A 72,089-nucleotide genomic window follows, 5' to 3' on the forward strand; every position below is an offset into this window, starting at 1 on the left:
TAGACAGCCTTGCCTGATTTAGACAGTGTTTCTCCATTAAAAATTATATTTTCAAAGAAATTCTTATTTAGCAACTTCCTTGACCAAATGACAGTGTTACAGAAATGGAATAATATATTGGATTTGACTTCTAGATGTCTATAATACAGACTAAACTATTACAAAAGACTATTTCTTTAGAAGACACTCTAGGTTCACAACTTTTACCAGTGGTTCTACTTTCCTTTTCTAGTTTATTCACTACTACTACTATACTTGTAAAGTGACACATCTATATTTCAAGCTTATAAAAAAACCCCACATTTCTGGGGCGCCTGGGTGGCTCAGTTGGTTAAGTGTCCAACTCTTGGTTTTGGGCTCAAGTCATGATCTCAGGGTCGTGAGACTGAGCTGCACTTCAGGCTCCCTGCTCAGCATGCAGTAGGCCTCAGATTCTCTCCCTCTACCCTTCCCCCCACGAAAATAAATAAATAAATAAATAAATAAATAAATAAATAAATAAATCTTTTCTAAAAAAAAAAAAAAGAGAGAGAACACGCATGCAAGTAGGGGACCCAGGGACAGAGGGAAAGGGGGAGAGAGGATCTCAAGCAGATGCCCAACTGAGTGGGGGAATCCCAGGAGGGGCTCAGTTCCATAGACCTGAGATCATGACCTGCACCAAAATCAGGAGTTAGATGCTTAACTGACTGAGCCACCTGGGTGCCCCAATAAATGAATCTTAAAAAAATAATATCACATTTCTCATAAATGTGCATTTTATATGTTTGACTCTTTTTCCCTCCAGGGGGCACATCAGATACAAATAATTCGGTACCAGAAGAAATGCTTATGAGGATATGGGTACCATTTTTTTCTTTCCCTCCCTCATTCTTACCCTCCCTCCCTCCCTCCTCCGTTCCTTTCTTCCATGAGTGAAAAGTCTGACATACAAGGCATTACAGGTCCATGTCTTGTAGGGAATCTGGACAGTCACAGTGAGGGCTACTGTTCAGATGTTGGCTGATTGACGTTAATAAAGAGCATGATCCCTTTGGAATAAATCTCTTCCCAGCCCCTGGATATGCCCCTCAGGAGTTCAGGACTTGCGTGATAGACAGGTGCCAGCTATTCCCAGACACATGGAACTGAAAACTCAGCAGGGAAGGAGGCAGTGTGCAATTCCAACCCGGAGGGCAGAGGAAAGAGGGGGAAAGGACTGTGTGAATTTCAAAATGTCTTCCAGCGGGAGCAGGTGTACAGAAAAGGTGGTTTCTGAAAGGATTTCCCGAAAAGATCTTTTCTACTGCTTGTCATTTAGATCTCTCAGCCGCATGCTAAGCCTTTAACATGTCACTGCCCATGAGCTCCGTTGTAATTATCCCGAGACTACGTCTTTCTGAATTAAATTCAAATAGAGGTATGAGAACCGGCTCTCTGGAAAGGGACTTTTGACACAGGGCGTGTGGACGAGGCCGGAGAAGCCAGGGAGGGAGCCAGCCCGGCCGGCGGGTGCAAAGGCCCACCCGCCTTCTCCAGTTTCCTCGGGGCCACAGAGCTCCGTTGGCAGACACGGTCCCGGAATCAGGGCGTGGGTCAGAGCCCGAGGGACTGTGTGACTCAGCGTGCGAGTGAGGCCGCGTGCCCGGGAGCTCCCGGAGGCTGCCACGCGGTGTCTGTGGCATCTCGGAAGAGCCCGCAGGGTGGAGGGGGCAGCAGGTGGAGAAGGGCGTTAGGACATGGGAGGAAGAAAAGACAGAAGTGGTGTGGCAAGGTCAAGCAGGCTTCCGAGGGGAGATTTAGGCGTTTTTAAGAATGAGTCACCATCAAATTGGGGGAAATACAAGGCAGGCACTTATTACGGTTAAGTTGTAACGGATTAGCACACACCACTCAGGGCTCCTGCTTCGGGACTTGAAGACTTCCTGACTCTCCCTGGTTTTGTTTTTTGTTTTTTGGGTTTTTTTTTTTTTTCTGTTTTCTTTTTCCCCCATCGACTGTAAGTGCAATATATATCATAATGACAGGACTTCAGTCTACACCTGGAGAGTCCTCGAGTTAGCCAGATTCTTCATGAAAGTCAAATAAGCAGCTGGTTAAATCATTTCTGTCACAACTGTTTTTGTCCTTTTTAAGGACCTATTTCAGAATTTCTTGCCTTACATATTCCCTGGGCACATGTTTTTCTACAATGTGCAAAATTACTTTATTCCTAGTCACTTACTAATTTATTTATTTTTTTTACTACTGATAATGTGTAACTTACATAGTGTTACATCAATTACTGTGTAGTTTACTTAATGAATTCTGAAAGTTGATAACAAAATATGCAGAAAGCAAAAAAAAAAAAAAAAAAAAAAAAAGCTTCCTACTTACAGCAGCAGAGAACAGCAGTGACATCAGAGTGGTGGGTTTTGATGGTGGCCTGATTGACCTCATACGAATTGGTGGCAGACACCAACATGAGAATATTTTACGGGAACCATTCTTTCTTTTTTTTTTTTTTCAACATTTTATTTATTTATTCGTGAGACACACACACACACACACACACACACAGAGGCAGAGACACAGGTAGAAGGAGAAGCAGGCTCCATGCAGAGAACCCAATGTGGGACTCGATCCCGGGACCCCAGGATCACACCCTGGGTGGAAGGCAGGTGCTAAACTGCTGAGCCACCCAGGCTGCCCTATGGGAACCATTCGTACAGCAAAGTGATATTACAAGTTTTATATTTTATGCAGTTCATTATGGAAACGAATACCTGACAAGGTCTGCATTGACAAATGCTGCAAAGGGGTGACTAAGGACCCCTCCTGACGGAGGCCGATGGTGGAAGCTCCTTCTCCAGTGAGCCTCTAGTACTTGGTCCACGGAGCTTGCCTGGCACGTGTGAGGACATTATGAGTCTCTCCAACAAGTATTATCAACTCTCACGTGTAATAAACTTATTCATTAAAATTCTCTCTTATTTTAGTGCTTACAAGTGGACAAGCTGAAGTCGTCGAAAATCTCCCATTAAGTGTATCATAGCCTCTACGTGGATTCTCTGTGAAATGGTACCGACTGAGGTACAGTTCCCAAACAGTGGCCCTGGCCTTTCGGCAGGGTCTTGGCATTAAAAGAAGTGTCGCTAAGTCTCTGTGTCCGAGGTAACAAAGAGTTAAGGGCTTGCGCTGTCAGCCTGCTGGTTGGTAACTGGTGGGAGTGCCTGTAGGGCCGCGTCGAACCGTCTTCCAGGCAGGGTTCCTTACTGTTCTCTAAATGCACCAGGCTCATTACTGCGGGTAATGATTAGAAAATGAGCATGGAGAGCAGGGAGCGTCTCCAGATCCTCCGAGACTCCCAGCAAAGTTCCTCCTCCACTGTTACACTTTGTGATCGTTCCACCCCTGATCTCGCCCTACTCTGAATGCTTCGAACACTTATTAGCACATCCTCTCATTATGGCTTTTAATCATAGGCTGTCCCTGTCATCTTCTAAGTGTTCCTGGTGTCCTGTGTTCTATTGTTCCCTAGGAGCGGGAGCAGTCACCCCTGTACCTTCCGTCTTCCCGGTGGGGCTACCCAGAAGGCCACTCCATGACTTCATTAAATTCTAGCCCTGTTGGATAAATGAGTTGTGACCACTATTAAAGATTTAAACAGTTTAAAATTAATGTTTTGTTTTAATGAGCAAAACGGGCTGATTATTATTAAACCTCTGACAGGGAGGCTAGACAATGAGTTATAACAATGGCCACACTTCTCAAACTCCAAGAGCATAAGAAAGAATGCATATTGTTAAAATATAGTGAATTGTGTTTGGATCCATAGGAAGAGATGGTTTTAAATACTTTTCTTCTTTAGTTCTTTTTCTTTGAGATGTTTGAAAACAATGTCTGTCCGTCAGCTACTCAGGATGTTTAGAAATGCCCTAAGTTGACAAAGCCAGGGGCTTCAGAGGTGATGGGCTACTTGTCCTCCTTCAGTGAGACCTTCTTTGCACAAAAGACCTTAAGCTAATTTAACAGCATGGAAAAGTTGGATTGAACCTCAGGTAATAGAAGAAAGCGAAGCATAAAACATTTGGTACATAGGGACATGTCACAATGTGTCACCTCCTGACTGGGAGGCTGGAAGGGGCATTTTCTTTCTTTTTTAAAGATTTTATTTATTTATTCATGACAGACACAAAGAGAGGCAGAGACACAGGCAGAGGGAGAAGCAGGCTCCCTGTGGGGAGCCCGATGTGGGACTCGATCCCAGGACCCTGGGGTCATGATCTGAGCCAAAGGCAGGTGCTCAACCACTGAGCCACCCAGGTGCCCCCACAGTCGTCCATATTTAAACATGAGACAACTATTCGATTTGGTAAGACTTAAATGATTTCCAAGGGCTCTTCAGTGCCACAACCTGGATTAAATATTTACCTTCCTGTGTATACTTCCTCTTTCTCCAAGCATTGCCCTTTATGACGTATAGGTACACACCTGACATCACCAGGTTAATAGCATGTGTACGTATTTTAGGAACTATAATCCCCTATGTACCAAATATAAATTTTTTATAGTAGTGAACTATAAAGGATGGCTCCATCATGCACCCTATGCTGGGTTATACGAGGGTCCTTTGGTCTTCCTGTTTATTTTGTATTATCCAAGGAGTATTTCTGGCAATTCACATTCCCTTTGCTGAGTTAGTCTTTCAGGGAGTGGGTTCAGCCTCAGCAGACCCGAGCTATCTGCCACACAAGTCTCGTAAAGTCCTGTTTCACCACCGTAAGCTCAAGTGATAGACTTGGAGCAGGGCACCAGAGCACTTCCAGGTGGCAGCGGAGAAGCGGGGTTGGCTTGCAAGCTTTCCCTGTCTCCCCTCAGGAGGAGCGCTTCGGTGGGTAACGGTATTCAGAACTACCAAGTTTCCAGAACTTCCAGATAGCGGCTACTCCGATTTCTTTTACCTCAACCACTTGTCCTGAAACTACACTTCCAGCCTCTTGATCGTCTAGCTCTAGCAGTAACTTGTTTCTGATGCCAGCACTCTCTTGCTGCATGATCCGTGGGTCATCTGATAATGACCGGGCGGTCCATATACATCATTGCAGACATGAAAGGTTGGCCAATCTGTGCGCACGTGCTATCAGTGAGCTTTTCCTGATGTATAAAACCCAGCAGGAATGGAGCGTAGCAAGCCGGGGGCGCCGCTAACACAGTAGCTTTTACGCTGCTTACTGCTCAGGTTATCCCTATCGATAGCCATCGGCTGTCTAATTGAGAGTCTGATGAATGGCAGGCAAAATCATGGTTCAAATTAAAATATATTAAGCTCCTACTATGTGCAGAACATTTATTTAAGCACTTACTCCACAGATACAGGATTAATAATGAACAGTTGAAAAAAAAAAGTTTGGACCCAGTGCTATGTGCTTTGTGAGGCAGGAGCTTGCTCTTAGAATACGGCACATGGTAGAGTTTCGATCTATTTTAATGAAATGAATAAAGCATAGCATTAGCATTCAAATCTATGAATTTTAAATAAATGAATGGTAATGATCACTTGTCTAGAAATTGAGGTGAAGGAGTGATATGTGCAGGCCCAGATAAACCTTAAACAACAATATTGTCTGTATATCTATCTATCTTCTTTGAAGTTTGCAAAGTGTTTTATATTTATGATTTTATTTTGAGCTTTTTAACATTCCGGGGATACAGGTGGTGGGACAGATATTATCAGTCATTTTGCAGATTAAATGGCACAAGAGTTCATAAACTCTTTTCTAGGTACACAAAACTTTTCCCTCCTTCCCTTTTCATTCTTTGGCTAGGCTGGTAATCAAATTGATGTAAAACAGGGTTTTTAAAAATATTTTATTTATTTATTCATGAAGACACAGAGACAGAGAGAGGCAGAGACACAGGCAGAGGGAGAAGCAGGCTCCATGCAGGGAGCCGGACGCGGGACTCGATCCCGGGACCCCAGGATCAGGCCCTGGGCTGAAGGGGGGCCAAACCGCTGAGCCCCCGGGCTGCCCGCCTAAAACAGGTTTAACGGGAGAAAAATTTCGTACACACGAGAGACCCATAAAAATGAGACTCCCCAGCATTCGGGTACTTGAGGCCTGTCTACCTCCCGGAGCTAAGGGGCGGGGGGGGGGGGGTCATAGGGCAGGCAGACAGTCCAGGGGAAGAGGAGAAGGGCAAATGCTTGCTCAGGCAGTGCTTGCCCTGCTGCGCGTCGGTGATGAACAGCTGTCCCGGCAGCCCCCCTCCTGCTGCACCCCTTCTCTCTCCATTCTAGGCATTGGCGGGAGAGGGGAAAGGTTCTTCCCGAGTCCGCTGGGCCCCGCTTTCCTTCAGCTCAAAATACTTCACATGGCGAAGCCGCACGTTCCGGGGCGGCGCCTTCTGCGCCCCTTGTGATTTCGCAGGGTCACGGCGGGGGCAGGGCACACCTGGGCCCAGCACCTCCTGCAGGTCAGTTCCGGGTCCCCTCCATCTCCGGCGGGGCCTGGGGGCGGCGCTCACTCACCTGCCATGGGGGGGCGCTCACTCACCTGCCGTCGAGGGAGGGCGCTCACTCACCTGCCGTGGGGGGGGGCTCACTCACCTGCCGTCAGGGGGGCGCTCGCTCACCTGCCGTGGGGGGCGCTCGCTCACCTGCCATGGGGGGGCGCTCACTCACCTGCCGTGGGGGGGGGGCTCACTCACCTGCCATGGGGGGGCGCTCACTCACCTGCCGTCGGGGGAGGGCGCTCACTCACCTGCCGTGGGGGGGGGCTCACTCACCTGCCATGGGGGGGCGCTTGCTCACCTGCCGTCGGGGGAGGGCGCTCACTCACCTGCCGTGGGGGGGGGGCTCACTCACCTGCCATGGGGGGGCGCTCACTCACCTGCCGTCAGGGGGGCGCTCACTCACCTGCCGTCGGGGGAGGGCGCTCACTCACCTGCCATGGCGGGGGGCTCACTCACCTGCCATGGGGGGGCGCTCGCTCACCTGCCTTGGGGGGGCGCTCACCTGCCGTCGGGCCGCGGCACCAGTCGCCCCGTTGCTGGCCCTGAACCACGGGGACATGCCCCCCAGGCCTCCCTGCTCACCTGTCGGTGTTCGTGTGTGGACACTGAGTGTTCACACCTTCAGAAGAGAATTGGTGTGAAGGACACTGATCAAAGAATCCAAACCGCTCTTTGTAGACGCTAGCGGGCAGTCGAGCTGCGTCTTTGTGGGTCCGTGAGCAGGGACGCGGGGGCGAGACCCGGAGCCGACGCCGCGCGTGTCGCCGGCCCTCGGGGACCCAGGCCGCAGCTCGCCCCGCCCGGCCCTGCCCCCCAAGCTCGGGTCCCCGCGCTAGAGCGCCGCGCGGCCAGGAGTGCTAAGGAGCGGGCTGCTTTTTAGGGGACGGAGCCGATTTTCGAGGGGACGCCGCCCTGTGCCCCAGGGGGCCAGCCAGTGCTGTTTCAGCCCGTGTGCCTTTAAGCCTCGAGGCTGCTTGCTGTCTCTCTGCGATTTCATCTTCTGCGCAAGATCAAGCCCCTGAACCGCCTGGCAAAGACGCTTTAAGGAAGTGAGCTGGTAAACCCTGATGCCGCTTTCAGGGGAGCCCCTCTGGCCCCCTGGGAGCTGCAAGGTGGGACTGAGACAGTTGTGCATGTTGTCAGCTCAGACCGGCCCTGGAACTGCACTGCACTGCACGCAAGTTGTCCCCCCTCCCTTTTTTTCTAAGATTTTATTTATTTATTCATGAGACAGAGAGAGAGAAAGAGAGAGAGAGAGAGAGAGGCAGAGACACAGGCAGAGGGAGAAGCAGGCCCCATGCAGGGAGCCCGACGCGGGACACGATCCCGGGACCCCAGGATCGAGCCCTGGGCTGGAGGCGGCGCTAAACCGCTGAGCCACCCCGGGATCCCGAGTTTTCCCTCTTCGTGTGACAAAACACAAAGGGATGTAAGCCAAATTCGTGTTTATAGGGTTTGGCTCCACAGACCCGGCATTTTCAGCAGAAAGAGAATTCTCTGATGACTTGAGGTGCCCCTTTCTTTGCATTGGCCTCAGGGGTCTGTTTAAGCAAAATGAACAGGACTCTCTCAAATACCTAATTGTTTCCCTTCTACTTTGCCCCATATTTCCACCCAACTCATCCCAAACGAGGATTTTCAAAGTAATGTGGCTTCCCTGGTTTCAGAGGTGTACCCCGACATTCCTGACGTGATTGCTTTGGAGCCTCTACAATTTACCAAGAAGCTGCCTTCTCAACCCATTAGTACTTTCTTTTAAAACCTCCTCCCTGATGCAAATGAAAGCGTCCCTCCCTGTGCAGGGGGCCTCAGCCTTCTGCTCTGTCCTCTGACAGGCCTGCGCTCTTATCACGCCTATCGGATTAGCTCCTGTGTTTTCTATAATGTTTTCTGACATTTCAAGTCTTGGCTCTGCTCACCCTGTGTCACTCAATTTAGAATGTTCCATGCATTATTGTTTTTCCTTTTCACACGACTTCGGTCTGCGTTTCAAGCTGGAACATGAGCTATGTTAGCCACGCATTTGTTCATAGGAGAGGCGCGGGTGCGTGGGCCTTAGAGCTGGTCGGCCGGCCCGGGCCTCTTCCTTCATGGTTGAGGAAACTAAAGCCCAGGGAAGGTTAATGTCTTGGTCGAGGTGCTTTAGTGAATTGGTGGCAGGATCAAGGCTATAGAACTAGTTATATGGAACCTTTTAACAATCAGTCCACCGCCTTACACATCAAAGGTGTTCTATAAGCACTTGATGTAGATGAATGGACTTATCCAGTGCTGATTCAGGTCTCTGAAGCGGCTCTTTTTGGTGTGTAAACTCTTGGAGTGTGTGAGTGAAACTCTAGGAGTAATATGTACTATTATTATTGTTATTATTTGCCAACGCACACGTACACACACAGACACAAACACATGTTTTATTTTCTCCTGAGTCAGTAGGGACATCCTGACTGTCTCATGTACAAGGCACCAGGATTTCCCATTCCTTCCTCCACCAGGAGAGAGATGCCTCTGGAGAAGCTGACCTTAGAACACCCAGAAGTCCTGAGGCGTGTGTGGTGTGTGTGTACGTATACAGTACACACAGCTAAACACATACATGCACAAGAACTGGGGCTTCTGACACTTGAAAAGTAGTATTCAGTTATTTGGTCCTAATGCATTTAAACAAAACATTACTCTTTATGTTACAATTGTAAAGAATCCCCAAAATGTCAAAGTTTTTTTAGAAAAAAAATGTCATGGAAGGTGGCCACGTTAAACAACATTAAGTTGACATTAACAGTTATTACAACATTAAAGATTATTAAAGTCAAACTTCAGACTGAAGTTTTAAAGTAGTAATAAAATCATTATTTCAAATAAATTCTGCTTCAGTTGATAAACTTCAATTAAAACAGTTCAGGGGGAGGATTATTTGGGAAATGTGGGTAAGATTCCTGGGTCATTCACCGAACATTATGAGCTTTAAAACAGCAAGATTGATTTGGGCTTAGAGTTGAAACTCTGATTTTTTCTTTATTGTTATGTCAAGAGTAGGAACTGTGGTGAAGGTTGTTTTTGCTTTTCTTTTTGAATCTTGTGAACTGTTTTTAGTTAGATTTGTATGACGTTTTAATATTAGTGAGAGATTTTGGAATTGACTTTTTACAGTTTCCTGGTTATTCACACGACAAAGTGGATAACTTAGGATTGATTATCCTTGCATTTAACAATTCCCTTCACAAGAATTGATGTACTCATGAAGACATAGGATATTGTCCCAAGAGTACAACCCACCATTAGTAGATGAACTGGTAGTGGCCAGTGCCAAGGTATGTTCTTTGGAAGTAAATGCTAAGATGGAATTTGTAATGTGTTTATTAGGAATTTACACTTATGAAAAAAAAAAAGTGGAAGGATGGAATAGGGTGGAAAAGAGAAGGATGAATTTGAGGGAGGATTAGGAGAGGCACAGCCTATCTAATCAAGAGGTCTGGAGGGAGTGGGGGCCCATCAGAGTGTTCCATGTTGGGCTATCACCACCCCACTTGCTGGATGTGGTCTACCCTTGAAAGCATTTGACCTTGAGCCAAGGGGCTCTGTGCAGCTGAGATAGAACCAGGTTCTGGGCCCTGGAAGGAGCTGTCAAGTGGAGGCTGTCTACTGACCCATTAGGCTTTAGTGGGATGCCTGGAGGCCAAGAAATGGGGGAACAAAGGGTCAACAAGGGGGAAAGTCAGAGGCCTGTCCTGGCAGCTCTCCAAAAACAAAGGCAAAAGAAGCCAAATCAAGCCAGCCAGGTGCAAGACAGAAAAAGGCCCAAGGCACTGACCAAATAAGGGAGAAAAGGCAGGAAACTCTGCTCCCAAAGAAATCCCCTCCCCAGGTAATGAATATTCCACCCCTCTAGTTGACAACTGTCAATAAAGGCAAGAACCCCAAGCCCTGGGGTGCAGGGCTCTCCCTTGAGCTCACCAGCTCACGTCTCCAGGGTGTGCTCTCACTTTAATAAACTTCCCCACTTGCACCGTTCCCCCTGTATCGGGTCTGTCCTTGAATCCTTTCTTGTGACCAGAGTAAGAGCCTCCAGTGACAGGAACAGGAGCAGGAACAGGCTGGGCAGAGGCCTTTCTTAATCATTGGAAATTCTGCAGATCTTTTGCTGCGTGTTGTAGAATTTAGAGGATTTTATTGCTTAGAGATTGAGGAGCTGACAATTTAGACCACAAATTTAGTACTTTAGAGGCAAGTTACTATGATCTTAGTGTAACACGCTAATTGTACAGAGATGACAGTAGGGTCAGGAGAGACTTCGCCAACGGTAAACATCTCGTTAGGTGCAGGGCACAGATGGGATCCAAGAAGTTTTAGCTTGCAATCCAAACTGTATTCTGCTCTAATATCACTGCCTTTTAAAACTATTCTTAAAATTAGCTTTTTCTTGATGTTTTGATCCTTATTGTGAAAAAGTACCATTGTAATATGAAGGGATGCCTTTGGGTATTACCGAGCTGCTGCTTAGTTCGATGACAGAGGGAATAGTGACCTCTGGAAAAGTGATAAAGAGCTGAACAGGCTTGAAATATTCATTTAAATGGTTTCTCATCTGAAGAATATTCTCTTAAATAAAAAGCCATTACGATAATTAGCACTCCGATGTACAAAAGGACACCATTAACAAAAGGAAATTACTAAACATACTAAATTAACGTATCAAAAGATCATAAATTGTTCCTTAAAAAGCCAGCCCCTCAAGGCATGCATAAACAATTAGCAAGGAGGTCACGGGGATGTTAACAATGTGTTTGGATTACAGTTTGGCTCTTTGAAAAAGGATGCATTCCTCAGGACCAGGTTAACCAATCTTACTCAAATAGGAAGGAAATAGAGTTTCTGTCACTAAACACTACTTTCCAGCCCTAGACAATCTCCTTTTTTCCACATGAATCAAGCCCTAAGGAAAAGCTAGTTCTGATAAAATGCCTTTGTCAGTTTCAGGGCACACCAGTGCTTTGTGATTTATTTGGGGACATTCTGCCTTTTTGATAAAATAATCCTCTTTGTTATGAAAAATCTGTTCGGAATTCCATCTCACATTCCAGAATCTGAGTGAAGGGGGCAGGCCTAGGGCTCAAAACAACTCAAAGTGTGGGGTTAGAGCAGTTGAGAGATGGTTCTGATTTAAAGAGGTTGAGGCCCGGGTTGTAAGATTCCAGTTGGGCTTGGGTCTCAGGAAAATTAAAGCGGTTTTGTGGACTGAAATTGGAAGAATTTAGCCAGGTATAATGGATCATATTCTAACATATTTGTTTGTTGGAGCATACTGTTCATGATAATGAGGAAACAGAGTGGTATTTTGTTTTATTTATGTATTTTGTTTATTTTTGCTTTTGGTGGTAACTAAAGAGAATGTAGCTTTAAGTGTAACTTAAAATTTCATTCAGTTTTATAACTTAAATTAATATACATTTAAATGAAAAAAAATACATTTAAATGTTAACCTGAAAAAAAAAACTGCAATGAGAAGCAAACAAGCATTTATTTGGGATCAAAGGATTGCAATCCAGGAAGCACAGATTCAGGTAGAAACCTAAATAGTGTCCTGCTTGTAGAGTACAAGCAATGGGTTTTTATGAGAAAAAGGAAGGGAGATAATTACAGTTGGGAAAAAAAAAGAAAAAGTTTTCTACAGATATCAACAAGCTAAACTACTCTGGGTTGTGTATTTTTTTTAATAAATTTATTTTTTATTGGTGTTCAATTTGCCAACATACAGAATAACACCCAGTGCTCATCCCCTCAGTGCCTGCCACCCAGTCACTCCCACCCCCTGCCCACCTCCCCTCCCACCACCCCTAGTTCGTTTCCCAGAGTTAGGAGTCTCTCATGTTCTGTCTCCCTCCCTGATATTTCCCACTCATTTTTTCTCCTTTCCCCTTTATTCCTTTTCACTATTTTTTATATTCCCCAAATGAATGAGACCATATAATGTTTGTCCTTCTCTGATTGACTTACTTCACTCAGCATAATACCCTCCAGGCCCATCCACGTGGAAGCAAATGGTGGGTATTTGTCGTTTCCAATGGCTGAGGAATATTCCACTGTAGACATAGACCACAGCTTCTTTATCCATTCATCTTTCAGTGGACACTGAGGCTCCTTCCACAGTGTGGCTGATTCTATCTTCAGAATGTCCATGACCGTCAGTCTGGTGATCACGATGTCTGTTCTCCCACCAACTTCTCAAGCAATTGCATAAAACACTTGCTGTTTTGTCCTGTCCAAAGACTTTGGCCCAGTCCTAACAAAGATGGGGAGGGCAGTTTCTCTGCAGCGGCCACTCTGGCTCTATTTTAAGATGGCTCCGGTCATGCCAGTTTCTCACATTTCCCGCTTTGATCTAGATCTTTCTCTGTAACAGTTAAAAGTATTGCTGATAGACTATTAGGAGGCAATGCTGATCATTCCTCAAGCATTTTTGACCCCTTGTGGTCAGGAAGGCTCTTTCCCAATGTGTCCTGTCCCACATAAGGAGGAAAGGGATTTCCTTTGGAGCCGTAGGCCGCGTTTGAGCAACGAGAGCACCAGAGCAGAGAAAGGCTTTACCTTCAAGTTCCCTTAAGGCCAAAACACTTGATGCAGTTTCTGGAGCTTCCTCATGTGATGGCACAGAAGCCTTAGAAATCATTTTGAAACACTGAGTAGCCATTGTCTGGTTGACATCTTTGTAACATCGAACTACACAGAGGAGACACAGTTTCACAATGTTGGAAATTCCAATAATAATAAACAAAATGTGGGACGCCTGGGTGGCTCAGTGGTTGAGTGTCTGCCTTCAGCCCAGAGCACGATCCCGCAGTCCCGGGATCAAGTCCCGCATCAGGCTCCCTGCATGGAGCCCGCTTCTCCCTCTGCCTATGTCTCTGCCTCTCTCTCTCTCTCTCTCTCTCTCATTAACAAATAAATTTTAAAAAATCTTAAAAAAATAATAAATAAAATGCTGAGTCCAAATTGGAAGGTTGACCTGCACCAAGAAACAATTTCTAAGGGCAGCCAGCTAAAAGATCAAAGAACCAGGGGGGTTATCAGTGGGTACTGCATCTCACATCTGGTTTGTGCCCGGATTTTATCCAGTTCTGTTTCAACTCTGCCAGAGGTGGTTACCCAAATACAGCAGGAGGTGTTTATTATGGAACAAACCCCACCTTGTTCAGCTAGGATGTAATCAAGAGCAGTTCTATTATCTAATACAACTCATCTCAGTGAGTTTAGAGACCTCAAAAGAGGTTGGCTATTGCTTTAGCAACTCCTCCTAGAGTTTTAGATAGATATCTGATCATGTATTCATTTACCGCAGGGCCTACCCAAGGAGAAAGGAGTCTCCCCAACCTGGCAGCTTCACTGAGGTTGACACCACCAGGATTGGACTATGCATGCAACCAGTGTCATGCTTTTAGTTTCTTTTTTAAAATTTATTTTTTTATGCTTTTAGTTTCTGAAGGAAATTTAAATGTGATGCCCACTGTTGAATTTCTGATTAATTACATAATGAAATAGGTATAACCAATAATCCAATTGCACAATGACCTTTAGTTTGATAGGAAATTAGACACTGTGTTCCCCATAAGTCCTCTTTCCAAATACAAGTGAAGATATCCTTAAAGGAGCACAAATTATGGACTCCTACAAAATTATTTAAACCAAGAGTTCGAGGGATATGGAACAATTGAGTTACCTGTAGGTAGAGTACAATTCAACTGGTGGAGGCTGCATGGTCTTAGTTTTTTCTTTTTACAAATATCCTTCTTCAGGTCCTTGGTTTGGGTGGTCAGTGGGTGAAGGTTCAACAATACAATTTATACAAGCTGTTAAGGGAGGAAAGGCAGAAAGATTAGCGCTTAAAAGTACTGATGGATCTCCGCATTCATGTACAGGGTGAGTCTTCTGATAACAAATCCAACAGTTTGTTAAATTTTCTCCATATATGGGGCATTGGAGTATGTGGACAATGAAGTTGTCCTTCCAGGCAGAAATTGAGGAGAAAAAGGAAACGATAGCTATTACAACAAATGTCTGGCCTCCAAAATTTATTCATTAGATAGAGAGGGACTGATCGAAATATGAAAGACAATAGATTGAACTGTTCACACTGTGGTTACAATATGTTCTGCAGAGTCAGGACTCAGGGTATTTTTCAAAACCATCAATCAATGAGGTGGACCTGTTTTAGTAGGGAAATTAACATACAGGAAGTAAGGAGTTACAGTATTTAGAAGATATATCAATAATTTGGGGCATGTCAGAAACGTTTTCCAAATTTAAGGAATTTGCCAGTATTGTAAACAGTTCAAATGTGAAAAGGACTATGAGCAGATTCGAAATAATATCTCCACAAGGAATTCCAGTCGTTCCCTAAGTTCTTTTTTCTAGGTATTTATGGTAAACATTCCATAATATTTGTAAACATAAACATTCTATGTGTTTTAGAATGCTTGCCCACTCCACAAAATTGTCCTGGCAGTTTCTCCTCACCCAAGCCATCCATTGGGCTCTAGACCATACCTCAACCTTCCCCATGAAGCATTGCTCATTTGTCTGTCAATGTCTTCTTTTTGGTCCTTCATCCTTAGATTCAACTGCAAAGTCTTAACAATGAAGGCAGAGAATAGACTATAGTTTTAGGCAACAACTTAAGAATCTGTAGATCCTGGTAGAAATCGTAATAGATTAGCTTACACCATTGAAGGCCAGGTCTAGGTTCATCTTTGCAATATTTGCAAAATGTGCTTTTCTCATTGACCTTGATCTACTATCATTTGGGAGGGCCAGATGACCTTTTTCCCTTAGTGAGAGTGTACATTACCTTGTCTATGTTACCTTGATGTGAGACCTCATCCAACTGTAAGATTCCAGAATTTAAAAAGTTCTATTGTTACTTTTAACTAAGAGATTCATCTACCATACCCTTATTTCCATTGCTTCATTGACATCTGCCAAGTAATATTAATCATGATACTTTCATTGATTTGAAAGAAATCACCCATGTGCTGTGGCCTTGCACCGTAGCTGTAAAATGAAATAGCTCTGCAGCAGTCCATTTTGGGTAATCAATCTTAGGTAACATCACACTTAAGATGACAGCCCAACCTGTGTTCTATTGACAAATTCTATTGAACTCCCTTTACATTGGTCATGTAGCTACCTATAGTGTTTCCCCATTTCAGCTCTGAATATCCTACCAACTGCCACTTACAGATGTATGCATATATATCTTTATGAAAAATAAATCTTATATATGTGTTGGTCAAAATGATCATGGTAAAAAGGATCATTTTTTCCCAAGTAAAGAACACAGTCTTCATAGTCAAGATTTTGCTAAAATACAGGCCCAAATGAAACTACCAGACTGTTAATTCTCTTAGTATGACGTATCTACATTTAGGTCACTTTACTTCATTCAGGTCTCTTCCATACACAAGAAAACAAAACAAGCATTGCTTGGCAGTTCTTAAATGGTAGCTTTTGAAGTCTGCTTATCGAAGATTTATGGAAGTCTATTAATAGAATTCTTTGCTGCTCCAGTTGTCTATTTAGAAAACTCTCAAAAAGCATAAAATTGATATTTTGATAGTTGAAGATTTTATTGAAGCTTGTATAGCTCTAGTACTCCTAAAATTGTACACATTTCCAATATAGATTTTCAAGATCCTCACTCTAGCAGAACATAGCACTTTGGTCTCTCTGTGATGTGGAATGGAGTAAATTATTTTTAAATTATTGTGGGATCCACGACATTTTATTTGCATTAGAATAATGACACTTGTTTGGTCCTTTGCAGTTTATAGGGCAATTATCACTAGATGGATTGATATACAAATATCTGGAACTTTAATTTATAAAAATCAGTAAATTGTTAAAACTCATTTGATTGTAGGTATCAATTAACTTTTTCTTTAAAGGAAACATCCTAAAATTTAGTAGCTTAAAGCACAGCAATCTACTTAATTTACGATTCTGTAGGTTGGCAATTTGTGCTAGGCTCAGTTGGGTTGCTTCTGCTAATGTGGCCAGGCTCATCTGATCTTTGGCTTGCTTGTGTTATTTTCAGGCAGCTTCTGGATTAGCTGATAGATTGCTGGTCTAGAATAGTTTGGCTGAGGTAGCTCATCTCTGGTCTGTGTGACCTTTTATCACATAGCAGGCTACGAGGGCATGTTCATAAGGTGATGGTAATAGGGTCTCCCAGAGTAGGAAAAGACAACTCCCAAATCACCAGAACTTTTCAAGCTTCTGCTTGCATCATGTTTGCTAACATCTCATTGCCTAAAACGAATCATATATGAGTGAGAGGGACAAGACTCTCAAAGTTATATGGCCTGAAGTCGTGGTTAGAGGGAAGGGAATTTTTATAGTCCATCTAGTAGAGTGCAAGACTAAGCATTGTTTCAAGTATCAAGTGATATCCACGGTTCACCTAAATATGCTTGCATATGCTATCTGATAGCGTGCTAAATACATCATCAAACTTCCTTGGGTCAAAGCATTTCATTTTTATTGAATCTTGATGATTAAAACCCAACCAAAAATTCTATTTGTAGTTCTAGACTATATCCTTCTAAAAGAGCACAGAAAAATCCTGTATCTGCAGTCCCATGCACATATTAAACTGTTTATTATTATATTTTCAACTCAAAAACTGGTAATTGGATAACTTAAAAAAAATTACCTTAAAATGAGTGTTCACCCACTATGTTGGCAAGAAAGAGCAGCTGGATAGAATTCCGTTCCATGCTGATAATGATAATTTCAAAGTGTATAACCTTTTAATAAAACTATTTGATAGCTTAATATCTTTGTGTTTCTTCCTCTGCAGAGTTGCCAACAGGTATAATAGACATTCTTTGAAACACAAATCACTTCCCTTCTCAATCTTTTTTAGTTGGGCAAGATTTTATTCTTTTCTCAAATGAGTGATTTTTTTTTTTTTTTTTTTTTTTTTTTTTTTTTTTAGTCTTGGAGGTTATTTGGAAGTAAAATGTGATGATATGTTTCTAGGGAGATTTAATCATTGCATAAAAAAGAAAAATAGTAACCTCACCCAGTAAAGTGATTTTCAGATATTCTGATAATTAAAGACATAGCAGTTGCCATATAAAAAAAGTTTCAGTAAGAAGAAACCCGGCTCCTATGGTAAGATGGCTTTATATCACTACCTAAATTATGTTAAATTCTGCTTAAATGAGTTATATAATATGCTATACTTTTGTATGCTTTGACTTCAATCTGGAAAAGATGATGTAAAGTAAAAGTAACTTTTTATCTTACCTTTGGTTAAAAGTATTTAATATTCTTTAATCGAACAAACTGAGTTTAAAGGTGAAAATTATGTATATGTATGCATGCATGTATATCTGTGTGTGTCATCTATTTTTCATCTAGCCGTCTATCTCTATTCATCTTTAGCAAGAGTGGGAGGAAAGACACATTGACCACTTTCTCAGTTTATCCTTCTGTTTTCAAACGGTTTATAGCCAAGTGAGAAGGCTATTTACAGGATATAATCTGAGGAACATTCATCATGTTTGCAAGCAGCATGCTCAGAAAAGTATCAGCAAACAATTTGTATAAAATAATTGAAAATATCAAAGTTCCCAGCTTGGCTATACCAGCATTGTGATCTATCATTTATGTGTTCGTTCATTTATTAAACATCAATGCCGTGTGCCAGGCACTGTCGTGAGTCCTGAGAATTCACGGCGCTTGCCCAGGTAAGCTGGGTGGTTTGCTCATGATGACATGAGACCTTGAACCCCCTTCAACCCCACTCTTGTCTGTCATCTGAAGAAGAGAACTCATGACCGTGTAATAATCACCTGAACCAGTTCTTGACAAAAGGTGAGTTTCAAAGAGAATTACATGTATCTAGTTCCTAGCCTTAAACATTTACAATTTAGGGGATGTGTATTACTTATATTGATATATCTGCACACCAAAGAATCACAAACCCAAAGAGATAAATAAGTTATTAGTTGTTTTTTGGTTTTTGTTTTTACATGTCCTTTTGCAATTCAGGTATGTTTCTTACTCAATTATGGATCACAGCGTTTTTCCTCACTTTTTAAACTTGCTTCCCTTTGCCTTGGAATAAAGTCCTAAACACATACCAAATCAATAAGGATTTTCTCTGATCTAATCTCAAACTTCCCATTTTCTTCTATTATATCATTTTACAAACCCTAAACAAATCTATATTTATTTTTTTCTATATATCCTATGCCTTTATCGCTCTTAGTTTTGCCTGTGTTCTGCCCTCAGCTTGGAATCTCCTTTTCCAAATTTTCTACCCATCAAGCTCCATTTTTCTCATTAAAAGCACAGTTCAAACATCACCTGCTTTAAATGCTTTGCTTGGTTTGCTTGTCATAAAGAGCTTCTCTCTCATATGGTAGATATTCATTAAATATTTGTTAAGTAAGTTAATCATGCCAGGCTTTGTACTCAGGACTTATTTAACTTGGGGTTACATTATACATAACTATTGTATCTTATTTTTCACTCATAAGTTTATAAGGCCTGTGAGAGGTAGGACCACGTGTTAATCATTTTCTAAGACGTAGTACAATACCTTCCTCTCAATACAAGGTTAAGAACTGAATTGAATTCCAGGCAGTTTCCAGAATTAGAGTGTCGGTAAGTACTGTCACAGGCCTAGATAGAGGGAAGGGCATTTTGGATGTCAGCGACAATGTCATAGGCAGCAGGCCTTCCACTCTATTAAGACAAGTTTACCTGTGTAAGGTAGCGAATACGTTTCCGGGATGGCCTACAGCGTCTACTTTGGTGGCTGTTGAATTTCTTCTTCATCTGTGAAGTCAACTTGAAAAAAAGAAAACCCATGATCAAAGTGAAGGTTCACTGCTGATTTGTTTTATGATCTTGGCCAAGTTACTCAGTGCCACAGTTTTCCTCCTCTGTTGATGAGGTTGATGACGTTTGCTCTGATGACCTTCTAGACTTGCTATGAGGATCAGATATAATAGGATAGTCACAGATAGTCACAGACAAAAATAAAAGCTGCATTATTCCAAGCCTTCTTAGAACTGATTTGACATTTTCCGAAGGCCCTGGCATGGAAACCAGGCTTTTGACGTATTATAGAAAAGTGATATTTTATTTAGGAGGACAGCGGGGGAAGAGGTCTCCTTAAAGAGAGATCTCCTCATCTAGCTGGTTTCCTGCCTTCCCTGTGTACTTTCCGCGATGCATCCTTTTTACTCCATAGTAATGATCAAGATTCCTAATAATAGGGGCGGGGGGCGGTGGGGAGCGGCGCTCAGTGGTTGAGCAGCTGCCTTCGGCCCAGGTCGTGACCCGGGGTCACTGGATGAGTCCCACGTCGGGCTCCCCCGCAGGAGCCTGCTTCTCCCTCTGCCTGTGTCTCTGCCTCTCTCTGTGTCTCTCATGAATAAATGAATAAAATCTTTAAAAAAAGAAAAAGATTCGTCATAATAGATATCCTGGTTTACTTCCTCACGTCTCGTGGGCAAGGCTACCGCCTGATGGGAGCGTCAAGGCCTGTGACCTCACTGCTGAGTAAACAGGACCTGGGAGCCCTAGGGGATTCTGTGGAATCCGTGGGGATTAGGGGAGCTCTAATTTTAACGTGACTAACGATCGCAGAAGCTGCCAAATGTGCAGACTCCGAATTTCACCTGGGAGCTGTGGATGTCGCTGTGGTGCGAGCCCAGGACGGCACCGCGGAGCCCCCCGCACCGCGCTCGCGCTGGCTGCAGGCCCAACAGCCCCGTGACCCAGGGCACCGTGGAGGGGACGAGTGCCGCCCCCAGGGCTGCGGCGGGGACAGGGGGGGGGGGGGGGGCGGACAGGTGAGCCGTCCGCCCTCTCCCGCCTGCCCCCCCCTGCCCCCCCCCCCCGCGCTGCCCCAGGACAGCAGGATAGTCGGATCCTCCCATTGGGCCGTCGCTGTCCATTTGGGGCCTGAGCGGGGATTCAGGGTCAGGCCGCGGCTCCTCGGCCTCGATCCCGGGCACGGGACCTGACGAAGGCTGCCTGACCCACCCGCGCCCTGCGGTCCCGGAGCAGCCGCCAGGCGGCGCCCCCCGGCCCCCGGGCCCCCCCGACCTCGCCCAGGCCCGCTGCGGCCCCCGCGCCGTCTGCACCCTCCGCCTGTGCACCCAGGTCGCGTGTCCTTTGCTTTGATGGTTTCACGAAAGCTGTTATCCTCAGAACTCCTGGTGTCCTGCCACCAGCCCGGTGGGTGGCACGTCTCGGGGCACCCCGCCTTCCGCGCCGGGCATGCCCGGGTAGCCCCCGCGTTTGCAGGATTATTTTTTCCAGGCAACGTAGAGGAAGGGGAGAAAGTCCGGGATTTGCCTAAACGATTTGCTGTAAAACTCGCTGTCCTGGGCCGCCCAGGTGGCTCAGTAGGTGAGGCGTGAGATCAGGGCCCGGGATGGAGCCCGCGTGGGGCTTCCTGCTCCGCGGGGAGCCTGCCCCCCCGCTCCCTACCGCTGCCCCTGCTTGTGCTTTCTCTCTCCCTGTCAAATTAAAACCCGAATTCATTTTGTCAAACGACCAGGAGGTTCTTGTTTGTACAGCCTGCGCTGGGGTGCAGCCTTTGGATAAGGAGACTGCTGCAGGGAACTGGGACCTGCCTCGGGTGTAGGAATAGCGCATTCTGTGGGGCCAGGGACTTAGCACCCATCACCCTTCCCTGTGTCGGCGGATCTTGGGAGTGGCTGCTTGGGCGCTCGGCCGTCAGCCCGCTGTCCCCCGAGGGCTGGGAGAACCTAAAGGTCGGGAGGTAATTAAAATACACGAAAAGTGTGGAGCAGAGGCTGGCATCTTCATTGAGGGGACAGATAACTCCAGAAGGTGACTGTGTCCGGAGGGGGCTCAGCGGCTAGCGCAAGGGCAGTAGGATTGGCTTTCTCAGTGAGCAAATTCTTTGGGAGACAGTAACATGGAGACTGATGTATCACCGAGTTCTTTCAGGCCTGGGGAAGCGCAGTCAACAGTTTTCTTTTGGCTCAACTCGTCCTGACTGCCCAAAATGAGGGGAGGTCAAGTCAAATTCCTCTTCAGGCCAGGAGGGTGACAAATTCATGAGCAGAGGAGCCTGGATGTAAGCAACATTTCTGGATGCATTTGCCCTCTTTGACTAAGTGTTCTTTTCTTTTGCCAGAAGTGTGGATACCAAAAGATTTCACTTTCTCATGATCCTACTGTGGGAAGAGAAACAAAGACAGGGGCTAAAGGAGCAGGCTAAGTGAGGTGATGGATGGCAGTGGGACATGGCGCATTGGGGCGCCAAGGCCCCTCCTGAAATGGGCCTGGCTGGGGATGGCCCGCCGGAATGCAGGCTGGCCTGTCGGGGCTTCTGTTTTCAACAGAAACTAGAAAACCAAATTCTTAGATGGAAACTCCTGATTTTTAAATTACGGCTGCCAGTTCAACTTCTTTATGCAGCCTTTTCCCCAGGACTGAGAGTCTTAATGCAATGGTTATATAACCATCTCAGCAGCCTTTGCTCCTGGCCCAGAGCAAACTCCTCTGATTTATGTTGCCCTAAGTCCTGCAAGATAGTTTCCCAGTGACTTGGATAAACAACTCTCTTTTCTTTTACCTAGAGCTTAATGGATCGTTTTTTTTTCTTTTGCCATTGGCTTTGGGAAATTCCCCTTCAATGCATCATTGGAGGAACATAACAATAGGCTTATTATAAAACACATATCAGTATCCACATGTCACTTCACGGGCCCTAAAACACCACATGTATGTGACAATAAAGGACCATAGACATGCTCAGCAATACTATTTAGAAAAGGGTCTCGCTTTGGTAATAGATGTTTCAGGAATATTTGGTGAATTTTCAACGCTGTGATTGTGGAGAACAATAGGACTTCTAAGGATAACAGCCTTTCATGAAACCATAATTTATGGATGTGAAGGAGCTCTTAATAATCAAAACACAAACCAAAACAAAAAGCAAGCTATTCACAAGTCTTCTCAAAAAAAAAAAAAAAAAAAAAAAAAAGAAAATAGTGGGGCAAACAAAAGTGTTATGGCTTCAAAGGTTATTCAGACATATTAATCAAGTGCTATACATGATAATAAAAATGGTATAATCTGAAGGAAAATTCAGAATTAAAAATAATCATACATAAAGGATATTTTAGGTAGCTCTCTATTTAGCTCCTATTCTTATACTTAAGGAATACTTTCAAATTTCAAGAACCTCTTTGAAGTTCCGTAAATTTCCATATTTTGGGGTCTTGGTCCTGTGTGCGGGCATAACCTTTTTCTTGTCAAAGTGATAAGGATAGTCAATGATTGCAAAGCATTTTTAGAATATGAATCTTATCTTATGGCACATTCTCAACTTAAGGTAATACGGAGCTTTCCTAAAATTCTGATGCTCTGAATCATTAAAATCCATGCTTTATCTTCTAGGCTCAAAAATATGAACGTCATCTGATTTAGTGGAGCATTGAATCACTTCCCCCCTGCCTTATCATCTCTTCATCTGATTACATGAGGTAGCCAATCCATCCATCACACATATGAGTCCCTCCTGTAAGTCTGATCATGAGTTCCCCATTACCCAGTGATCCATGGCTGTATACAAATGACCCTAAAGCTGGTGGTTTAGAGCCACAACAGTCATTTATTTTTCTCATGAATCTGAGGTTATCTGTTGCTCTGAAGAGACAGCTCATGTCTGGCCTGTGTAGGATCCCTGGGAGGCCTGTGCAGGGCCAAGAGCCCACTTTCAGGTGACTCCTTTATGTGGTGGGGAACTGGGTGCTGGCTGTTGACGGGCAGGTCATCCTGGGCTTCTCCTCATGACATTGTGAGTTTGATCACGGTGCAGTGGCTGTTCCAGGAACAAGGAGAGACGACAAAGTGCAAGCTGCAGGCTTCTTAGGGGCCAGACCTGTAAAACAGCAAAGTAACACTTGCATCATATTTGGTTGGCTGTGCAGTCCAGCATCCACCAGATTCAAGGGAGGAGTGTCAATGGGAGGAGTGTCAAAGGAAACAAAAACTCTATTCGCCCACCTTTAAAATTTCATCTGCTAACACCACCACCCTCGCCTTCTCTACCTCCCCACCCAACTCTTCTACTTCATTTGCCTGGATTTCAACCACATGGAGCAAATGATCAGCCATAAACAGGGTTGCTTTTTTGTTTCTTGTTATGTCTTAATAAACTATCTTCTTGGACTATTCTTATCTGGCTGTGTATCCAGGATCCCATTCCCAGGGAAAGTGTCCCTGGTTCACTGGCATCTTTCCTAACTCCTCTCAGGAAGTTAAGGACTTTTCTTAACTTTAAGAACATTTCTCAGTGCTTACCTACTCTACAGTCATTGAGTACAGTATTTCTTGGCCCCTCCTGGCATAATGCAGAGTGAGAAGGGAGTAATTCTCCATTGAAATTGCATAGATTCTGGCGAATTAGAGATTTATTGGAGGATTAAATTTGTATAGACCTGGAATCTAGTTATATCTCTACCATTCAGGTATGTATCACCGTAGGTAAGTCGCCTAAGCTCCTGTGAATTTTCTTAGCCTGACTTCCTTCAATTCTCACAAGAGGTAACAGTGTCTGTCCTGAGGCCTTATGGGGGCCTAGCAAGGTGAATAAAATTTCATGTAAAAAGCACTTAAAATACATAGAGAGCTACTGAAATACATATCTTTAGAAACTATCAAATGGGGCAGCCCAGGTGGCTCAGCGGTTTAGCACTGCCTTCGGCTCAGGGTGTGATCCTGGAGTCACAGGATCAAGTCCCACATGGGGCTCCCTGCATGGAGCCTGCTTCTCCCTCTGCCTGTGTCTCTGCCTCTCTCTCTCTCTCTCTCTCTCTCTGTGTCTCTTGTGAATAAATGAATAAAATCTTAAAAAAAAAAAAGAAACTATCAAATGACCATAGGTAATATTGGAAGAATTGAGCCAAAGAAATAAAGACGACTTTCTCATCCACTTTGTACATGTAGCTTTTAAGAGCAATATTTTTTGCAAACTGCCATGGTGTCAAGTGACTTATTTTTCTCCAGTTTTATTGAGATGTGATTGGCATATAATATTGTGTAAATTTAAGCTGTGCAATGTAATGATTTGATACACATGCATATTGCAAACCGATTGCCTCAGTAGGGTTAGTTAACACTTCCATCACCTCATGTAATCACCGCTAGGTGTGTGTGAGATAATGTTTCAGATCCGCTCTGAGCAACTTTCAAGTATATAATACAGTGCTGTTAACTATCGTCACCATGCTGCACATTAGCTCCCAACACTTACTCATCTTATAACTAGAGGTTTGCACCCTTTGACCAACGTGCTCCCATTTTCCCACCATTCTACTTTCTACGAATTCAGCTTTTTAAAATTTCTCATATGTAAGAACATATACAGTATCTCTTTTTTCTGACTTACAAAAAATACATACTTTTAAAGTCATCAATGGAAACATCTTTTTTCTTAAAAAAAAAAAAAAAGAAAGATTTGTTTTAAAGAGAGAGTGTAGAAGCAGAGGGAGGGGAAAAGGGGAGGGGAGAGAGGCTCCTCAAGCCGACTCCCCGCAGAGCCCAGAGGCCTGTCCCAGGACCCCGAGATCATGACCCGAGCTGGAAAAATGGCCAGTGTTGACCTGACTACAAGCATTATGCAAAGAGAGAAATATCATTTGTATATCATTTCAATCTCTACTTTATTGAGGTCACGAAATTCTTAGAAACTTCATGAAGGATTAAAGCCCCGCTGCCTCTAGCTGCGGCTCGTCGGGTGTCATCGGAAGAACGCGGGACACGCTGAGCTTCTGCTGCTCACCTGCGGTGGGCCGTAAGCATTTATGTAGGAAAAAATCAGTTTTTTCAGGTCTGAAGGATCCAGAGAAAGAATTTTATTTTAAATTCATCATGGAGTTTGAGACAGAACACTTGAAAATATCTGTTCCTTAAGGGATGCTCCTTCTGGGGACAGCGAACGGGAAACCCAGTTTTCTTGACCTGAAATGAGGTGGCTTCATCAAAAGTAAGTAGCCCCTCCCCTTATGTGGAGAAAAAAAAAAAGAGTGGGAAAATGCTTTCAAGGGAATGAGGGATGTGAGTGTCGGGATTGCCGGGGCGGGCCGGCGCTGAGTGTGCAAGGGCGGCCTGACCCCCGGGGGAGGCGGCCTCGGGCTGCGGAGGGGGAGGCCCCGCAGGTGCAGGTGCAGGTGCAGGTGCAGGTGCAGGTGCAGGTGCGAGCCGAGAGCGCTGGGGCGGCCCGGGCAGGGCCGGGACCCCGGGAGAGGACAGTACGGGAGGGCGGCGGAGCCCTGAGCCCGGCCCGAGGGCATCACCTGCCGGCCGCGTGCAGGCGGGAGTACGAGCGTGAGCAGGAGCCGCAGGTCTCCACAAGGGAAAGTTGCGGTGAGGCCTGCGGCCCTGCAGGGCAAGGGGCAGGTGCCGTCGCAGCAGCTGAGGCCTGTCCTGCCGCACAGGGCACTGCATCAATTTGAAAGGGTCAGAGAAAGAGAATGGAAGGGACGAGGCCTGCAGTCCTCTGACAGGGTCATTTTTTAAAAAAATATATTTTACTGACTCCCCTCCACAGGGGAGGGGTGGGGTGTAGCATAGCCAGAGCTCACTGGTTGCACAGAATGTCTGGTCCCTCCGCAGGTGGGGACACGGCCCGCGTGTCCTTGTGTGGCCCCTCCGCAGCCCAGGCGGTGCGTGTGCGTGTCAAGGCAGACCCCTGTGTCCTTGCCGCTCCCCCATCGCACACTTGAGAAGAGAAAACGCGGGTTTCTCTGGGCGGAGGCAGAGGCCACCCTGCTCCTTCCCCTTCACCCAGGCTCAATCCTTAGGCCCCGCTGCGGGAGGCCAGAGGCTCTCACCGCACGTTCGTGTCTTCCGGTTTGAAGGGCCCCCCTCAACCTCCCAGGGGGTGAGGAGGAGGAGGGCAGAGACGCTAGGAGCCCGGGGGAGAGAAGGGGTCTGCCCGCGAGCCCCTTCTCACCCCTTCACCGACGCCGGCGCTGGAAAGAACAGTCAGAGCTGCGCGGGGGCCCTGCCTGACACGGTCACTGTCTCCCAGGACCGGTGGCATCAGCCAGGTCCTTCTGAACCCTGATCTTGCATCTTCCCTGGACCTCAGTTCTCAGGTATTCTGGAAATGAAAGACTTCCTGGAAACAAGTGTAGTGACTTCCAAAGTGGCCTCCACCCTTTTTTGAGATAAAGAAGTGGAGAGCTTTCAGGGTTGTTTTTTGTTGTTGTTGTTGTTGTTTGTTTGTTTGTTTTTTGGTCCCCCTGTTGGATTTCATACACATTGAGAAAAAGAGAGAGTAAAAGCTGTTAGTAGTTAGTTGAGACTTGACTATAAGATATTTTCCTGATTTTGCGGGTGGCAAGTAATGTTCAAATCCACTTTTGGATATTGCTGATGAAGCATTTTGTGGAGTAGAAAGGATTTTGGATTTGTTTTCTTAAAATAAAGAAAATGATCTATTTGTTCTAAGTTCTCCTGTACCAGTCACCTTAATTCTGTTTGATGCCATTCTTTGGAAAGTTCTGGTTTATAAGAAACCTTTCTCTGGTGTAAGATAACTTTAGAGATCATTGTTAAACTCAAGTGAAGAGTAATCAGAAATTTAAAAAATTTCATCCATTGCCTACCTTGTTCTTTGTATACATTTTCTGCAATTGATCAAATTATTTTCTATATTCATTGATTCACACAAATGTACTTAAATTTTAAATGTCCTCTGTAAGTGAATTGAATCTACCGCACTGGTTTCCAAAATCATACGTACCCACCCACAAGGCGCTGGGATGTGAGTGAAACTGCTAGAACTCATGATTTATATCATTTTGTAATTGACTTAAAAATGTTTGTGTATGTTTAAGTGTATGCATATTATGGCAATACAATACTTTTATAGAATATGTGAATAGATATTTCATATTTATATAGATTTTTGAATAAATATATTCCATATTTAATATATATACCTATATAAAGAGAGCACATATATTCTATGCATTTCCATACAAAGATCCATATAGATCTATACTATCCAAGAGAGTACCCATTAGCCAGAGATGGTTTTGAGCACTTGAAATGTAGCTAACATAGCATATTGAAATAAAAGTATTTGGATACCTTTGGTAAAATTAAATATACTATTAAGATTAATTGTATCTGTTCATTTTTACTTTTTAAAAATGTGTGCTAAATTATTTAAAATTACATATGTAGCTCATATTTGTATTGGAAAGAGCTTCTCTGAAAGTATATGTTGTCTAGACAATAAAAATATCCTATATGTTATAAATATATGACATACACATTCAGGAATGGTTTTCACAAACTTCTAGGATATCTTTATTGTCTAGACAATATATACTTTTAGAGAAGCTCTTTTTGCTGTTAACTTACCTCTAGCCACAGGTAATTGCAACTGATTCAAACTAGATTGATCAGAATCTTTCTGAATTTTGCAGTTGAGTCAGAGAATCATATTCTGTCTAGATGGCCAATATTGTAAGACCATCTAGTATCCTGTGCTCTGCTCTATGGAAAAAACCAAGCTAGTCTAAAGGATACAAATGAAGATGAAATAAGTGGAGATGAGATATGTAGAAAATATCTTTTTCTCAAAGATTCTGGGGACTACCTACATTTCCCACTCGTGAAGTTCGATAAAATGTCTTAGGGTCCTTACAACATATTTTGAGTTTCTGTCAAGTGACAGAAACTTGTTTAATCAATGCCACCACCAGAAGTACACAGAAATCTTATTTATTAACAGTTTATCTCTTAAATGATAAATATTCTGGTGACAAAGGTTCAGTCTACTTCCTAATGGTAGAAGAAATAGAACCCAGAAATTTGATTTTAATCTTTTAAAAAATAGTTTGACTTTGATTTATATAAAAACATACATGTTGATGAGGGGCAAGATATATAAAGCATAGGTAAATTTAAGAAATAAATAAAAATCACCTGATATTTCATCATTCTTAAAAAGTTTTATAAGTAATATTTTATTTTAACCTAATTTTTATAAATTTGTCATCAATGTATCTAATGTTATTTTTTCCAAAATGTATTTAATACTGTATATCCAATATTCTATTCAGTATGTGTTTTCTGTTTAATATTATATCATAAAACCTATATTATTACCTTAAAACTTGACTCGAATATGCTTTTGAAGTGATGATATTAATTCCACAGTGTAGATGCACCATATTGTATCTACTAATCCTGTAAGTTCTCTAAGCTTTTTGTAACTTTTGGCCAGAATATCTAACACTGAAATTAATATATGCTCTCACCCGTGAGTTTTTTTCTTTATCTAATTAATTAATTAATATTGAAGTTGGGTTGACACATGTTATCTTTGTTTCCGGTGTACCACATAGCGATTTGACAGCTCTGTACATCATCTTATGCTCACCACAAGTGTAGCTGCCATCCGTCAGCATGCAATGCTATTACACTACCATTGACTGTACTCCCCATGCTTTACCTTTTATCCCTATGATTTATTCATACTGCAACTGGGAGCTTGTATCTCCCACTCCCTGCACCCGTTTTGCCCGTCCCCCACCCACTGCCACTCTGGCAACTACCAGTCTGTGCTCTGTATTTATTTAGCTTCTTCCCTCCTTCTCTCCCTTCCTTCTTTCCCTTTTCTTTAAAATCTGTTTTCTTTTCTAGAGTCCACAAAAAAAGTGAAATCCTGTGGTATTTGTGTCTTATTTCACTTAGTCTAACATCTTCTAGGTCCATCTGTGTTGCAAATGGCAGATCTCATTCTTTTTTATGGCCAGGTAAGAAGTTTTTGACTGCATCTCTGGATATTTCCATAGAATAGTGAGATACATACATTATGGATCAAAAAAGCATGACCATTTTAAAAAGACTGATTTGTTTTGCAGAGATGGTTATAGCAAATTTTCGACAGCAACATTTGAATGCCCATCTCACTGGAATCTCACCTGTAGGGCATATGATACCTTAAAAATTGCTTAAGTATTACTTTATATTATGTTATCATTAAATATATTATTCAAAAGCTTTATACAGTAGACAATAAAAGATTTTAAAAATGAAATAGATTTACAAAATCAAATAACTCAATGAGATTTAAGAAAATGTGCCAAACACAACCTCAGAGAGTCTAGTATTGATAAACTGTAAAATATCATGGTGATGTGTAAACAAAGGTATTTTAAACCGTAGAGATGAGTTTGCAAAGAATTTTAGAATTATATGCAAATCTGTATAAGAAAAACAGTGTATGTTCTCATTCATTTGGGGAATATAAAAAATAGTGAAAGGGAATATAAAGGAAGGGAAAAGAAATGTTGGGAAATATCAGGAAGGGAGACAGAACATAAAGACTCCTAACTCTGGGAAACGAACTAGGGGTGGTGGAAGGGGAGGAGGGCGGGGGGTGGGGGTGAATGGGTGACGGACACTGAGGCGGACACTTGACGGGATGAGCACTGGGTGTTTCTCTGTATGTTGGTAAATTGAACACCAATAAAAATTAAAAAAAAAAAAGAAATAGAATACCCAAGAAATTATCAGAAAATATCAGGTGTATATCCAAACAGTATGAGAGAATAAATGATGCATAAAGGAATAGAAAATAATGTGAAGAAGAAGGAAATGAGCATCTAGGTATGGCATTGAAATATTGGCTGTAGATCAAGAGGTACATGATGGAAGAAAGAGGGGCATCTAAAACTGGGAATAAGCCAAATACTGGGAAATCCATACAAAACGGGGGGAAATAAGCACAATGTTTATTTCTCTGTACACATACTGCCCCATCTTTCTTTGATAATTTCCTTACACTTCACTTTGCCTTAGTAAACACATTTAAAGAGAATTCTCCAAAGTCAAAGAGGTGATAGATGGCAGGTGATGGAATAAGCAGCCACAGAGAGTAAACTGGAGGGTTTTACTTCTTAGCTCTCTTGAGAAGCCGGTTTCATTATTTGAAACCAACTTGTCTATTTTTCTCCTTTGATATGTTGTTAAAGAAAGTTTTGCAAATTGAATATTGCTTCTGTTCTAATATTCTAAAACTGTGCTGATGCAGAGAGAATGCTCCAAGGTTAATAACTTAATCTTTTATCATATAGAACTTCATATATATTCTAACTGTGATCATGTTCCAAATTGTGCCTTAAAACAGCTCATTAATAATAGCTGATGTCTTTACATTTTAAGGTAGGTCAATTATATTTGACATGATGGTTGAATTTCATTAAAAGGTAGAAAACATTAATCTTCTAAGTTTAAGAAACTTTTTTTTGCTTATAAAGGAGGGCGTTTGGGAGGGGGAGTTTGAAATGCATAAGAATGTAGCACATTTGATTTAAGAGGAAATGTCCAGTTGTTTTATATTAAATATGTATCCTTAGAATACAGGTTTTTGAGAGTAAATGGGAAGCCACTGTCTCAGCCCAGATTCCCCCAAAGTAGTGCTCAAGCAAGGTTTTACATACAGATATTTTATTTGGGAACAGGATCTTGCAGAGCAGGAATGAGGGATAGGGGTATACAGTGGGACTTTCTGAGGAGACAAAAAAAAATGTGTTTTAGACATCCCTGACAGAAAGGAGGGCATATGTCTGTCAACTGCTGTCCCCCATTGGTCAAGCAGGGTTCCACAGGCAGTGCCTCATTCATGTTTCAAGGTTCCACCGTGTGAGTGGTGACTGTTCCCACTGACATCTCACATTGTGAGGGAGAAACCCTCATACAGGAAGTGAGCAGTGTATATCCGTGGTGAGTCTGTGGCGAGGTGCGGGTTGTAGCCTCCTAAGATCTGGCGACCCCAGCTGGAGTAAGGAGCAATGCTGGCAAGACTTGAAGTTAGGCACAAGGGTTGTATATGCAGTAGCCCTCGTAGCCCTCAGATGTATTCACAGTGTGCAATTCCCAGGATTATTTGAACAAGGTAGTGTTCCCAATGGTAAAGCTTGTCCGGCGGCTGTAATTGATATTCATTATCTACGTCTTCAAATATCCATTCTAGGTTTATGTCACCTTCAGGCAGAATTTCGGCTCATCTATGTGGCTTGTCTAGTGAAATGATCCTTCAGATCCAGAAGAGCTGACTGTTTAACTGAATTGTTTTATTGTACCCTAGTTGCTGTAATTGTTTGTTCACAGCTATTAGGGAGCACAGAAGAGCCAAGAGACACCCCCATGAATCACTTGTTTTCCAGACATACTCCTCACCTGCTATGGTAGTGGCAATCCTCGCTCCTCATGGTAGTCATGGTCAATACTCCCCGAGTATAGTAATTTATTTATTTTTTTGGTCTGTTGATTCTTTGATGTGAGGATCCCAACATAATACTTATAGCTTTAAGTTCAATGGAACCTTTACTGTATTCCCTGGTGGCAGGACCTGTTTTTCCTCTAGAAATTCTACTCTAATGTGGGAATAAGAAGCAAAAATTCTGCAGGTGCTTTATTAGTGGGAGTTTTGAATATAAATGTTGATCATATATGGACCTATGTATTCTAATTGTCAGGACACAGTTTTAGCTTTTGGTTTTGGTTCAGCACATGAACTCATTCTGGAGATAAGGACACTGACTCTATGGGATCTTGTCCCCAAGCTGGCAGCATGGCTGAGCCTCTATATAGCGTGTTTCTACTGGGTTGAATGTTCTGGGTAGCAAGCTTTGTAAAAAACTGCTGGATCCATCATCATCTTCCCATTGTTACACCTCTTCCCGCCATAATAAGCCCCTTACTCTCATACACAACTGTGTAACGTACAATCTGAATGACTGATGGTGCTGGAAGAGGCATTTGAGAAAGGGAAGGACAGATCCCTATTCCAGAATAGACATTGAATTTGGTAAGGATTTGTCACTTATCCTCCAAGATGTTAAAGGTTAGATGTAGTCAAAGTGCCAAAAAGTGCATAGCTATTCTCCTTGAGGGATGGTGCCACATTGAAGGCGTGATATTATTTTTACTGCCAGTAAGTTGATTATTTAGCTGTGGCAGTCGTGATCAGTCCTGCTGAGAGGGAACCCGTGCTGTTGGGTCCATGTTCAACCTCCTCCCCTTCATCCATGGCTCATTTCTCCAGCATTGGGTGGTGGAGGGAGAAGGCCAGCATTCCTGGGACGTGTAATTCTGTTTGTTGGATGGTTCCATCTTACGCCTGCAGTAGGTACATTCTTATGAGCCTCATTGGGAGGATGAGAACATCGGCATAGGGTCATACAGAGTTAATGTCCGAGTGTACCGCTCACAACTTGACTACTCAGGGGTTGTCCTTTCACCGTTGGTATTTACAGCCGTCGCTGGATGAGAGTATAGCAGAGCAGCACTCACCTTGTGGCCAATACCAATACCCATCCATCTGTAAACCAGGTCTAGGAATTTTCCTTCTTGGTCGATTAGTTCTAGGACACTTCTCCAAAAGGCCAAGTCTCTATCCGAATTAGCAGATGTGGGGGCTGTGCTTGTTCATTTGTTTTCTAATAACTTACTTGCATTTTCTGGGTCTGCTGAGGCAGCATTCTGAACAGGTCGTTTCTATCATGCGGTTGGGTGCTGCCTGCTGATGTTACGGGACAGGCAGCTCCGATCCACAGTCACTCACTCACTATCTCCCACTAGTCTTCAGTTTGTATCAAGACTCACTAATACAACAGGAGGTATTTCTCAAGCTTTGGTCGCTCTGCCACAGAAAACCTGGCCTTGTTGCAAAATCCTTCGAATTTGTGCAGGGACTCTTCTATCATGGCTTACCACATGTGCTGCGAAGATTTTCTTTTCTTTTTTTTTTTTTTAATTTATCATATGTACTTCTAGCATCCTCAGACAGGAGAAGTCATATGACCTGAGTTTCAGGACAGCTTGCATAGATCTTAGACGTCCTGCAGAAGCTTCTGTTACTCTGGGAACAATTAAAAACTGTCAGCATTATAAGATACTTCATAAATAGTTCAAAAAAGAACTTTCAGATTTCTTCCAGATATCAAAAAGGGCTACAAATTGACATGTTTCTTTTTTCACCATAGAGCATGTAACATACAGCATATTGTCCTTATCTTAAACAGAATGTCTCAGTATTCTTCTGACCCCTGGACATCTATAAACTTCACAATAGAGTATACCCCTGAGTTATCATGATATTTATTTTTTATCCCCTGTCAATTCTGTCTTACAAGGTTACTAACTGTTCTTGAGTGCTGATTAGCAGTATTCTATTTTATTTATTTTATATTTTTAAAAATATTTTAATTATTTATTCATGAGAGACACAGAGAGAGGCAGAGACACAGGCAGAGGGAGAAGAAGGCTCCCTGTGGGGACCCTGATGCAGGACTCATTCCCAGGACCCTGGGGTCAGGACCTGAGCCAAAGGCAGATGCTCAACCAATTAGCATTATTTTACATTATAATTGTCCAATAATGTTGTTCTGCAGAATTTCAAGATGATCAAATTCCCTGTGTAATAAGATCATTCCCTGTGTAATAAGATCCTTTCCTAAGGACAGAGAGTGGGGTGGGTAGTAGACAGTCTTGAAAAAAGAGTGAATGTGTACTGCTTTCTCTTCCAAGAAAAAGAGAACTGCTCTCTATCTTCTGTACTGGTAGTGGTTGGAAAAAATATATCCAGTAGATCAATAACCACATACAAAATGCCAGGGGCTATGTTGATATGTTTTAGTAAAGAACTACTTCCAGCACAGAAGCTGCTGTGAGTAAGGCTACCATTTGGTTAAGTTTATAATAATCCCTCTTCGTTTGTTACAGTCCATCTACCTTTTCATAGACAAACAGGTGAATTGAAAAAAGGTTTGTGGGAAGTGGCAGCAGTATCTGAATCCCTCCAGGATTGAAATACTGCTTTTTTCTTTGCAATATTGACAGACTTCAGTGGCAGGTTAAATTGCTTCTGCTTATCCTTCCTACCATATGGCTCTTACGTCATAGGTTGGAGAACTAATGTGAGAGTATGCCAGCTACTTCATATAGCCAGTCAATTATGCAATTAGAGACTGAAGATTTAAGACCAGAATCAATCAGTAGGAATTTGAAACCATTGTGATATGGAGTTGGACCATAATTATCTTTATTACCAGGTTTTTATAAACCCTTTAACAAATCAGAGGATTCCTGATGGGGTTCTGGTATCAGTGTCCTAAAAAACAAAAACAAAAACAACCCCAAAATTTGAGTACTCTCCTTTCCCCAGTTTGGGTCATAGATCTCTTTAGGGAGTTATTAAATGTTTGTCATTTTATCATATATGCTTGTGGAGGAGGCCTTTTCTCAAGGGAACCGAACATTCTCTTTGTTATGGGCTGCATTTTTCCCTCCCAAACTCATATGTTAAAATTCTAGCCCCTCAACCTCAGAACTTGACTGTCTTTGGAGATAGCATCTTTGAAAAGGTTAGTAAGTGAAAATGAGCTTATTAAGGTGGGCCCTAATCCACTACGACCAGTGTCCTTACAAGAAGAGGACACTGACACACAGACAGGAACAGAGAGAAGATCAGTGAAGATGTAGGGAGGAGACAGACATCTACAAACCAAGGGGAGAGGCCTCAGTGTAAACCAGCCCTGCTGACACCCTGGTCTCAGGTAATCTAGCGTCCAGACATGTGAGAAAGTAAATTTTCATTGTTTAAGTCACACCATCTATGATACCTTGTTAGGGCAGCCCTGGTAAAATAACAGAGCGTCTTCCACTAATGCAGTCTGAGTATGTGGATCGCTTTGGAAGGTGGGTGAAGGACTGTGATTATGCAACATAGCAATTCATCTCAGCCCTCTTATTTCCAGACCGTAATTGTATTGTTTTTACAATACAGGGTTCAGCGAGAAAAGGAACCTCATAATCAACAGTACATCTGTAATGCCTCTTACAGTGTGTGATGTCTCAGCCAACCGTTACCACTGACTTCTATGGATTACGGTACCTGCCACTCTGGCTTCGTTCTAACGTGTAAGTGCTGCACCTGACCTCTGCTGCTCTGTCATCCTATAACGGCGATCGATACGGGAGAGTCCAGTAGGAAGTATCCCCTTTTGTCATTCCCACTGAGCTTTGCAAAGAGGCCAATGCCCCTCTCACTATTTCATTTCTTATTTTCTTTATGAAGACACATCCTCCGGGTCTTCCCAGGGAACAGAATCCAATAGTAGGTTTTGCAATCTCTTGTAGTAAATTCACTTGAATATTTTTATTTCCCTAAATCTTCTGATCCCTTTCTCAGTATCATTCCAAGTAAATTTTATAATCTCTATCTCATTTAATAAAAGACCAAGCTTCAAAGAGCCATGCCTATGGCAGGTTAGGACCAAAACCAGTTGTCTTTACTAGGACATTGAACTCTGAGTTACAGGTTTCCAAACCAATCAATTATCATCTATTCAACCTTATATTCTGCTTTACCCTCCACTGACCACTACCCAGCATAGTAGCTTCAAGACCATTCACTCATACTCACATCTCTGTTTCTGCTTGTACATATTAGCAGTCCCTATAATTCTTTCAACGTATAAGAAATTGCATTTCCCTGTTTGAGCTGTACTGAGACCTAACCTTTTTTTTTTTTTTTTTTGGTCTGAAAGCAATGAGGAGTTGTGGATATATATCATGAAGAAGACAAGCAAAATCTGGCTAGACATCTGCCTTAGAGTCCTTACAGGGTAGTTAAGAACAAGAAGGTTACTTTATCCAGGGCAAGAAGGCTGCTTCTACTGCCTTGAGAGGTTCAGGGATATCTTTTGGTTCAAGATTCTTAGAATTCCATCCACCTCAGGTTTTTAAGGTGACATAAATGTATATATTTAAATATATGTATATATTTTTAGCAGAGCTCCAATTCTAATTAGGGGATGTTATCAAGGACATGTACTAAATCTTTTTGCAGCTCAATAAAATCTGGGGCCTGGTTTTCAGTAGGATGTATCCCATGGCAATAGGAGATGTTGATCTCTTCAAACACTCCTCTAGGTTCTTTCTTTTCACACATGCCTTAAATTGATAAAAAGCCAACCTGAGCTTGGAATTTCTTTTTTCAAGGCTTCCAAAGAAATCCATTAGAGACACCTTAATCCATTCTGTAAAAGTGCATCCTGTAAGATGGTTTCTGCTCGCCACAGAAACCAACACTTGAACTTACCATATGTATATTATTCCAATCCACCTAAGTTGAGATTCCTACTAATTGTGATGCTCTTGTACACCAAGGTCCTATCACACATATCTTCAGCTGTCTGACTGAGCTTGATCCAGCTTCTAAAACCCACTTTGAAGATCTGTTATGTAGATTTAGTTCAAGTACCAAGTGTCCTAGTGTGTCTATTCAAGAAAGCAGAGTCTCAGACAAAGGGTTATATGCAGAGAGCAGGAGTGAGGGGTGGGAGAATGAAACAGGGAAGGAGGGAAAGCTAAAATAAAGATGCATCATTAAATTGGCAATCAGCATGAGAAATTGTGGGTTGAATTCATTGCACTTTATGGAGTGTTTTATGAAATGTGTCTTAGAATGATCTGTCTGGGGGATGAAAGGAGGAAGTATTTATCCTTTGGCTTTCATTTCACATTGGTTAAGGATGACTCCTGGGCATTCAGTCTCCCACACTTCCAGATTGGTCATGCCTAAATGCTGAGCAGGTATCTGCAGACATCCCACACTGTGGCATTAGGAAAATCCTAAAGACAGGAGCTATGAAACAATGACCTGAAGGTTCACCCATGTGAAGTTAATCAAAGTTAGTGAAAATGGGTTATTGGAATATCAACCAGAATAACAGGTGGGGTCAGGAGCATTTAAAATGGAAACATAGGATCTCGGATTTGTAGGCCAATAGCCGGCTTTAATGGTAAAACATTCAAATGTTTTCTTCCTTTAGAAAAACGTTGTGTTTATGAGAAAGTCTCATACAATTGGATTTCAACTATAATATAGATTTATCCAGAGTCTTGATTGCAAATAATAAAAAGAATTGATAGGGGCCCCTGGGTGGCTCAGTTGGTTAAGCATCTGCCTTTGGCTCACGTTTTGATCCTCTAACTGCACATTGGGCTCCCTGCTCCATGGGGAGCCTGCTTCTCCCTCTCCCTCCACCCCTGCCCCTGTGTGTTCTCTCTCTCTCTCTTAAATAAATAAATAAATAAATAAATAAATAAATAAATAAATAAAAAAAATCGATAAAGCGTTTTACAGCTTCCCTTTATGCCTATCATGTCAGTAGGTTCCCAGTGTGTTGGACGAGTCTCATCATAATTCTTTCTTTCCTTGCAGTTTGTGTAGTTGCCTTTGCCTATCACTGTATCTATCAATTACTTGTATCTAGTGGATGTTACACAACAGAGTGGTGCTGCTGCAGATAAAATATGTTGCATTATTTTACTCATAAATATTGCCTTGAATTGGAGTAAAGTTCATTAGCAGCTATAGTAAGGTGCAGTAACTCTTCAAGAGTTTCACCAGCTCCTTTTAGAAACACAAATATGAGGTGTGGTGAGATTTGAGCTCTTTTCTCCTTCATAGTTTTGGGGACCGGTTTTCCAAATAACCAGGTATCAAAAGATTGAGGTATGATTCCTATACATGAGTATGAATGAACTAGAAGTGTCCTCTTTCAGGTTATTATCCTGTTCTTTCCCTGTGCGTTGTCACTGCTAGTTTAACTTTAGCTCATTTTCCCTTACTTCTTCCTAGGGTAAAAAGTGTCCTAGTCTAGTTTTATAATTATAAGCTAATTAGTTTTACTTTTAGAAATCAGTATAAATTTGGCCTTTTGTTTCTTGCAGCTAAAAGCATTCTTTCAGATTTAGCCCTATTTTCTTGTATTTCACTTCTTTGCCCTAATACGACATTAGTCTCTACTGCTATTTTCTGCCAATTTCATTGAAGTATAATCATCATAGAATAAATCACACATATTTAAAGTGTACAAGCTAAGTTTTGGCATATGCACATATACATAAAGCCATCCCCACAATCGAGATAAGGCACACATTCATCACCTCCAGAAGTTTCCTTGTGCCCCTTTCTGTGCCTCTCTCCAATTCTCTCTTCCCGACCAATAATCTACTCTCTGATACTCTACAGTAGTTTGAATTTCTTAGAATTTTATGTAAATAGAATCCTACATTCTGGATTACTTTTTATTTGGCTTCATTCACTCAGTATAATTATTTTGAGAATCATTCATGTAGTACTATGGTCAATAGTTTATTCATTTTTACTGCTAAGTAGTAGTCAATTCTATGGATCTGCCACAATGTTTATCCATTCACCTGTTAGTGGACATTTGGGTTGTTTCTAGCTTTTACTTATTAAAAATGAAGCTGCTGGGGGATCCCTGGGTGGCTCAGCGGTTTAGCGCCTCCCTTTGGCCCAGGGCGTGATCCTGGAGACCTGGGATTGAGTCCCACATCAGGCTCCTGCATGGAGCCTGCTTCTCCCTCGGCCTGTGTCTCTGCCTCTCTCTCTCTCTCTCTCTCTCTCTCTCTCTGTGTGTGTGTCTCTCATGAATAAATAAAATCTTTAAAAAAATGAAGCTGCTATTAATATTTGTGTATAACTTTTTATGTGGATACATTCTTTAGGTTTCCTTGGAAACTATTTAGGAGTAGAATGGCTAGATTGTATGGTAAGTATGTGGGTAAGCTTTTTTCAAAAACTGCCAAGTGCTTCCCTCAATAGTTATCACTAGAGATGTATGAGAGATCTCGTTGCTCCACCTCCTCACCAATAGTTGATATGGTCCTTGAAACGTGGTCACTCGAAGACATCAGGTCCTAATCTCAAGAATTATATGTGTTACCTTAGTGGGAAAAAGGACTTTGCAGGTGTACTTTAGTAAGGATCTTGAGATGAGATTACCTATATAACCTGGGTGGGGCCTAAATGCAATCACAAAGGTCTTCATAAGAGAGAGGTGAAGGGAATTTTGAGAGACACACAGAAGAGGAGGAAGTGGTTTGAAAGTGGAGGCAGAAATTGGAGCTCTATTGCCTCAAGCCAAAGGAATGCTGGCAACCACCAGAAGCTTAGAAAAGGCAAGGGATGGAATCTCCCCCAGAGCTGTTGGAGGGAGTGCAGTTCCTGTCAGCATTTTGATTTCCTATGTCTGACCTCCAGAATATAAATTTCTGTTGTTTTAAATTACTGAGTTTGTGATAATTTTTTATGGCAGCCTCGGGTAATGAATACAGTGGCTCTCCAGTATTCAGAAACATGATTGCTCTTGATCAATTGGATGCTTCTACCTAAAACCTGGGATGCTTCAATGAGTAACTCTAGAACAGTAAATAGAAGAAATTCACAGAGGTCAAATGGAATATTTACAGCAGTGGTCCTACAGCCATATCATTAGGCGGTGGTCATATGTCCTAGAAGAGCTGAACTAGCTTACAGTGCTGATGTCCTGGCCACACTTTTTAATATTTTGCACATGTTAGGAGTTACTTTAGCTTCTGTCTGTTTTCTATCTATTTTAAGCTTGGTTCACTACATTGCTATGATTTTGTGAGACCTCCTGTTTTGTTTTGCTGTTCCCCAAATATGGTTTCCCTTGAAACTATTAGTTGATTTTTGTTAATTGCAATTTGAGGTTTGTAACTGATTTAGGAAATAAATAAATAAATAAATAAATAAATAAATAAATAATACATACATTTTACAGTTTGAAAAAGAGAAAGAACAGTTTCCCTAGTATTCAAATCCTTTTTCTTCTGGCTTACAACTAAACATATAAAATGCTTCAGAGGTGATAGTTCTTGGGTACTTGTCATTGTGTCTTACTTCTCTCAGAAGCCCAAATTTATTAGCAACAACTTTTAAGTCTTGCAACAGCAGTGTTATCCCCTAACCTTCCAATAAACAAAATCAACATTGAGTTTCCATTGGGGTAATGCTTGGAGTTCAATACAGATGGATTTGACAATCATATTGGACTATTTAATATTATTTTCAATTCCAGTGATTTATTCTACTCTTTGGTCCACTTCCTTCTACACTCAAAAGACTAGCCCTCTGTTGTGCATTACTGGTATAATGGGTTTTATGTCACATCATAGATGCCACCATTTTTTCTTCATGTTCTTACATAACTGAATATGTTTATGGAAGTTGAATATGCCTTAGGGGCATGGTGAACTTTGCAGTGATTAATTGAAAAAGTTTTAGATATACTCAGGGCATTTTTCAAAATATGTTATACATTCAAGAAATGTTTAGAAACAAAATGAACAGGAGATGGACATTTGCATCACTAGAATCCAAACAAAGTGGACTTGACTTTCAGTTTAGTGTGTTTAACTTCTCTTAATCTCCATTTCCCTAATACCATATGAACAACCCATTGTCTGAGGGAAAATAAGTAAAAATATTGGGTAATTCATAGCAAAAATTACTGCTTGGTTAATTAATTTTTTTCAGTAGTTGGTGATAGTTTTATATAGAAATAGCCTTAGGGCCAAGTGTTAGCTTATTTCTCTTTCCTGTCAAATATAATTCAGAGAGAGTTAATTATAATTTCCTATGCCCTTTATCCTTTTACTCAAGTGGGCTACACTTGAACAATGAAAGGGAATTAAATAGTGATGCAGGAGACTAAATATGTGCCAATGTGGGAGAGTGGGGCCAAAAAACATATTCTTTGTTCTCGTCTTTACAATTCTGACATTGAATATACAGCCTTAATTGCTTACAAAGAGAAAATATTACATTTCATGTGGCCTTAGAAGGATTAAAATCAACTTCACATTATCATTATTTCTTTGTATAAATAGGAAAACCTGTCACTAGAGTGTTAATAACTTCAAGAGTTATTAGTTACTATTATCAAAGGTATCTCAAAAGCACAGTATTTTTGTAATGCCATCACTCTTTAGTGACACTCTTTATATTTTTAGTGCAGCTATGTAATTTCAGTCTCACTATAACCATTCTCAAGGTTGTTAGGGTATGTCAGCAAGATGGTACCATTGACGGGTCCCTGGGTGGCTCAGTTGGTTGAGCATGGACTCTTGGTTTTGGCTCATGATCTTGGGATTGTGGGATCAGCCCCATATCAGGCTCCATGCTCAGTACAGAGTCTGCTTGAGACCCTCTCCCTCCCCCTCTACCCTTTCTTCCCTCTCACTCTCTCTCTCTCTAAAATAAATAAAATCCTCAAAAAAGATGATACCTTTGAAAAAAATTAAGTAATAGAACTTTGATTATTAATTGCACCATCTACATAAATGTGCCTCTTCTAGAGAAAGACATGTAGATGTATCTCCTTCAGTATTTTTTCCAGAATGGAAATGTGACAATAATCTAGATAAATTATAGGGATGTATTTTGTGTTTAGGAGGAATTTTTACTTTTTCAGAATCATAAGTTTGAAGGAACTTGATTTAAAAAAATTAACCCCATATTTATCAGGAGAAAAAAAGGGAGTCAGAGTGTGATGATATGCCAAAAAGCAACACAATTAATGTCAGAAGTCATACGAGTGTATGAGTTCTGTTTTAGAAGACATTAAAAAGATGCACAGCAGAATCCTTGTAGGTAGAAACATGTATTTATGATGTTGATGCCTATCAACATCAGCGTATTTGCCAACATTGCATTTGATAATATTTTCCTGACTCACATTTCATTAATGTCAATAGTTTCTTAGAGTGCTCTGGTCAGGTTCTAACTGTCATGAGTTATAAGACATGAGGTAGTAAGTCACTTTGGTTTTACTTTCCTCAACTGGTCGTTAGATTATGTGACCTCCAAGACCTCTTCCAGTCCTTAACTTTCATTCTACAGTAAAAATTCGTTATCATCGGCTGTGTCATTCCACATCATAGGTGAAATTCTTCATCATGGATAAATCTGCAAGATAGGATTCTTGGTGAATGGATTGTGTCCTTACCTTCATTTAGAGTGGAGCCAGAATCAGCCTTGTTTGCACAGTTCCCACATGCCCCCAACCCTAACCAAAGCTTCTCCCTGGGAGACCACTCAGCCTGGGACAGTCAGGTAGGCACAGCCTGGTTTCCCAGAGGGCCTAGCTGACTGAGATGCCAAGACATTATGAGGAGGGGTCAGAAATACGTATTTGCTTTGAGCACATTCTGAGGATTGGATACACACATATTCCATAAGTGCAGGCAGCCAAACGTACAGCTGTATGTCAAATGTGTGACTGCTATCATGAATAGGAAAGAAAATATATATATATATTTTTTAAGGCGCCAGTGAATTCAGGATAAATTTCTATCTTTCATTTTCTCAAATACTAAAATTAACTAATGTGCTAAATGAACACTGTCATTCAGGGTGTCAGCACCCCAGTGTCTTACCAGTGTCCTTATTCAGGAAAAGGTGTGGATGGTACAATGGTCTCAGGTAGAGATAACTAGACAAGCCGGTGTGAGCTGAGACATTTATGGTCAGTAGTTGTTTAGTGAATAATATCTTCACAAAGATACTTGTAATTTTTGTTAGAGACTTGAAGTCTGCAGCAAGTCACAGTGGGGGAGTTCCAGATGCTGTGACAGGCTTCTGAAGAATGCATTTTAGGGCAAGAGTATTTTTGTTGCCTCCCCAGTCATATCTGCTCTGGTGTTGGGCATTACCTGCTCTGCATACTCATTTTAGTCCTCAAGTTCCTTTGATTATTAGGAGTCTTCATGCTTGAAAAGCTGGCTCTGCTCCTCCTCCACAGAGTGAGGGAGGGAAATGGCACATTTTGCAAATTTCAGTCCTTTTGAAAGGAATAATGAAAAGGAGGTGGTGCTGCTTCAGAAGGCGGGCTACAGATGGAACAAAAGGTTAACTCAAATTTCTGCTGAAAATAGCAAGTAAAAATAGTGATGATGATCTATACAAGAGCAGAAAACATAGCAAAGTGAAGTTATTCATTTTGAATCAGCAGCTTCTTTTAAAACATCCAACATCCTCTGATTGTTCAAAGGGTTTTATTTTACAAATTGGCATTCAGTAGGCGCCTCTGACAATGGTTCATTGTGTCTTTTTTACCAATTGTCAGCAATCGTCTTTCTTTGGATCCACTGAGGAGCTTCAGTGTTCTGAGGTAGTTTCTTTGAGGACAAACGATACAACTTTATCCCCCGTGTTTGCTGAAAAAGAATTCAAAGCCTAACTTTGCAGTCAGTGGCTTCACTTTAGTACATCTGCAGCTGCTTCCCACTTCCCCCATCACTGGAAATGGGAGTTTCCTTGCTTTTCCATAGCAGTCTTTTGTCTGTCTGGTCCCTCACACTATAAAAAAGAAAAAAAAGAGAGAGAGAGAGAGAGAGAGACTGCTCCTGTGAGAGACTTCTGAGGAAGGTGCAAGTGGTGTATGCACAGGAATGTGACGGGGAGACAATGATTCCCCCTGGCCCCTTCACGTGGGTGGCTTCCAACAGGCACAGAGCAACCTGACAGGATTGGCTTCACTTCTTGTTAGACCTTAACCCCAGCCCACACTGGCTCTTGAAGAGTTTCAGGCTCTTGAATTAGGAAAGAGAAAGATAAAACAGTAGATGGATTAAAAAAAGATACTAACAAAGCTAAGTGGCAAAAGAAGTATATTTATTAAATCTAGTGGTGAATACTCTAAGTCTTTTCTTTGTTATAAAGAGAATTGTCAAAACCGTGTTGTAAAAGTAATGCATTGACAAGGGGCGCCTGGGTGGCTCAGTGGGTGGAGCGATCAGCTCTGGGCTGCAGCTGAGGGCAGGATCTCTTGGGGCCTGAGATAGAGCCCTGTGTCAGGCCCTGTGCTCAGTGGGGAGGCTGCTTGAAGGTTCCTTCCCTTTCTCCTGGTGGTGCATGCTCTCTCTCTCTCCTCTCTCTCTCTCTGTGTCTCTCTCTTTCTCTCCCTCGCTTCCTCCCTCTCTAAAATAAATAAATAAATCTCTAAGGGAAAAATGCATGGACGTTTGTCCAAAGCCCTCTCTTTATTAGTAATACAATCCCCTATTTGCAGATTTTTTTCTCTTCATTGACTTTCTGTGAACAGATAATGCCTTGGGTCTCCATAGGGTGTAGATGTAGACGCAGTATTTTGCAGGTGTGATACTTTCCGCTAGAACGTATGGTCCTCATTACATTATGACAGCACGTGTGTTAAGATCCCTGTTACAGATGATGGATTCGTTGTTTAGGATCTTGTGTCATTTGCATAAGATCACCAGGGCAGACGCTGCTGGTTTTCTTTCTTTCTTTTTTTTTTTTATAAATTTATTTTTTTTATTGGTGTTCAATTTGCCAACATATAGAATAACACTCAATGCTCACCCCATCAAGTGCCCCCCAGTGCCTGTCACCCAGTCACCCCCACCCCCCGCCCACCTCCCCTTCCACCACCCTTAGTTCGTTTCCCAGAGTTAGGGAATGTTCTCATGTTCTGTCTCCCTCTCTGATTATTCCCCACTCATTTTTTCTTGTTTCCCCTTTATTCCCTTTCACTATTTTTTATATTCCCCAAATGAATGAGACCATATGTTTGTCCTTCTCTGATTGACTTATTTCACTCAGCATAATACCCTCCAGTTCCATCCACGTCAAAGAAAATGGTGGGTATTTGTCTACCAAAATATATTCCTGGAGTCTGGGTTATGGACGTTGCTGTGACTAAAGACTGGGTTTCCTAGCTTCTTTCATGTACAACTGTGGCTGTGGTTTGGCAAAAATACAGTATCAGTGCATGTGCAGGGACATGACCTCACTTCCTCTCTTTCTTCCCTTTTGCCAGATCTGATGGCCGGAGCTTGAGCAGCCAGTGCACACTGAGGAAGGTGTGATGGAAGAATAAGGTAAGACGAACTTAGTTTTGATTAGTTTGCCTTTGCATGAGAAACTAAAAATCTGTGAGTTTATGCCAGATTATTTTTTAATAGCCATAAGATGCAATCAAGAAACAGAAGTAGAATTTAATCCCATATTGTCTCAGTCTCGTGTGTTTTTTATAGGGCACAACTTTGGTACACCTGCCATGCGTCAGTCCTGTCATCCTTTGTCCTTCCTCTTGAGTCTAGCCTGTTTCATTAAGGTTTCTCCAACAACTGTTGAAAAATCATTGTTTTACTACATTTTGTGGATAGGATCCTACATTATGATCTGGGCTCATGTTTAAAATGCTTGAAATACTAAGGATTTTAAAGTACTTTTGAAGCATTAATTTCTATGTAAGTAGAAATGTCCACCTTATGACAGTTTATAGAGATGCAAATGAAGATATTAAAATCTTTTACAAAAGTCATTGTGACTCATAAGAAAAATAGGGAGTTGGGCTAAGAAATGGAGCTGCTAGACTTGATTTCCTCCCCTATCACCAATCTGTCTCATTCACTTCCTTCCAAAGGATTCTTCAAACAGCTGGTAGTAGTCTTATCTCCTAATGATATACACCACATTAAAAAATGCTACTAATCTAAAAATTCTACTCTGTGAAGATAAGCATATGGTTTAGAAGATGAAAAATGCTGACTATATGATTACGTTCCTGTCTCCTTGTACAGTGCATGATCATTAGGCCATTCATCATTCTTTCTGTGGACTTAATTTTGGGGCTGGGTAAAGGGGAGATGAGGTAAGCGGAGAATGAATTAACTTTCACTAGGTAGACCATAGTTCTTGCCCTTAATATTATACATGTTCCTTATTTTAAAGGTGATTATATAGAAGTTTAGTGACTTGTCCCTTGGTCACCAAGTCAGGGCTTATCTCTCTGGGTTTTAAAAAGACTCTTAAGTCTAGGGTTTTCTCCTACTGGGTGCTGTTTCGTCTATCTTCACTATTACCTTTTGGGAAGGAGGAAGAACTGGCCTAAAACTCCAGCCTGTCCCCTTTATTAACCTGCTGAGGCAACTTACTGAATTTGTCTTTCTAGTTATTATTTTTTTTTGTCTTTCTAGTTATTAGAAGAATTCAAGAAGCATCTCTATGTGAAGGGCTGGTTGTGATGTTGAGATGAGAATGGGCATGTAAAATACTTTGCATGAGGCCCAGCACAGTGTAAGTGCTTGGTAATTTACTGACAAACTTGTCTAATGTGCAGTAGAAAATATAAAAGCAGTAGATAAGAGGAGAATTGGGTGTAGGGTTAAGTGACTTAATTTGCCAAAATTAAAAAAAAAAAGAATTTCTTCTAAATTTTCACTCGAGAGACAAGGACATCCTGGGAAGGAAAATGTAAATACAGGTAAATTAAGGAGCACTAAGTTTGTTTTATGCCAAACGCAAACCTAACTGACAATTTCATTTACCACGCACGGTTTTGACTTGCCATAAACAGGGGACAGTGAGCCAATGAAGTTTTCAAAAGTAATCTGATTTACATTTATTTTCAAGTACATTCTATAATTCACGATCTTGAGTGATTAAAACCTGTGAAGCATCTTTGAATTCAAATATATATACATTTGAAATATATACTATATAAATATATAAATATATATACTAATAAATATATATACTAATAAATACTATATAATAGTATTTGTAGAATACATCAAAGAATAAATGCTTACACTGTGGTTAGAGGCTGGCATTCTTTTTGTGAATGTGAACAACTCAAGTTTTGTTTTTCAAAAACAAAGAAATAAATAAAATCCAGTCACGGACTAGTTTAAGCTGAAAATTGAAACTCATTATTAACATTAGGGAATTTTCGAAAGTTCCTTTGATAGAATTAACTGAGTTCGGCTTTGTTTTTCACTTAATAAGAGTCACTCTAGTGTTTATTAAGGGATTACAGGATGCAGGCTCTTTAGGAAAGCATCAGTTTGGGGTGGTGAGGAGACAGGAACCTGAGTTTTCCCCTGTTGGAGCTCATCGCCCAGAGAGGGGGAGAGAGGTTAGTAACTAAAACGTAAAGCTGTCTCTAACCCCTGTTGTCAGAGGAGAGGTTCCCGGCGCCCTGACGTGTTTTACATGAGGAGCTGGACTGAAAAAGGAGCGTCAGGGAAATGGCCTGCTGCTGGGATGGGAAGGAGGAGTCACCCTGATGAAGCAAAACCACCTTTTGCGGCTGTGGCCTGAGGAAGAGGTGGAGGAAGAGGTGGGGAGCAGGGGGAGGTGAGCTGCCAAACCTCCAAGGCGGGCAGGCCTACAAACACAGAACTCTCTGGCAAGGAGTTGGGTGCTCCCAGCTACGTGCCTTGGAAACTGGGTGAAGCATCTCATGTCTGTAGCTGGAGGTGGAGGCAGGAGAGGGCGGGGACATACCCAGGTGCGCCCTTTGGGAAGAGCACCCTGAAGGACGGACATAACAGAGCCTCCGGGGCTTCTGGGGAGTCCGGGGGGAAGATGATGGTGTCTCCTCCTTTCCCCAGATGATTGTTCACTTCCCATGGGCAAAGACTTTGTTTCTGATTTCTCGTATTTTATAGGGCTAGACTCAAAATCATATAGGAAGCTAGTATTTGTAGATTAAATGACAAAAGGGCAAACTCGTCTGTTACTTAGATGCTAGAATAATTTGGTTGATTACTTATTATCATTTAATTTAGCCATAGGAACAATGGAAGCTGATTGGATAATTTGGGATCCATGGCATACTCTGTTTTTCGAATCCTCATCATAACAGAAAGGAGCAGAACTTAGGGTTCTGGGAGTTGTCTCTTCTTCTCGGTCACTTGATGTGCAAATCAAAGCAGGAGGCAATTGCTGGTTTTTTATTTTTAATGTTTCTGAGCTTTGCTCTATCAGACCTACATGTTATCATGGCTTTGACTTTTTTTTTTTTTAGAAAAATTAAAACATGAGCAATCTAATAAACAGATTGTGCCTCCTACTTGGGATATTTTTTAAAAATAATTTTATCAGCTCATATTGTGTTTTGAATTAAAGTTGAAGCAGTAAATTTATTTTATTTGTCTTAGAAATATTCTTGCATGCTAAGTTCTCCAAACTGTCTTTTTACAAATAAATTTGCCTAGGAGTTAACAGAGAAGAGGAAATAATAGCCTACTAAATACTAAATTGATTATCCTTTGAGAGTCCTCATAACATCTTTCAAAAGATTACATAAGATTACATAAGACGTTGGATGGCATCTACATGGCGATACGTTCACCATTCCAAGTAGGTATTCCAAAATTATCTTTTGGCCAGATTTTTTAAAAACATGATATCAGCAATATTACAAAATAATGCTTTTGAAAAAAATGCTTTTTGAATTCAGTACATACTTATATCTTAAGTCTTTCAATTGACTTCAAAATTGCACGTGACATTGATGTGCTCTAAAAAAGTGTGTAGTGAGGTTTTGTTTTTTGTTTTTTTCCTCTTCTTTCCATCCCCAAGCATAGTGGTTTTCTAATTCTAACAAGTATGAGGAATACATCAATTAATCTAATACACAAAATCAGTTAGGAAAGTTTAAGAAAAAAATAGAAATATCAATAAACTTGGACATATTCACGTAAATAATGTACCTCAGACAAAATCATAGTTAGAATACAATCCATTAAAAGATAATTGTAAGATATTTCTTGGGATATTTTCTTCAGTAACTTTAAAAGCCAGCAAAGGCAGGGCACCTGGGTGGCTCAGTTGGGTCAGCATCCGACTCTTGATTTTGGCTCAGGTCACGATCTCAGGGTTGTGAGATCCAGCTCTGCCCTGGGCACCGAGCCTGCTTGGGATTCTCTCCCTCTCTCTCTGCCCTATCCCCTCACAAGAGGCAACTCAACTAATTCTCACTTCTACATTGTTTTCTGAGTTTAGTAAAGATCTGTCATAACTATTAACTCAAAAAAAGAAAAAAAGAAAGAAAGAAAGAAAAAAAAAGCCTGAGAGTACATAGGTTCCTGTATGTGGCTTTTAAGTCCTTTGCCATTTCTGGTTCTTTTTGAGTCTCTCCAAGTTTCTTCTTTGGTTGCCTTTAGCCCATATCTCTCAGTCTTCCTTTTTTTTTTTTTTTTTTGTTCTTCTTTTTTTTCTCTATCTTTCTCAATCTATCTCTTGTATTTCTCCCTCTCTCTGTAGCAAGCTGTATTAAAATATCAAAGTTCAGTGAATGCCTCCCAGTACCATATGTGACTCTCGTTACCCACATAGTCCTAAAAAAATCTGATATAACTACCACTCTAATTAGCAACAACAATAAAAAAGGAAATGTTTTCATGCTACGAAATCCAGTTTTTCTTTGAGAAGCTCTTCAAATTATTTTCTGAGTGCCTCTCTTTCCTTTTCCATCAACTGTGTTTGAAAATTAGAGTTCAAAGGATTGGGGATTTCTTAGTTCTTATTTATGTTTTAAAAAAATGCAGTGAAATATTGTTTCATTTCTCCTTATGGGATATAGTAAAGAAGTTAAAAATAATTATCAGTGGGTTAAAGGTTATGAAATAATTTAGAGTTTTAGGAGTTCCGTTTGATTTAGCTTCTTGTTTTGCTCATGGAGTGCAGGTTAAGCTGATACCAACCAAAGGCTCCAAAACACAGGCTGTAAAAAAGATGAGTCCTTGTCTCTGTCACATTCTCAACTAGATATAAGCAGTCACAGCTGACTGTGTAATTTTGCTCATTTTGATGTATTACTTCTATCGCTGTCCCAGTTCTCTTTGATTCATGGGCAGCCACAAAAGGGAAAGAGCCAAAATAGCAGCAAGCATTCTCTCTTGAGACCTAGAGTTAGCACCTGTATCTTTTGCGTCCCCTAGCCAATACTTAGTCACAAGGCCTGCAGGAGTTCTGTTATGAACTGAGGAGAAGATGGACTTTGGGGAACCACTCCTTTCTGTCAGACTTTGTTAGTCTGAAAAATTTAACCGAAGATAAATTATTTTAGCAAAGCTGTCTCCATCCCTTCTGTATCTCCATCTCTTATTTCTCTGTTCATCTCTCATGACACTCCAGCCATACTGTCATTCTTGATTTTCCTACTAAGCACTAGGTACTCTCTTACCTTTGAGACTTTATCCATAATATTCTTTTTCTAAAGTTCCCTTTGCCCCAGAATGTCTTTTTTTTTTTGCGTGCCCCAACATTTCTGCAAGATTTGCCCTATCCTTTTTTTTCTTTTTTTAAAAAAGATTTTATTTATTCATTCATGAGAGACACAGAGAGAGGGAGAGGCAGAGACACAGGCAGAGGGAGAAGCAGGCTCCATGCAGGGAGCCCGACGTGGGGCTCCATCCTGGCGCTCCAGGATCATGCCCTAGGCTGAAGCCAGGCACTTAACCACTGAGGATTCCCTGCCCTATCCTTTCCTTTAGGTCTTTATTAAATGTCACCTACCCAGCAAGACCTACTATAACCTTCCTCTTTAAAATTTCATATCCATACTCACCATTTTATATTCCCCTTTCCTGCTTTATTTATTCCATTGGAGTTATCACCATCCAAGATTCTATAAATATGCTTATTTATTTTGTGTATTGACCATCTTCCATAACCAAATGGAATGAATGCATGTTTATTTTATGTTTGTTTCCCATGGCTGTAATCGTGCCTGGGACATAATATGATCAATAAATATGCAATCACTAAATGAATGATAAACCAATGAATGAGTGATTGAGTAAATGAATCACAAACCTAAAGTGGCATTAACTCCAGTAGTCATTTTGGGAAAATTTGACTCATGCATTGACATTTTTTAATATTCTCTCTTTACTTAGGCAATCACACTATGTTTCACATCTTGAAAAAAACTCAATTTATTTTTTATTAGTTTTATGCACCCAAAATATCTAAGGAAAATAAAGTTTTCTGTAGGAAAGAATATTGCATAAAATTATGAATGCTTATCTTGCATAGAAGCTATACCTGGGGTTAAATAACCAAGCATTGATTTTAATCATCCTATCTACATTAAAATTTCTTTAAAAGCAATAAAATTAAATTTTTGGAGTATCAATGTAATAGTAAAACTGTCATTTATGGTTTTCTTACATAATGAAGAAAATTCTTAAGGCTAATAGCAAAGTTCTAAATTTCATGACTTCTTATAGGCTTATTTTTAATGCAGTGGATATCTTTCAAATGATAATTTCAATCATTAGCATCATTCTGTATTTAAACATAAGCCATCAGAGTTAGTTATTTAGCAGAACTTATTTTTATATTAAATCTTGCCATGCAATGTTCTTCAATATATGTTATCTGAGTGCCAATTAATGCCCAAGCAGTAGTTAAGCACCCAGATTAATGTTTCTACTCACCACATGAGGGGATTCTAAAAATCCTCGTGGAGGTAATTGCAAATTTGTTTTAGGTACAAATATACTGATTTAGTTATATAGTCGGCAGAGTCAAATCTGAATGTAGCCCAAACAAGGTGTGGTTGAGCAAATTGTTCCGAGCGTAATTGTCCGGAATGCTTCAAAGTGATAATTAGGAATGATAACAAACGAATCCCCAAGGGAGGCAATTGTCAGATAGCATATAATAAAATTGGAACTTTTTTTGCAGAACTTACAGGAGAACTTAGCATATATTTAAAACAACCTCACGGAAATACAAGTGAAATCGTAAAATTTTTTTTGATGACCATAAACTGATAAATTGCACTACATTTATGTAAATGGGAAAGATTTGGTATATGTCATCAAATGACATTTTCTCAGAATATTTTTTCAATCTAGATAAATAAAGATGCAAATATGCTATTATAGAGCATTTCTCACATAGAGGAGAGGCTGCTGCTACAGCATACTTCTAAAGGAATGTCCTCACCTCCTGCCAACACATAGGATCTAGCATGTGAACTTTCAGGGACAGGTGCTAAAATTTCTGGTCTTAGAGTGGCGACTCAAGCTGGAGATAACAATAACGTTAGTAATTACCATAATAAAAGTTAATATTTATTGAATCCTTATTATGTGTCAGACATTCATGTTAATCAACTTAAATACATAATTTAGTTTTCATGCCAATGTTGGGAGATGAGATTGTTCTATTTATTTAACAGATGGGAAAATGAGTCAAAATTAGCCAATAATAGAGCATTGATTAAAACTCAAGTCTGTCTTGTTCTAAGAGTTCTTAATTTTAACCACAACATTCCACAAATATAGTTACAGGTTGAGTCGACATCCTTTATTGGCGCTGGTAGTCTGTGCTATGTTTCCAAAATTCTGCTAATCACATACTTCACGTTCTCTTAGATGCCCGTTGGGCCTTCTGTGCCCGGTGCTTACTGACAAGGATGGCCCCTCGATACTTTCTCTTCATCTTTCTGGATTTCCTGAACATGCTAAAGAATCAAGGTGCTAAAAGAGTGTCCTTTAAAATGGTCCTTATGTAGCTTGTATCTCATAATGATGAGATCCTATCGGCCTGCTACGATGCTTGAAACGTTTATGTAACTTCTTATTTGGACGCTGGCCTATCTGAACGTTTTGGAAAATCACGCAACTATTGTTCATTGTTTTCTTCTCCATAAAATGGGTATAACAGGATGACTTCCATTGCTGTGTTGATTATTAAGTGAGAAGATCTATTTCAAGGTCATGGCACGGTGCTGGGGAAGCCTGGGTGGTTCAGGTTGCGTGGCAGGTGGGGGGCAGGGTGAAGGCGCCTGCGAGCCCGGAGGGCGGCCGGGCGGGGATCTGCAGGGCGGAGGGCGGGGGGGCTGGGGCACGGGAGTCCGCCGCCCACCCACACCAGCAACAAATGACGGCTGCCGCGGACGTGGGGTTTCTATGCCCCTTTCCCAGAGCTTCTGGAAATGCCTTCTTTGTGTTCAGCCAGGTGGCAGCTGCCCCGAGAGGTTGCAGGCTCTGCGGCCTCGCTTCCCTACCACCCCGCGGGCGCGCGCAGCTGTGCCCCGGGCTCTGGGCACCCCCCCATGCACCTGCTCCCCTCCCATGCACCTGCTCCCCCCCATGCACCTGCTTCCACCCCATGCATCTGCTTCCACCCCATGCACCTGCTCCCCCCATACACCTGCTTCCCCCCATGCACCTGCTTCCACCCCATGCACCTGCTCCCCCCCATGCACCTGCTCCCCCCCATGCACCTGTCCCCCCCCCCCCATGCACCTGCTCCGCCTTGACCGACGGGCCCAGCTCCGCGCCCAGCGCGACAGGCTTGGCCGGGCCGCCGCTCCCCCGCGTCATCACTCCCCACGCTCCCCTTTCTCCTGGATTGTCCCCGCATAAAACATCTCCGGAGTGTCTTCAGATCGGTGGCACACCCATCCCTGTACTCAGGAACAAAGGGAATAAATTATTGAAACACACAGGAACTTGGATGGATCTCAAGGGTATTAGGTTGAGTGGGCGGGAAAAAAAAACCAACGTGGAAGGGTCACACTCTGTATCCTTCCCTTTTATAACGTTCTGGAACATATATAAGTAGAGAAATGGAGAACCAAATAGTGGTTGCACGGGAGGAGGAAGGCTGAGACTACGCAGATGTAGCACAAGGGGCATCCCTGTGACGATGGAATAGTTCTGTATTTTCAATCTGGTAGTGGTTTTGTGAATTTACATGCGTAATAAAATGACAGAGAGCTGTATACACAAGTCATACCAAAGTTACTGTCCCTGATTTTGATACTGTATGACAGTTGGAGGGAAAAACGGCGCATAAAGCTTAAAAACCCATCCTATTATTTTTGCAAATTTATGTGAATTTATCATTATTTTAAAATAAAAAGCTAAAGACAACATATACATAGGTAAATGCTCTATGTCAAATTTTAACGTATTGAAAACCACCAAGTACGTTCACTTGTACTGCCAGGCTGAGTAACAAAAGAGAAAAAAATAAAACAAGAAACAAAATCAAAACACAAAACCTCTCTGGATTCTGTGTCCTTCTCCAACTACCATCCCATTTCTCTGCATTCCTTCACAGAAAGGCTATAAAGATTCATTTACACTTCCTGTCTCCAAGCTCCTCTTTCCCCATTCTCTGTTGGATCACCTAATCGGTAGTTAAGGCCCATCATGTCAATTTTCTTGGTCTTATCAAAGCCAACATTGGCCATATTGCTAAATTGAATGTTCCACCTTTTCTCCTCATATTCCTGACTCTGCCAGTGGCACCTGAGATAATTTTTATCGGATGAAAGGATATCGCCTTTCAATAATTTTTAAAAAGAGGTCTCTAGGATATCCCACTCTTCTGTCTTTCTTCCTTACGCCCCGCTGTTCCTTCTCAACTGGCATGACCTGTTCTTCCTTGTCTCACAGACATATCTGTGGATAGTCCTCAAACTCAGAGTTCAGACTCCATCTCTTCTATTTCTATATTCTAGGTTTACTTAAAGATTTTCAGTTATTTATTTGAAAGAAAGAGCACAAGCACAAGCAGGGGAGGGAGGGGTAGAGGGAGAAGAAGAAGCAGGCTCCCCACTGAGCAGGGAGCCCGCCTGGGGCTCTATCCCAGGACCCTGAGATCATGACCTGAGCTGGAGGGGGTTGCTTAACGGACTGAGCCACCCAGGCGCCTCATCTACATTCCATATTTAAACACCATCCATTTACCAATAGCTTCCCAAGTTTTCATCTGCGCCTCTGACTTCTCAGTTCGGATCTGCACTTAAATGTTTGGCAGCCTTCTTGACATCTCCCCCCACACATTCATCAGGTGCCTCATTATTAACATATTTCAGACCAACCTTTGATTCTTCTTCTCTAGTCTCTTACTCTTGGCTCTTCACCTGTTAACACCAGCTTCATTTTCCCCATCCCTTAGGCTAGATGCCGAGGAGCTAGCCTTGATCCTTCTCCATTTCCTACAGCCTGTGTCCAATATGTCAGGAAATATACTAATGTCTCTCAAAAACTTATGTAAGATCTCGTATTTCTCATCTGCTTTATCATCACACCGTACTGGCTAAACCATTGTCATCTCAACCCACATTGTTCAATAGCTTTGTGATCGGTCTCTCCTTCTGCTCCTCACTTTTTTGGAGCCTAATCCAAATTCAGCTTCCAGAAGGATCTCTTTGAAGCTTAGGCCATATCATGTGTCATATAAAAGTTCTATGAACATTCATGATTGTATCTTTCTAGGGACATATGCTTTTATTTATCTTGGATAAATATCTATGAGTGAAAGGTCTAGGTCACAACATAGGTGGTGTTTAATTTTTGAAGAAATTGCTGAACTGTTTCCCAAAGTGCGTGTACCAGTGTGTGTACCTTTTTGCATTCCCACCAGCAGTGTATGAAAATTCTAGTTCCTCCACATTATAATCTGTAGTAAAGAAAGCCCTGTGGTTCCCTGAAAGGAGGGAAGAGGAGAAAGAAGATATGGGAAGGAATGGATGGATTACACCTGAGTGAGTGCTAGGAACCTTTGGGGGATAATGGATGGATGTCCATTATCTTGATTCTGGTGAGGGCTTCACAGGTATATACATAAGTCAAAATTTATTAAAGTTTATGCTTTAAATGTATAGTTTATTGAATATCAATTTTACCTCATAAAATACGTATGGCTACGGGAACGCTAATAATAATGTTCCATCTAGTTATCATGAGCATTAAATGAGGTAATCCATGTGCTAACCAGAAGCCTGGCTTTTGTGAAGTGCTCAATAAATGGTGACTATTAGAACTTTATTGGTAATAAAAGAACTAATCTTGTACTTTATTGCTCTTTAGATGTATGGCACCGATTGAGAGTAGAAGAGGAAAATAATCTTTATTCGAATATAGTTGACATAGTTGTACTTTTAAGGAAAGTGCTTGGTGTTTTTTAATGTTTACAGAATTTTAAAACATTTCCTCCAATACAAACAAACACATTTAACCCATTAAAAGGAAAATGTGAATTTAGAGTAAATTTTGCAAACATAATGAATATGGATGTAGCTTCTTGGTTCCATTCTTGAATTTGACTCATGGGTTGGAATAATGGAATGTCAACCAGGCTATCAAGCAGCAAACATAGACACAGTGGAACTAAGTGGTCAGCTTTGATCTTCCTTAAGGGGGAGCTTCATACTGCATCCGTGCTGTTTCATTTAATAATACTACTGAAAAACCCGTATTAAAAAAAAAAAAAAACAAACGTATTTTTCTTCACTCAATGCCCTTCTCTTATTGCCTTCTTATTAAATTTCATTGTCATTCCATGATTCAAAAAACACTGTGATTAATATATCGTTTGGCGCTTTAGGTTTCCATTTTGAGGGAAAAAACCTCTGGCCTCTGTGTTTGCCATGTTGCTTCATTGATAAGAACATAGTTCATTTAGGGGGGGAAAAACTAAAAAGAAAAAAAGTAACAGCAACAAAAATCTAAGTATGACTTCTTCTGACCCTTTCCTCAGCAGCTAGATCAGATATTGCTACTGTATTCGGTAGGTGTGTAGTTTGCCCTTGACGCTTCGCTGCTTCAGCCAGGTAGAAAGACAATACCAGATGCGGCTACTAAAGAAGTGTGTTGGGTTCCCTGACATGATCAACTCTCAGCCTGGCTCTGCCTAAAGAGATACCCAGTGTGGTGAAAGCGATCGGCCATGGGGCATAGTAAGCGATCTTTATTGGCCTGTTTGAGATGGAAGCTGAATATGAATGATGGATGTCTACCTACTGGTACAGTTCGCTTTCGGCATAAGAGTAAGAACGGTAAAGAGGATTATAGCTGAAGGACGGATATCTTGTGCAGTAATTCAATGTGCAAATTTTACCTTGTAATCTGTAGTGAACAGTACTGTGGGATCAAATTGCAAATATCTTGAAACGAATTTGCACTTATGGTATTATTATCTTTGCTTTTGGAGAAATAACAGCAACTCTTGGGCTGATATACTTTAGTACATACACGTTTTTGGAGGGCAGTAGGAACAAACATGGGCTCATGGTATCCACACCGTTTGTACGTATGTGTCTCCCTTGAGGCTGTAATTTCTTTGGGAAGCAGAGAATATAGGCAATAACCAGGCTAGAACTTTAGTGTACTTTATTATTTCTACCTTCTGGACTTTTCATATGCTTCTTACTTGGCCACTCTCTCTAGTGGTGATAGTTCTTGGTGACCCTGAGATTACATTCTGGTCTGTTTATTGGAGGATGCTGTTAATGATTTCAATGTTTTGTTTTTGGTTTTTGGTTTCTTTCCCCCTTGGGGACGGGGAGAAGAGAGAGTCTTTAATTTGCCCGAGAGAGTCAAACCAGGCTTTATTATTTTAAAACCAGATTTTAACTTCTAGTTCTGTCATGAAGCAGGGATATTCTCTTGCATAAAGGAAAGATATTTTCTATTTCTTCTAGGCCATAAAGTACCTTAAGGAAAGACAATTGGTCATTTCGTCTTTTATTCCTAGAATCTGGCATAAAAGGAGTCAATCTATGCTTATTGATTACAAGGAAGAGAGGAAGGATGCTAGTAATTTTATTATTGACTTCTGAAATCAGTTGGTTACATATTTCTTAAGTGGTTCTTCAATCATATATTTGAGAATTGTGTTGTACTTTTTGTGAAAAGTGTAAACAAAATGCCTGAGGGACAAGTCTTTGGACAGGACAGTTTTCTCTCTCTTTTGCCCAGTGTTCACTGGAAGAGAACTGAGTGGTAGACCTAAATGCTTAATCACCATGTAATTGGCTTTGGCCAGGGACATGTGAACGCCAGGGACATCTGTCACACCTCCTGTGAGTGTAGGCTTCTCCCCTTCCTTCTGTCATGGTATCCAGCGATGTTCCATATGATGGAGCCTAGGTCTCAAAATGAGACTGACATGGAGCTGTTATTCCATATATCTTAGGAGCAACCAATCATAGACGTATCACAAGGATAATTCTTTTTAGTCACTGAACTATATTCTTTGCTACCAGTAGAGTTAAGCTTCCAATCATTGCTCTCATTTACCTTATTGTTCTTCTGCCATTAATTTTGCAACCATATTTTTACATCTAATACTCCAGGAGTTTTCCTGTGGTAAAGAAGTATTATCAAATACACTTTCCTATAATTTTACAGATAATGCAGGCTTTCACAAAAATATGGAGTGACTTTTGACTACCACCCCCAAAATTTGTGATTTTGCTTTTCAAAGATAACCAGGGTCAAAATTGGTGTATTTATTTTTGAGCCTTATTTCTAAAAAACACTCTTAAAGAACTTTATATATATATATATGTGACTTTTGTATGTATGATTTTATATCTATATACATTTATATTTTCACTACATAAAATAATTTTAAAGACACGTAATGGAAATCGATGGAACCAATAGTCACACATATTAAATTCTAACTTTAGGAACATTTTTTCCTCCGAAGAACATATCAGGTTCCTGTACTAAATGATAGCTATATTCCATTTTTAGGATGATGATGTGAAATGACATTCCATTTTATTTTGTAATTTACCACATTTTGGTTCTCTTACAGTAACGTATTGAGAGAAGAAAAAGTCATACTCAGAAAGCACTTCTGGTTTGTTACTGAGCTTTTGCATTTTATCTCATTTAAGCCTCCCAGCAAACCTGTGCAATAGAGGCAGCTGGCATTTTCTCTGTTTCATATACGTGAAGATAGGATTTGGCAAGTCTGATTGCTAATGCTGGGGAAGTCTGAGTGAAAGCCCCGGTGCTTTTGTACTCATTTTTCTCGTCCTGACAGTATAAAATTTTCCTTAAAAGAAGCTAATGATTTTCACTTGCCTCCATGGAGAATGATAGACACAAAAACCAGGATATCGTCTAGCCCAACATTTTGCAAAGAAAGACATTGATTGTACCTCCCTCACATTCCAGCAGAAAGCCTACTGAGGGTGTGCCTAAGCCCCGGGATACCTCACAGAGTGTGTCTCCCAGGATTAGAGTCCCACCCAAGCCATTTCATGAATCTAGAGAAATAAAAAGTTATTCTGCATGGCTCAGAGGCTGCTGGATATTGTGAGACAGCAATAAATTAAGAATCAGATTTGGTTTCCAGATCCACTGAGCTCCTAACTAATCTCCAGGTAGTCGTTTTGTCTGTATGTTTCTGTATCTAATGAGTGGAATGGGGATGAGAGTAAACGTCTTGTAAATTTTTTTTTCAGACCACACACACACATACACACACACACACAAAAGCACATACATTTAGAACAAAGCCTTAGTGATTGGCTGAGAGTTTCTACTTGATGAATGGCATATATTATCATTTCTAAGCAGGATTTCCATTTTAAAGCCACAAGCAGATTTACTGTGTCTCTCTTGTTGGAAGACTGAGTTCAGGTATGGGGGAAGACTACTCCTTTGTTTTGGGAAAAATCCCTCTATGGACAAAAGTGAAGCAAAATCATATTTTTTAAAAATGAAAATAGTCACTATTATGCAATAACAAAATAAGAGTTTATCTCTACAGGCAGAGTTCAATATCTATAGATTGTTTCTTCGGGGAAAAAATATTTCTTTTCTAAATAGGTGTTTGGACTACACCATCTTGGAGAATTCTTTTCTAAGGCAGTTTGGAGTGGTGGCTGAGAGAGAAGGTTCTGAAGTCCTTCTACCTGGGCATGAATCACAGATTTCTCTCCCGTTTGACTTTGGGCAAGCTATATGACCTGTCTATATCCATAGGTATAATAATGGAGCCCATCTCATAGTATTGTCAAAAGTGGAGACCTAAAGATGGCAGCCTGGATATGGGGACGTATATTGATTGACATCATGTAATTAGAGAGACCCTGATAGGGCACAATTTGAGATTCTGCAGTTTATTTTGGACCGTTGAAGTGCTCTTTAAGATGATACTTAAGAATGAATTATCCTGGCTAGGAAACCAATATAAGAATGTCTGATGAGTTGACCTCATGGCAACTTTAGGCAAGGCCAATCCTTACAGTTTAAAGGTAAGGAGAAATGTACATTTGTATTGTCAAGCATCCAGGCAAGAAGTTTATCCTAGGGCAGAAATGGGTAGCAGGAGCTACAAGCCTTCAAATGGGGAAATAAGGGGAGTTGTTTCCTTTTTCCAGGACTCAGGTCATTGGGGCTTAGATCCCAAGAGGATGGAGACATACTTCTCTGCACTTAGGGAAGATACGCATGATGACACCAGGTCCTAGGGGAAGTGCCACACAGGAAGAAATGCCTAATGGAGGGGTAAGGCTAAAGATCTGAGGATGCCACAGTTAGGGCACAGCTTAAGCCTTCAGCTTTGAAATTTTTTGTGTGTTTTTACCAAGTCTCTTGAAAATCCTTACATGTGTTGTAGCCTGGTCACCACTCACTCTGGAGAATCAAAGAAGGGCTGATGCCAGTGTGAGGGACAATCTATTACAGGGAAAGTAACTCTGGTTGGTGGGTCCCCAATCTCGAGATAATAGGAGGTGGATCATGGAAGGGGTAGTGGTGATTACAAGCCTGATAGCTGGCTAAGATGATTTGTAAAAAGCAGGATATACCAGAAGAACACCTAAGTATTCCTTAGATATATCCTCGAGAACACTTACAGGTTGGAATCTATTAGAATATCAGAAATCTGGCTGCAGATGAAACCGTCATAATTTAGACAAAGGAGAAAGTGAGCTTATAGCTTGGTGAAGTCGGGGGATATTTTTTACTAGTGATGCAGGACATGTTGGGGTTCAAGGTCCATGGCTGAGAAAGGACTCTTGAGAAGTCTTCAATGTAAAAAGGTGGTTTTATTATAGCAGGGGACAGGACCTTGGGCAGGAAGGGCTGCCCTGGACTTGTAAGGAGCAGCCAATGACATTCTTGGGAGTTGGGACAAGTAAAGACAAAGGAAGTTTCCAAAAGGACTTTCATATGCTAAAGACTCACTGGACCCTGGAGGCTGAGCGGTAGTTGAGGGAGGGCTGTTTTTCCCTCTAGGATTCACTTCCAGACCGCTGGGACTTTCCTGGAGGAATGTCTTTCTCTGCCTGCCTCAAGTATCTGTCAGTGGGCTGCAGGTGATAAGGGCGTTTAGTTTTATCTATGTTTCCTACTGCATTTGGTCCCCATATCTGTACCTCCAACCCTACCACCACCACCACCAGCACCATCATCATTAACATCGTCATTGGTATAAACTGGCTTCACAAATCTGTAATGAGAAAAAGAGTTGCATGTTTATATTAAGTTCTTCCATTACAAGCAGCAGAGTAGTTAACAAGAGCTGCGTCACTCCAAGCGCTAGACCTGTGGCTGGAACAAGACAGTCACAGTAGTTGATATTTTTTGGTTTTTGGTATTCTGGTCTACTAAATCTTAAATAACGTCACATGGAAGATACCAAATGTCCAAGACCGGTCGGCCAGTCAAGCCCCTTCTCAAAGTCTATTCTTTAGTGTGAAGTAGAGAAAGGGTCAGTTCTGACGGCAAAACTAATAATCTGGTCTCAGGAAAAAGTCAGAATATTTATATCCCAAACTAATTGTTAGTTTTTTCCCAAATGAACGGTGGAGAAATTAAAAACAGCAGAGCCAGGCGGTAGGTTCGAGGGTGCTTTAACGGGGAGCACTCCGGGCGGGTTTCGAGACTCGGAGGGGCTTGAGTCAGGGAAGTCGCGCCCAGGCAAACCGCAGGGGGGTCTATAAAGAGTTTTGGGGGGAAGGTGGGGGCACGGTGGCATTCTGATTAGGGCAAGGGTTACAGGTCTGTGTGCTAAGGTAGGCAGGGCGGCAAGGCGGCCTTATTGGGAGGTTGCTGGCCTGGGGTCGGCCGTTTTGAGGTTCCCAGTCTCGTCAGCCCAACACCACTATTGTTTCCGGCCTTCAGAGCTTAGTATTTTGAAGCATTGCTAAGCTTTGATGTAACTTCTCACTGAAGCGTCCCCACAACCCCTAAGACTGCCCAAATGATCCTTCTTAGTGTAAAGGAAAGTCTATTCTAAAGAAAAATTCCAATTTCTCCCCAAGGAGACACAAATTACTACCAATCCCTCAATTTCCTGTTTAAAATGTGAAAAGCTAGGAGATAGTCCAAGATGGTGGAAGAGTAGGAGACCTTCGTTTCCTCTGGTCCCAGGAAGTCAGCGAGAGGGCTAGCAAATCATTCTGAACCCCTGCAAGCTTAGATCTAAGAAAAGAATAGATGCAACTCTACAAATAGGAAAGTGACCACTTTCTGCAGGGTAGGAGGTGAGGAGAAGTAAATCTGAGGTGATATATGGGATGATAGACCATGGGGGGAGGAAGGCCTCCTTCCCCATTGCAGCTGGCACCGGAAAGTGAAATGGCAGCTGAGTGCAAGATGGAAACTTCTAGAAGTCTGCTGTGGTGAGGGACACTCCTGCCTGAGGGGTGGAATCAGAGTGGGACAATGTCTCAGGATCCCCGGGGTCACAGGAAGACTGGGGGTGCCTGCGTGCAGCAGAGTTCCAGGGATGGGAGTGGGAAGCCAGTGGCAGTGGGGAGCCCAAGAGTGGGCTCTCAGCTCCAGGTTGCCCTAGACCTTGAACCGCCACATGGTGAGTGCAACTGTCCCCCAGCAGGTCGCAGCAAGCAGCAGAACAGGTGAGACTCCCTCCCTCCCCCAGAGGAGCGGTGCAGGTGCATGCCTACGGGAGTCTGTGAGTTTGGAGACTCCAAAGGGGGTTGTGTGTGTGAGAGAGAAATGCTCCATCCAGGCTGGGCGAGCGTGGGCTGGGGTCGGAGACCAGGGAGACAGGAGTCATCCACTACTCTTCCCTGGGGACGGGGGCCCTGAGCTTTCAGCTCCAGGGCTGGAGATTGGGAGGCCCCCACGTTCACTCTCATCCTTTAAAGAGCCCCCCAAAGCCTCCAGGGGACAAAAGCCACAGAGAGCAATCCAGAGCAGATGACTTTGCTCCCTGGCAGGAGTGGAGCAGCTCCCACGGGGCAAAGACACCTGAGCATCCAGGCAACCCCCTCCCCCCAAAGCAGCAGGAATACCTGGCGAGACCAAGATTACCCCTCACAGACAGCTAGCTGCAAACCTCCAGCACTAGGGGGAAAGTGGCACGGAATTCATAGTTTTTTCCCCATGATTCTTTAGTCTTTCTATTTTATTTTTTCTTCTCTTTTCTTTTTCAACCAATTTCTTATTTTTATCAACTCTTTTTTAAGAATCTTTTAAAATTTTCATCTTTAAAATTACATCCTATCCTTTCAATGTATTTAATTATATAAATATAATTATATATAAATTAAATATATATAAATTAAGTATATATATAAAGGTTATTTATTTATATATTTATATATATAAATTTATATATATATATATATATATAAAGTTTTTCTTTCTTTACTATTTTGGGATATACTTTCTTCTAGCCAATCAAAATATACTCAGGATATAATGTATTTCTCTTTTCTCTTTACCCTTCTGTTTACATTCCTTCTTTCTTTCTTTTTTTCTCTTTTAACTTTCATTTTTTGCAGTTACATTCTATCCTTTCATTGTATTTAATTTTATTTTTCTACACATATAAGTTTTTCTTTTTTTTTTAAGATTTTTATTTATTTATTCATGACAGACACAGAGAGAGGCAGAGACAGAGGCAGAGGGAAGAGAAGCAGGCTCCATGCAGGGAGCCCAATGTGGGACCCAATCCTGGACTTCTGGGATCACATCCGGAGCCGAAGGCATATACTCAACCACTGAGCCACCTAGGTGTCCCAAGTTTTTCTTTCTTTACAATTTTAAGCTCTAGTTTTCTAACAAACAGACCAAAATACACATAAGATCCAGTGTATTGCTCTATTCTGTTCACCTGATTATATTCTTTTTTAAAATTTTTCTTTTTTTCTTTTTTCCTTTTTTTTTTTCAGGTCTCTTATCTGTTTAGGGTATATTTCTCTGGGATTGTTGCTGCCATTTTAGTGTTTTGTTCTCTTGTTCATCTATTCTTCTCTGGACAGAATGATAAGATGGAGAAACGCACTTCAAAAAAACAAAACAAACAAACAATACAAAAAATAAAAGAGAGTACTGACTGTTAGGGTCCTAATCAGTTTGGACATAAGTAAGATGTTGGAACTAGAGTTCAGAATAGTGATTATAAAGTTACTAGCTGGGCTTGAAAAAAGCATAGAAGACACTAAAGAATCCCATTCTGGAGAAATAACAGAACTAAACTCTAATCAAGTCAAAATTAAAAAAGGCTATTAATGAGATACAATAAAAAAATGAAGGCTCTAACTGCTAGGATAAATGAGAAAAAAGAGAGAATTAGTGATATAGAAGACAAAATGATGGAGAATAAAGAAGCTGAGAAAAAGAGAGATAAACAACTGGATCACTAGAGGAGAATTTGAGAGATAAATGATACTGTAAAGCAAAGCAATATTAGAATAATTTTGATGGGGGCAGGGAGGGAAGATGGAAAGATGGGGGGCAGGGTACAAAAGTTATATTGTAGCAAATTATAGCAGAGAACTTCCCTAATCTGGGGAAGGAAATAGGCAGTCCAGGAGGCATAGAGAACCCTCCTCAAAATCAATAAAAATAAATCAACAAGCCCACATATAATGGTGAAACTTGCAAATTTCATAGACAAAGAGAGAATCCTGAAAGCAGCTCTGGACAAAAGGTCTGTAACCTACAATGGCAGAAACATTAGAATGGCAGCAGACCTATCCTCAGAGACCTGTCAGGCCAGAAAGGACTGGCATGATATATTCAGGGTGCTAAATGAGGAAAATATGCAGCCAAGAATCATTTATCTAGCTAGAGTAGTATTTGAAATAGAAGGAGAGATAAAAATCTTCCAGGACAAACAGAAACAAAGAATTTGTGGTCATTAAGACAGCCATATAAGAAATATTAAAAAGGATCCTTTAAGTGAAGAGAGAGCTCAAAAGTAACTTAGACCAGAAAGGAACAGAGACAATATGCAGAAACAGGGACTTTGCAGGTAATACACTGGCACTAAATTCATATCTTTCAGTAGTTACTCTGAATGTAAATGGGCTAAATCCCCCAATCAAAAGACACAGGGTGTCTGACTGGATAAAAAAACAAGACTCATTGATATGCTGTCTGCAAGAGACTCATTTTGGATCCAAAGACACCTCCAGGCTGAAAGTGAGGGGGTGGAAACCATTGATCATGCTAATGGACCTCAAAAGAAAGCTGGAGTTACAATCCTTATATCAGACAAATTAGATTCTAAACTAAAGACAGTAATAAGAGATGAGGAAGGACACTATATCATAATTAAAGGGTCTATCCAACAAGAAAATCTAACAATTGTTAATATTTATGCCCTTAACATAGGAACAGCCTATAAATCAATTAATATAAGTCAATATATGTCAATAATATAAGTCAATTAATAACAAAAATTTTAAAAAATAACAAAATTAAAGAAACATATTGATAATAATACAATAATCAAAGGGGACTGTAACACCCCACACACTGCAATGGACATATCATCTAAGCAGAAGATCTATAAGGAAACAAGGGCTTTGAATGACACACTGCACCAGATGGACCTCAGAGATATATTCAGAACATTCTATCCTAAAGCAACAGAATACACATTCTTCTCGAGTGCACATGGAGTTATCTCCAGAATAGATCCCATACTGGATCACAAATCAGGTCTCAACTGGTACCAAAAGACTGGGATCATTCCCTGCATGTTTTCAGAGCACAGTGCTTTGAAACTTGAACTCAGTCACAAGAAGAAATTTGGAAAGAACTCAAATACATGGAGGTTAAAGAGCATCCTACTAAAGATTGAATGAGTCAACCAGGAAATAAAAGGAGAATTTAAAAAACTCATGGAAACAAATGAAAATGAAAACACAATTGTTCAGAACCATTGGGATGGAGCAAAAGTGGTACCAAGAGGGAAATATATAGCAATATAAGCCTTTCTCAAGGAACAAGAAAGGTCTCAAATACCTTTACACCTTACACCTAAAGGAGCTGGAGAAAGAACAGCAAATAAAGCCTAAATCCATCAGCAGAAGAGAAGTAATAAAGATTAGAGCAGAAATCAATGAAATAGAAACCAAAAAAACAGTAGAACAGATCAACAAAACTAGGAACTGCTGCTTTGAAAGAATTAATAAGATAGATAAACTCCTGGCCAGACTTAAAAGAGAAAGGACCCAAGTAAATAAAATCATGAATGAAAGAGGAGAGATCACAATCAACACCAAGGAAATACAAACAATTTTAAGAACGTATTGTGTTGGAAACTCTATGCCAACAAATTAGGCAAACTGAGAGAAATAGATGGATTCCAAGACGTGTAAACTACCAAAACTGAATCAGGAAGAAATAGAAAGTCTGAACAGACCCATAACCAGCAAGGAAATTGAAGCGGTCATGAAAAATTTCCCAACTAACCAAAGGCCAGGGTTGGATGGCTTTCCAGGGGAATTGTACCAAACATTTAAAGAAGAATTAATATCTGTTATGCTGGAGCTTTTTCAAATATAGAAATGGAAGGAAAACTTCCAAGCTCTTTCTATGAGGCCAGCATGACCTTGATCCCAAAACCAGACAAAGACCCTACCAGAAAAGAGAATTACAGACCAATATCCCTGATGAACATAGAGGCAAAAATTCTCACCAAAATACTAGCCAATCAGATCCAACAGTACATTAAGAGGATTATTCACCACAACCAAGTGGGATTTATTCCTGGGCTGTAGGAGTGGTTCAACATCTGCAAATCAATCAATATGATACACCACATAAATAAGGGACAAGAACCATATGATCCTCTCAATAGATGCATAAAAAGCATTTGACAAAGTACAGCATCCTTTTTTTTTTTTTTTACAGCATCCTTTCTTCACACTATAGTAGTAGTAAAGGGAACATTCCTCAATATCATAAAAGCCATCTACAAAAAGCCCACAGCAAATATCATTCTCAATGGGGAAACACTGGGAGCCTTTCCCCTAAGATCAGGAACACGACAGGGATGTCCAGTCTCACCACTGCTATTCACCATAGTACTAGAAGTCCTAGCCTCAGCAATCAGGCAACAAAAAGAAATAAAAGGCATTCAAATTGGCAAAGAAGAAGTTAAACTCTCCCTCTTTACAGATGACATGATACTGTACATAGAAAACCCAAAAGACTCCACCCCAAGATTGCTAGAACTCCTACAGCAATTCGGCAGTGTGGCAGAATACAAAATCAATGCCCAGAGATCAGCGGCATTTCTATACACTAACAATGAGACTGAAGAAAGGGAAATTGTGACATCTGGGTGGCTCTTGGTTGAGCAACTGTCTTCGGCTCAGAGCGTGACCCCAGGGTCCTGGGATCGAGTCCCACATTGGGCTCCCCGCAGGGAGTCTGCTTCTCCCTCTGCCTGTGTCTCTGTCTCTGTGTCTGTCATGAATAAATAAATAAAATAAAAAATCTAAAAAAAGGAGAAAGAGAAATTAAGGAGTTGATCCCATTTACAATTGCACCAAAAATTATAAGATAGCTAGGAATAAACCTAACCAAAAAGGTAAGGATCTTTACTCAGAAAACTATACAACATTCATAAAAGAATTGAGGAAGACACAAAGAAATGGAGAAACATGCCATGCATATGGATTGGAAGAACAAATATTGTAAAAATGTCTATACTACCCAGAGCAATCCACACATTCAATGCAATCCTTATCAAAATACCATCAACTTTTTTCACAAAGCTGGAACCATGTAGATACATCTCCAACGGCAAAGGGAACAAAAGGGAAAAAAATGAACTATGGGACTTCATCAAGATACAAAGCTTTTGCACAACAAAGGAAATGGTGTAAAAACCTAAAGGTAACCTACATAATGGGAGAAGATATTTGCAAATGTCTGATCAGATAAAGAGCTCATATCAATATTTATAAAGAACTTATCAGCCTCAACACCCAAGGAACAAATAATCCAGTCAAAAAAACGGGCAGAAGACATGAATAGACATTTCTCATATAAGACTGATGAATCACTGACCTCTACCTCTGAAACTAGTAATAAATTATATATTAATTAATTGAATTTAAATAATTAAACAAACAAAATGTTAAAAGCTAGACTCTGCCAAATGTCCTTGGTCTCAGTTCCAAGATGTCCAAAAATAGTGGTTGGTTTCTCTATGGAACATTGACCAATTTCTAGTCCTTTGGAACAATAAATGTGCAAAGTTTAGTGTTCCACGGTGTTCTCTTGTTACAATAAAATCACATTCTTAACTCACTTATTTGTATTTTTTTAGCAGACCTATACAGTCTTAATTTATGCTAATAGAGATTTCTGTAAGGGATCTTCAAATACCCTTAGTTTCTGCGATGGTTCTTTTACTCAGGAATCCAGAAATACTAAAAATGATTCATTGAGAATGCCTTCCCCAAATCTTGGAATGGGAACTTCTACTTTTGTGTCACCAGCTTTAGGTAACAATTCTAAATCAATGTGATTAGGGGACAGTCTTGATTCTGGACCAGTCTGGTTTCTGGCTTATTACACTGCCCCAGTTCTGATGATCAGTTTTGTTGTGTCTTTCAAATCTTAGCTCACAGGGTTCTGACCTGGGATACCTTCTTCCAGAGCCCTTAACACTAATGGCAGATATTTCTGGGCCTTTCCATTTGCAAATGTCCAAAGAGCACTTGCTGAAAGCTCTGTGGCTCTATTTTAAAAACTCTGCTTTGCTGCAAGTGGTTATGTAGAGAGGTTAAGAGTTTCTCCTTTGAAGCCGAATTGCCTGGATGTGTGTATCTGACTCGGGCACGTGCAAACGGCAGGACCTCCCAAAGTCATTTAATATTTCTGTGTCAGTTTCCTCATCTATAAATAGTACTAATAATAGCGGCTACCTCACAGGGATGTTATGAGAGTTAAATAGGAATGCATGTATCTGTGTGCACGTGTATGTGTGCATGCGTGTGTGTATGTGAGTGTACGCATGTGTGTACACATGTGGGCCTGCACATGTGTGGGTGTGCATGTTTGTGTGTGCACGCGAGTGTGCTTGTGTGTGCATGTGCGTGCGCATGTATGCACGCGTGTGCACGTGAGTGTGAGCATGTGTATGCACATGAGTGTGTGCATGTGCGCATGTGGGTATATGCATGTGTGTGCATATGTGGGTGTGTGTATGTGTGAGCGTGCGCAGGTGTGTGCATGTTTGTATGTGTGTGAATGTGTGGGTGTGTCCGTGTGTGTGCATGTGTATGTGCACGTGAGTGTGCGCGTGTGTCCGTGCATGTGGGTGTGTGCATGTGGGTGTGCGCGTGTGTGTACGGGTGAGCGTGCGTGTGAGCACGTGTGCGCACGTACAGTTAAGTATGCGCGTGTGTGTGTGCACGTGAGTGTGCTTATGTGTGCACACGGGTGTGCATGCGTGTGTGAGCACATAAGTGTGCGCGCGTGTGTGCACATCAATCAAAATCTAGTTTTAGTTGATTAATTAATCAATAATAACGTGGCCCTGGTGTACGCAAGGACTGTGGTACATACTCTCCGTGCAATACCTCGCTTCAGGCTAAGAGTGACCCTGTGACCCTGGACCGCCGTTCCCGTAGGGCCACTGCAACCCTTATCCGGGTAACCCGGGCTCAGCGTCCTGCCCAGGCTGGGCAGCCCAGGCCGGTGGGATTCCTCAACTCCGGCCACAGCGCCTCCACCGGATGGAAGGAGCTGGCAGCTCAGTTTCCACGATGGATGCTCTGAGGATTTGCCTCCACGAGCTGGCCAGGGCATTCAGCTGGGAAGACGCAGTAGCCTGGAAGTGGGAGAACCCGGCCGGACCTCTCCCGTGGCACCCACCCCGGGACTGGGTTCTAGAAGTGCGGTGCGATCCCTTGGGAGCACGATCAAGATCCAGCGCTAAAGTATAAGGAGTGTCGGGCAGCGAGAACCGCGCGATAAGCGGGTGGCAGGTGGCTGCCCTTGGAGCGGGATCCTGTGCTCGGGGATGAAGTTCCAAGAGGCGAGGAACCCGTGGGTGCCCACGTCCTGATGATACCCGAGCAGCCCCGGGCCAACGGCGACGCAGCCGCAGCGCGGGTGTGTGCAGACCCGTGAAGCCGCAGCGCGGGTGTGTGCAGACCCGTGAAGCCGCAGGTCTGGGGAAATCCTTCTGCGTAAGTCGGGACGGCGATCTCCGCTCCAAGAGAAAATAGGAAGCGCCTGCCAAGGCCGACATCGCCTTCCAAAGGAGACTGTACATGTGTGGGTGGAAGGAAGCTGTCGAACTTTCTCTTCTCCATCACGCTATGAATGTATATTATTTTTATTTTGTAAGCCCCCACTGCGTGCTGTGTCCAATATTACTTTCTTGTCAAAAATCTGTAGTTTAAAAAAAGATCTGTAGTTTGGGTGGGACCACCCGGGTTCTCTAGATGTGTATGTGTCCAGTGTGTGTGTGCGTGTGTGTCTGAATCCTGGCTACAGATTTATACATACCAAAGTGCAAAGAGCATTTCCTCGGAAAGACAAAGTTAACAATAATTCTTATAATACAATTTAATCTTCACTGCATGCTTTTGGGGAGACTATTTTCCTCCCCAAATCTGTCAGGTTAGTATAATCCTTTTTTTTTCTTTTTTGAGTTGAAGAAATACATTGAAATAAAATGTCCGATGGGTTAAATGGAGTTTAATTAAAAATGCGGAGGGTTTTGCATATAAATATGCATAATTAGTTTTCTTATAAAATATATTTTATGCTGCCTTCCTTATAGGAGTTTACAGTTGTGAGTACACATTTTTTAAAAAATGATGGTTCAAAAGGCACAGATGTGTGTGTCGCAGGGCAGCGGGGTGCAGTACGCCCTTTCGGGTGGGGGACCTCGGTGTGTGTGCGTCAAAGGCCAAGTGACCTGTGCTCCTCTTGTCAAATCAGCTTGGGAAGGAGATTTCAAGGTCTCTCTCTGATAGTCGGCTCGCCACATATTTTACGAAAATTTAAGTTTCACTGTTCTTGTGTCCAGTTCTTTTTTTTTTTTTTTTTAAAGATTTTATTTATTTATTCTTGAGAGATAGGAGAGACAGAGCCAGAGACACAGGCAGAGGGAGGAGCAGGCTCCATGCACCGGGAGCCCGACGTGGGATTTGATCCCGGGTCTCCAGGATCGCGCCCTGGGCCAAAGGCAGGCGCCAAACCGCTGCGCCACCCAGGGATCCCTTGTGTTCAGTTCTTTACAGAACGTCCTGGTGGCCAAACTTAAGGGCTAAATAGGGCACCCGGGTGGCGCAGCGGTTTAGCACCACCTTCGCCCCGGGGCGTGACCCTGGGGTCCCGGGATCGAGTCCTGCGTGGGGCTCCCTGCGTGGAGCCTGCTTCTCCCTCCGCCTGTGTCTCTGCCTCTCTGTCTTCTCTGTGTATCGTGCATAAATAAATAAAATCTTATAAAAAAGGGGGGGGGCTAAATAAAGTCTGGACTTTTTAGCCTGAAATTCGGCCTTCAAGCTCCCGCACTGGGCCGGGCCGGTATTTCAGCTCACACTTGTGTTTAACACCTTTGCAGACCCGCCTGCTCCCCAGGCTGCGTTCCCGGCCACAGAACAACCACCTTGCAAATCTAGGCAGTTCTCTGGGGGGAAGTGGCACCATTTTTAAGAACGACGCGGTCTCCTGTGTCCTCGTGTGTGCGCGGACACGGGGCTCCGGCAGGGAGGGGCAGCGCGCAGCGGCGTGGGACTCCGGGCCCTTCTCTGGCGGCTTGTTCGCCCTCAGTCCTTCTCGGGGTGGGGTGGGGGGGCTTCTGCAGCAGCCAGGCCTCCGCCTGAGGAGGGGAGTCGCTCCCCGGCTGCCTGTAGAGACGCAGGCGGAGG

This window comes from Vulpes vulpes, chromosome 1, assembly GCF_048418805.1.
Source record: "Vulpes vulpes isolate BD-2025 chromosome 1, VulVul3, whole genome shotgun sequence".
NCBI lineage: Eukaryota > Metazoa > Chordata > Mammalia > Carnivora > Canidae > Vulpes > Vulpes vulpes.